Source organism: Coregonus clupeaformis, chromosome 15 (assembly GCF_020615455.1).
Source record: "Coregonus clupeaformis isolate EN_2021a chromosome 15, ASM2061545v1, whole genome shotgun sequence".
NCBI lineage: Eukaryota > Metazoa > Chordata > Actinopteri > Salmoniformes > Salmonidae > Coregonus > Coregonus clupeaformis.
The window spans coordinates 8750252-8822340 of NC_059206.1; the positions used below are offsets into that span (position 1 = coordinate 8750252).

Consider the following 72089-nt stretch of genomic DNA (forward strand, 5'->3'; position numbering starts at 1 on the left):
ATGGCATTACAATGGGCCTCAGGATCTCGTCACGGTATCTCTGTGCATTCGAATTGCCATCGATAAAATGCAATTGTGTTAATTGTCCGTAGCTTATGCCTGCCCATACCATTACCCCACTGCCACCATGGGGCACTCTGTTCACAACGTTGACATCAGCAAACCGCTCGCCCACACGATGCCATATAAGTGGTCTGTGGTTGTGAGGCCGGTTCGATGTATTGCCAAATTCTCTAAAACGACGTTGCCGGCGGTTTATGGTAGAGAAATTAACATTCAATTCTCTGGCAACAGCTCTGGTGGACATTCTTGCAGTCATCATGCCAATCGCACGCTCCCTCAAAACGTGAGACATCGATGGCATTGTGTTGTGGGACAAAACTGCACATTTTAGAATGGCCTTTTATTGTCTCCAGCACAAGGTACCTGTCAGGTGGATGGATTATCTTGGCAAAGGAAAAATGCTCACTAACAGGGATGTAAACGAATTTGTGCAAAAACAAATGAGAGAAATAAGCTTTTTGTGCATATGGAACATTTCTGGGATCTTTTATTTCAGCTCATGAAACATGGGACCAACACTTTACATGTTGTGTTTATATTTTTGTTCAGTGTATATGGTTATATCTGATATGTCCTCAGATCTAGTTGAGATTGAGTGATTTCCAAACTCAGCTTCAGCTCACAGTCTTTATCAAATCGCTGCATGAGGTCTGTCTGCTCCCCAATGGTCCTGCCCCTTGATGTTGGATGAGGTCTTTTGTGAGGCTCACATGGCGTTCAAGTCCAACGCTATGTTGTATCCTGATCCACCACCTGTATTCACTGTGCAGTATATGAGACACAATGGGGCTTTGTAGGGCTAGATCAAACTGCACTTTCAGACCCTATAGGCTGTATTTTGTTCTCTGGCTTGTCTAAAATGCAGCATTTTGAGTTTCAACTGCCTGCAGGTTCTCTCTCCATCACCCTCATGTATAGAATCTAGAAAGTTCCTTTCCAGGAGTGACTTTCAGCAGGTCACAGTGATAACTGAAACAGTTCCTTTCCAGGAGTGACTCTTTCAGCAGGTCGCAGTGATAACTGAAAAATGAATCAACTGTGTTGTCAGTGTTGCTTTTAGATCTGGCTTAAATTCCAGCTCGATTATCGACAGCTGATATATTGTGTTCTTTTTGATCATGGTGACTCAGCTGTTTCTGAAGGCCGGATGGCTACAGCCATTTTATTTCGGTGGCAGATGGGAAATCTTCTGGTGGACTATGTCTGTATGTATTGTGTCCTGCACTGAAGCCATGCCAAAGTAATGGAGTGTAGCTGTGATGATGGAGGCAACTGTTACATCTGCTAAACGTTCAGAACAGGGCCTGTAATTGTCTCCAACTGCACTTTGAGTCACATTTCTTCTGTTCACCATGTTCCTATTTCTCCACTGGACGTTGTCTTGTAGAACTCCCTGTATATAAGGTCAGTAAAGTTCAGTCCGCAACAGCAGGTAATATTATTTCCACTTTGTCCATGGGTTAATCAAAATGTCCAATTGCTGCACATCTGCATTTTGTTTTTGTCAACTGATCAGATCACCTTCACAAGCGGGGTCTGAGCGGTCTTGCCATCTACTTCTATGGAAGAATATGGGACATAACGTTCATTAAGATCGTCCTCATCGTGTCTTTTGACTGTCGTTCATCTTCATCCAGTAGCCATTTCCTTGCCATTACATCTGAGTATTTGTGAGGTAAGTGTCATTGTGAGGTAAGTGTCATTTAACATTAGACTTGTAGTTATGGTAACAGTCTCACAATAACACGTACCACAAGCTCTTTGAATTCGTTCCTGAGATATAGTTTTTTGTCTTCAGTGTTTGGCACAAATTTGCACATACACACTTCCCAGACTGTTCTGGATGCCTGTTGTGGGAGGTGATCTGCACCAACACGTTCGCGAGACGTGACCATTATGATCCAGTGGTAGTCCTTCTTTATTTTATTTTTTTATGTTCTAGTGAAATGATGTGAGGTGTTACGCTTCTGTCGAAAGTTGTCAATTGTAAGTTGATATGGATTTCTCCGTGCCCATAGGCCTATGAAAGGACCACAGAAACAAGTTAATTAATTCAAATGTTGCTTATTCCCAATATAACCCAATATCAGCCCAATCTAGCTGCATATTACAGTTAATGATTTAGGATGTTATTTCATTCATACCATTTGCTAATTGTTCAGTTCAGAGGGTCTCTCCTCGGATCCAGGGGATGGGCTGTCAGGAAGCGCTTCGATCCCTGACATCACACCATTATGATCCAGTGTTGGCGAAAACCAAACACTGCATTCCACAGTAAGAACATCATACCAAAGGTCAAGCATGGTGGTGGTGGTGGTGTGATGTTTTGGGGATGCTTTGCTGTCTCAGGACCTGGACGACTTGCCTTCATAGAAGGAACCATGAATTCTGCTCTGTATCAGAGAATTCCACAGGAGAATGTCAGACCATCCGTCTGTGAGCTGAAGCTGAAGCGCAGCTGGGTCACGCAGCAAGACAATGATCCAAAACACACAATCAAGTCTACATGAACATTTCTAAAAAGCAACAAATTGGAGGTTTTGGAATGGCCTAGTCAAAGTCCAGACCTAATCCCAATTGAGATGTTGTGGCAGGACTTGAAACGAGCAGTTCATGCTTGAAAACCCACACGTCACTGAGTTAAAGCAGTTCTGCATGGAAGAGTGGGCCAAAATTCCTCCACAGCGACATGAGAGACTGATCAACAACTACAGGAAGCATTTGGTTGGAGTCATTGCAGCTAAAGGTGGCACAACCAGTTATTGAGTGTAAGGGTGCAATTACTTTTTCACACAGGGGAATTGGGTGTTGCATAACTTTGTTTATGAAATAAATATGTCATTGTTGTGTTATTTGTTCACTTATGTTCCCTTTATCTAATATTAGGTTTTGGTTGAAGATCTGATAACATTCAGTATCACAAATATGCAAAAGTAGAGAAAATTAGAAATGGGGGCAAATACTTTTTCGTAGCACTGTCCATATTGTAGACATGTGATGCATTTGATGAAGGACAGCTAGTGTGAGTTGTCATGTATAACACCGCTCTGTGTGCATGCTATTCCAGCACTGCTGAGATGAGGTCTGGGGGATGGGCTATCAGGAAGAGCTTCAATCCCTTGGATCATAGATAGTGACATAGATAGTGACAGAGGTCATAACAGGTTTTTTAATATTAAACATCGTGGCATAGCAGTAACACGCCCGATTACAAGGCATGACGCGATTTACTCAAGGTTCACCGCCCTGTCTCCCTGTCACTCGTTTCCTACTGTCTTGGTAATTGTCAAAAATCCCAATAAAAAATATTCGTAAAATAAAATAACACGGCGTACATTCACAGCCGCATATCATACTGTGTTGTTCTAGTGTTTGTATATATAGAATGAACATAAAGCATCAACGCAGTACATATCATTGGATCATCGTTGTGTTACGTTGTGTTGTCAGGACCCAAGCTACACTCTCTGCGGTCTGCACCAGGACCCTATTCATATCACCGTTGGCATTTCTCATCCCATGACTCGCCGATCTGTTTCCATGTTGCCATTCTACTCTTCCTGGACACAGACACAGAGCCCGGATAGTCAGTCAAAAGCGTCTCTTTTTTTTGGGCCCCACCACGATGCATGATAAGCGCATTAGCAAACACTGGTGCACACATACATTTTCGAACGTGCCCTTAAAACAGTGGCACCTGCCACGGCCATTGTGCACTCTTTTGTCTGAAGGCCCCCTTTCTTGTTCCTGGAGCCACAGTCTGACAGCCCACAGTGATTTTATTTGGCCGCTCCCAAGTTTTCTGAGCTAAAGAAAAAACGGCGTTATCAAAGTGTTAATCAGACGTTATGCTGCTGTGGCAGCACTGTTGATGTTTAAACTAGGTAGCTAAGCCGCGCACACACACCAGACTGGTGATGACATTTCAAGCCATGGACGTTTGGATACCAGGTGAATGCCCAATCTCCACACAGGGGCAGACTAAAAGGCACAACCGGGCGCACGTGAGCTCCGTACGGGGCAGACCAACGAATGGGGTTGGGGGGACTGGGGGGGTGGCAAACTTGATGACGTCACAACGACTTGGGAACAGTGGGTTCAGAACAACAAAAACGGTATAAAAATAATTATAAACTGGGTGGTTCGAGCCCTGAATGCTGATTGGCTGACAGCCATGGTATATCAGACCGTATACCACGGTTTTGACAAAACATTTATTAATTACATTAATTACATTGCTAACCAGTTTATAATAGCAATAAGGCACCTCTGGGGTTTGTGGTATATGGCCAATATACCACGGCTAAGGGCTGTATCCAGGTACTCCGCGTTGCGTCGTGCGTAAGAACAGCCCTTAGCCAGGGTATATTGACCATTTACCACACCCCCCCCGGGCATTATTGCTTAATTATACCGCCGTCCAAAAGGGCACTTGGCAAGTGGAAGGGCAAAGGGGTAGGTGCTCGGGCACAGTTACACTCCTATCTGTGCATGTACCTGACGAGCAGTATGGGAGTTAATGTGGTCAAATTGTGTGAGGATTTTTTAATCACATATCAGAACGCAAATACAATTAATATAACAAGCTGTCCTCTGATATCACATCTCTGGCTTTGCCGTTATGATTTTAAAAAAGCACTATAAACTCCATAAACATGGTTTATGGGAGACGCAATTTGATGTTCAATCGTTGGATATATTGAATATCGGTCCGAAACCGCTAACTGAGATTTTTTAAAAAATATGAGAGAGGTATGGAGAGAAACAGAAAAGAAAAGCTAAACTAAATGTACTCATCCATCTGTGAGGTGGAGGCAGGGTGAAAAACGAAATGTACTCATCCATCTGTGAGGTGGAAGCAGGGTGAAAAGCTCCACCAAATAAATGTACTCATCCATCTGTGAGGTGGAGGCAGGGTGAAAAGCTCCACCAACTAAATGTACTCATCCATCTGTGAGGTGGAAGCAGGGTGAAAAACTAAATGTACTCATCCATCTGTGAGGTGGAAGCAGGGTGATAACAATGGTGGCTCTCGTAAATCTGCTGATGAGTGACAAAATAGCCAGTTTTCAGTAATCTTCTCCTCGTTTGACTGTGTTTCCCTAAGCGGGTCTAGTCACTCAAAGCCCCCTCATTTTGGATAAATGCCTGAACATGGTGACCTTTGACCTTGATTTCTTCAGCTCCTTCTCTGGCCCGGGGGGCAGTGTAGTGGAACGGCTGCATTCTCCTCGGGTTCAGGTGGATGCAAGGGCCATCGTTACGAGACTTGGGATCCCATGAATCGGCTCTTTGTTCAACAGGCCTCGGTAGAGAGGACGAGAAATGTGGTTAATAGCTCGGGAAGTGGGCCTAATCTCTGGCCGCCATTACTGCTAACCAATATTTGCAGGGATGACAGACTTACCGATGACAAAGGCACAGGTGGAGAAATCTCTCGTCCCAGACTCTGTTTTGATCTATCCCTCAGCTGGGCAGGGCATTCCAAAGGGGGCCGAGCACTGAGCCCTGAGGTATCCCTCTCTCTTTATGGTGTGCCAGATGTCAGTCAAGCCCTCTCAAGCCTTGGCCATTGCCCCTGCAATTGGGTTTATCTGGCAAGAAATTGTGATGATATCTTTGGAAAAAGCTGGAGATTTAGTCATTACAGAAGTGGGAGATTTAGTAATCATTCATCTGCTCATTTTATTATTATTATTTTACAAAAAAATGAATACAGTACAGGGTATTTTTATGTATCGCAAATCAAATGAAGAACATTCTGACCTTGAATTTGTCTTCATCTTGAAGTCTAGATCCACCTTTTGCTTTGCTTTATGTGCCAACAGGGAAGTAAAATTGTTACTGGTTTGGTATAATTTATGGATCATGTATCATATCATTGATCTAAGACTTTGCACCAGCATATTGTCATTGACTTGGCACCAGCAGATGGTCATTGGCTTGGCACCAGCAATACCAAACCTCCATTAAATTAAAAACAAAAAACAATGTTTTAAGTGAGAAGTAGGCATTGGTCTGAAATGTACATGAACACCACAATGCCTCCTCCACCCATGCTCTACCCAGGTTTTCCAGCACACAGCTTTGACCTACTATAGCATAAATGTTGGTCTATTGTACTTCAAACAATGTGTATGCTATACTATGAAACAAAGATAAATTATATAAAGAATGATAGTAAAAAGCCTTGGAGCACCTTAAATGAAATCTTGGGCAAAAAGCCAAACTCAGCTCCACCATTCATTGAATCAGATGGCTCATTCATCACAAAACCCACTGATATTGCCAATTACTTTAATGATTTTTTTAATTGGCAAGATTAGCAAATTTAGGCATGACATGCCATCAACAAACGCTGTCACTCCACATCCAAGAATAACTGATTAAATTATGAAAAAAGACAAGTGAGTGTGAAATTATTGTTGTCTATCAACAATGACAAGTCACCAGGGTCTGACAACTTGAGTGGAAAATTACTGAGGATAATAGCGGACGATATTGCCACTCCTATTTGCCATATCTTCAATCTAAGCCTACTAGAAAGTGTGTGCCCTAAGGCCTGGAAGGAAGCAAAAGTTATTCCGCTACCCAAGAATAGTAAAGCCCCCCTTACTGGCTCAAATAGACGACCAATCAGCCTGTTACCAACCCGTAGTAAACTTTTGGAAAGAATTGTGTTTGACCAGATACAATGCTATTTTACAGTAAACAGACTTTCAGCACGCTTATAGGGAAGGACATTCAACAATCACAGCACTTACACAAATGACTGATGATTGGCTGAGAGAAATTGATAATAAAAAGATTGTGGGGGCTGTTTTGTTAGACTCCAGTGCGGCTTTTGACATTATGAATCATAGTCTGCTGCTGGAAAAACGTATGTGTTATGGCTTTACATCCCCTGCTATATTGTGGATAAAGAGTTACCTGTCTAACAGAACACAGAGGGTCTTCTTTAATGGAAGCCTCTCAACATAATCCAGGTAGAATCAGGAATTCCCATGGGCAGCTGTCTAGGCCCCTTACTTTTTTCAATCTTTACGAATGACATGCCACTGGCTTTGAGTAAAGCCAGTGTGTCTATGTATGTGGATGACTCAACACTATACACGTCAGCTACTACAGCGAGTGAAATTCCTGCAACACTTAACAAAGAGCTGCAGTTAGTTTCAGAATGGGTTGTAAGGAATAAGTTAGTCCTAAATATTTCAAATATTTAAGCATTGTACTTGTGACAAATCATTCACTAAACCCTAAACCTCAACTAAATCTTGTAATAAATAATGTGGAAATTGAGCAAATTGAGGTGACTAAACTGCTTGGAGTAACCCTGGATTGTAAACTCTCATGGTCAAAACATGTTGATACAACAGTAGCTAAGATGGGGAGAAGTCTGTCCATAATAAAGCGCTGCTCTGCCTTTTTAACAACACTATCAACAAGGCAGGTCCTACAGGCCCTAGTTTTGTCGCACCTGGACTACTGTTCAGTCGAGTGGTCAGATGCCACAAAGAGGGACGTCCGAAAATTAGGAGGAGAGATTGACTTGTTTTTGTAAGAAGTGTTGACATGCTGAATGCACCGAGGTGTCTGTTTAAACTACTAACACACAGCTCAGACACCCATGCATACCCCACAAGACATGCCACCAGAGGTCTCTTCACAGTCCCCAAGTCCAGAACAGACTATGGGAGGTGCACAGTACTACATAGAGCCATGACTACATGGAACTCTATTCCACATCAGGTAACTGATGCAAGCAGTAGAATCAGATTTTAAAAAAACAGATACAAAATACTCCTTATGGAACAGCGGGGACTGTGAAGAGACACACACACACACAGGCACAGACACACGCTTACACACACACATGATAAGACGCGCACTCTACACACACGTACACATGGATGTTGTATTGTAGACATGTGGTAGTAGAGTAGTGGCCTGAGGGAACACACTAAATGTGTTGTGAAAAGTGTTATGAAATGTAACGTCATGTAATATTTTAAATTGTATATAACTGCCTTAATGTTGCTGGACCCCAGGAAGAGTAGCTGCTGCCTTGGCGGCAGCTAATGGGGATTCTTAATAAATACAAATACAAAAGTACGCAGGTCGCTTAGGATTCAAACCATCTCAAACAGCCTAATTCATATTCTTAGAGGAGGTGCTTCCACAATAATGTGATTTGAACCACATACAAGTTAAAGTATTAAATTCTTCACACACCACACTAATCCACTACCTTTTCAAGCTTTTTTAAATTATATGAAAGCAATGTTTGCTTTTATACTTGCAAGACCATCATGCTTGATTGAGCGAGCTGTTTTGTCTTGTAGTAATATGGTACCTGCCTGTATTTCCTTACAGCTTTATTTTAGCAATACATATCTTTTTTTGGTCAGTAGTTGCCCAACATAACACCAGGTGGTGGTGTGTTGGAAACACTTTCATGTATAGAGGTCTATAGAGCCTGTCTCCATTCCTGATTTCTGTAACCGTTAGCTTACCTGTGTAATATTGACATAAGCTCTGAAACACTTGTGTTTCAAACATGGTCCTGTTTTATCAATTGCTGTGCTGCTCAATGGGCAGTTCATTACCTCTGTCAAAATAATATTTAGCTTAAAGTTGTTTGTATTTGTATTTATTTTAGCAATAAAGATGGTGACGCTACAATAATACACATTTACAATAGGCCTATATCTAAAAATACATAGCGATATACACTGAGTAAACAAATCATTAAGAACATTATATTGAGTGCATCCCCTTTGCTCTCAGAACAACCTCAATTCGCCGGGGCATGGACTACAAGGTGTTGAAAGCGTTCCCACGTTGACTCCATCGCTTCCCACAGTTGTGTCAAGTTGGCTGGATGTCCTTTCGGTGGTGGACCATTCTGGATAGGCATAGGAAACTGTTGAGTGTGAAAAACCCAGCAGTGTTGCAGTTCTTTGACACACTCAAACCGGTGCGCCTGGCACCTACTACCATATCCCGTTCATAAGCCACTTACATCTTTGGTCTTGTCCATTCACCTTTAAATGGCACACATACCCAATCCATGTCTCAATTGTCTCAAGGCTTAAAAATCCTTCTTTAACCCCACCTCCTCCCCTTCATCTACACTGATTGAAGTGGATTTAATAGGTGAAATCAATAAGGGATTATAGCTTTCACCTGGATTCACCTGGTCAGTCGATGTCATATATGATATATGAGAAGGTTTGAATCCTAAGCAACCTGCATACACATTCTTTGATGTACAATACACCAACATAGCTACTGTAGTAGGTCAAAGCTGTGTGCTGGAAAACCTTGGTGGAGCATGGGTGGAGTAGGCATTGTGGCTCTCATGTGAATTTCTTTATTTTTCGGCTTCAGACCAACGCCTACTTCTCGCTTGTTTTTAATTTTAATTTTCCATGGTTTTTTAAACCAGAAGCTGATTATACAAAATTATACAACTTTTCCAAATGCAAAAGGTGTCTTTCAAAAAGGTAATTTGCGCTTCAAATTATGTAAAAAAAAAAAAATGGATGTGTTTTGTCTCACATAATTTTTTGTCGAGGGCCCGGTTTCCCAAAAGCATCTTAAGGCTAAGTTCATCGTTAGAACCTTCCTAGACGCATCGTTAAATCTCAGAGCTGTTTCCCAAAACCATCGTTACTAAAGTTGCACTTGAAAACACTCGTTATTTACTGACTGGGTCTTTAGATGCTTTTTTGCCTTTTCGTGTCACTTTATACACAGAAGATCTCAGCTAAACATAGAATCAAGATATTTATCTGTCTCTCTGTGACCACCGATAACTTCCGAACGAAGTTGCCAATGTCTTTACAACTGTGATAAACAAGCAAACCGTAAAAAGATGCTTCAAATGAAAACCAAGGTGACCTGCATTAAAAGATAAATACAATAGGCCTATACTGTATATTTCAATCATATGGAGATCAATTTCATGTTCCATCAATCGAGTTGTATTTTGCTACTTTTTATTTATTTTTTTGTATTTTTTTTAGTCATTTAGCAGACGCTCTTATCCAGAGCGACTTACAGGAGCAATTAGGGTTAAGTGCCTTGCTCAAGGGCACATCGACAGATTTTTCACCTAGTCGGCTCTGGGATTAGAACCAGCGACCTTTCGGTTACTGGCACAACGCTCTTACCCACTAAGCTACCTGCCGCCCACTTGTAGGCTACTGTCTGTAATTTGTCTTAATATATTTAATAATGTGTAGGCCTAACAACATGGGCACAATGATGTGCCAAATGTTCAATTTAGTGCATTAAGCATTAGAATAAGCCGCCTCAATATTTGCAGCCATAGGTGATCATTTCATTCTAGGAGCTGATCCGTCATCAGTATTTAATGCAGAGGTGGGTAGAGTACTGAAAATCTGTACTTAAGTAAAAGTACTGTTACTTAGATTGTAATTTACTGAAGTAAAAGTAAAAGTAGCCCTCTTAAAAAGGGGAATTTCACCCTGGGTGAATCTGGGCATTTCTAGGACAGTGAGATGTGTTTCACACATAATTGCCCAGGAGGAAGGCAGGTCAAGGCTTTGCATGCTGAATGATACACCCTATGACGGCTTCTGGTGTATTGATGGGGGGGGCGAGATAAAAATAAAAATGTAGTCCTGCTTTGTGGCATTTCGCAAAGGCTCTATGTTATACTGATCTCATTATACGTTTTTTTTGTGGGTGTAGATATCGTTGTCCTTGTTCGATAGAGCCATTGGGATGTCTTTCAGCGATGTTCCTATCAGCAGATTCATTGCTAAATATACAAGCAGACAAATGTTTTCCAGTCTCTGGAATACTACAATACTACAACTTGTGTTGGGCAGTTCTTCATGCTTTTTTTTTTTTTTAAAGGAGTCGGATACTAACAACACAATCCTTTGGGCAAAACTGAAAAGTATTGACCAGAAGCAATGGCTTCAAGTTATTCCTGTGATCAACACGAATTAGACGATGGAGAATTTCTTGATGTTCAAATAGCTACACGGTGACATTCAACCATACATGTTGTGGGAAATTATTCTCTCATATTTTAGATGTGCTGTTAGCTTAATAAGAAAGCATTAATGATTAAACATAATAGGTTTGTACTGTACTGATATAGATTGGTCAACATAACAAGCTGTGATTAATGTGAGGAACTGTTAGGGGGTAGGATGAGATAAAACGTGTGTCTCACAAAGACACAAACACTGCCTCTTTGTTAAACCACTCAAGGACATGTGTTCTGCTACAAAGATGTCTGAGGTTGCTGACTCGAGACAAGTTGTGGAGATAACAACTAATGCCTGGCAACAGTGAAGCGCCAAGGGTCTGGGACCAGCCTGAGCGCCAGCGATAGGCTGAGTAAGTCTAAACCACGCTCAGTCTCTACTCTGATAGGCCGAGCAGGGAGCGGGAACTATCTCTGTCAGAGTATTAAAATAATAATTTTTGGGTTGGGACAGTTAGTTCTCTGACTGCCCTGCGGGGTTTTTCAGTGGACCCGTATATACGAACATCATATTTACCATTCAAGTGTTTTGCATTAATTAAAATACTAGTCTATTTTAGAAGACGTTTATTGACCTCTTTTTGTTCCAATACCAGATTTGAATTTGACGCAACTTAACAATGTTTAAACCGGAATATAGCGAAGAGCATTCAAAACAACAAGTTGGATTTAGCCAACGTTAGAAACTCACAGCCGATGCCAGCACCAAGAGGGCAGATGACAAATACGGTGCCCAGCTACTGTAAGTAAGTTATTTTTCCTGCTAGCCACCTAGCTAGTGTCGTGTATGAAGATTATGACGTTGTTAATGTTTTAAGTGGAACCAGAGAGGACGTTAATTTTAGTATCAAGAGGGAATGTTTTAGTGTAACGCCACATACAACAGACAGGAAGTGTGTTGTAGACAGGGGAGACTGGTGATTGGCCAGAAGAGGGAGCACCCCTCTTTTTGCATTGTTTATAAGTAGGGGCTAAACGAAGAAGAAGTCAGAGCGGCCATTGCAATCTGAGGCGTCGCTCTCCGGATGTCATGACATCTGTCACATGCTGTAAACGTGTGATATTAATAAAAGCCTCTAATCACAGTGCAGCCTAAGCGGACTCCTTGTTGACAGCAACAGCCACCAACAACAGACACGACAAAATGGGGGCTCGTCCGGGATATTGATTTCATCGTTCTTGGTTCCTTTCCTGAACTCGCGAGGTGACTACTGCCCAAGCCGGCTTTAAAGGTGAGATTACTCACAAAATTTGGGCATTGGTTATTCCGCTGATTCATGAGAGGGCATTGAAGGTGTACAGTTAAAAGTACTTGGGTCGTTGTTGATGTGCGCTGTTGTGGTCGACTGGGAGTCTGTAATAATATATTCCATTGGTAAACGGCAGGTAATTGGAATTTTAGAGCATAAAACGGTAGGAATTAAGTATTGAAGGTGTACAATTAAAACAGATATGCGCATACATTAGAGCACTGTACCGCTTAAGACCCCGGAGTGGGCCATTTAGATATGGGCCGACAAATCCGCTTACACGATAGAATGTGCAAGTCGGTGTGTTTTTTTAAAGAAAAACTCGGGTTAATGAAATGTATCTGATTGTGATTATTGCTCGACTTTCGTCCGACGGGGGGTCTGCTTGGGTCATATGTCTCGGTGATTTGTCATTAATTCCACGGTAGCACAAAATGGTAGGGAAATATGTTAAAAAGAAAATGGGCAGTGCAGGATGCTTATTTGTGTGTGGTAGGCCGCAGTTAGCTAAAGGCTAAGGCTAATGTTAATGCTAAATGCTGGAGTGTGGGTCATGCCATATTATACATAGCGGCTAATGCTAAATGCTAAGGCTAAATGCTAATTGTGTTGCGTGCTACATGCTAACGTGTCCTTAGAGGCCCATTGCGATGGATTAAAGCCTCTTAAACTTGTTTGTGTGTGGGTGGAATTCAGAGTTCTACGCAAATGTGAGCTCTGTTACGTGTAATTGTTCAATTATAAGGTATAAAATAGTGAAGCTGTAGCGTAATGCTATCGTTCTATTGTCTGGGAATCGTATCATTGAATGCATTTGCGCATGCGTTTAATTTTGCGACACTACACTACAGAAAGGGGGAGTTTATGGCACGAGATTAGGACACGTTTTGTTTTACGGCACTAAAACTACAACATGAGGAGATTGGTTAAACTACAAAACGGGATTGTGGGTAACGTGTCATATTTCTGTGGGGCTGCGTGCTCAGGGGGAGACAGAGAAAATAGCCACAAAGAGGAGAGATTTGGACACGAATCTTCTAAATCGTTAAAGTGACTGTTGGTCGAACATGAAACTATTTGTTGAGATGTAGTGAATTTATAAATTAGATATATGAGGACGAATTATAATAAATTAAATTAAATGACGATTAAAATAAATAAAAATTAAATAAAAATGTTATTGATCTATTTAGTCCTGAGTTGATTCTTAGAGCGAATGTGAACGAAGGAATGTTGAATATGGTTGAGATAACTCAGTGATTGCATTAACTACTAAAATCTTTTCCTGTGTCTCTGTTCTTTTGTCATATGAGAGCAAAGGAGAGAGAGAGGAGGGGCTAACGTGTGCGTGACGGAAACACAGGATGTTTGATGTTATGACAATTTTACATAGGCTTGGCAAATGATTCATTAAAAATTGCATTTGGGAGGCTCTGTGCATCACTGGGGTTTGATTGGAATTGTGTTGGGAATCAAGGACTGACATTATTCTGTAAATTTAAGATAATTAGGTGATTATAGAGCAAAGGGGTTATGGGAATTGTAGTGTTGTAAGGTTAGAAGGCTTTGTTTTTGGGATTGCTTTGAAGTTGACTAACTTACATTTACTTTCCTGATGGGTTGTGGTAAGATAACCACCACTAATATTAGAACATATAAATTGGTAAGATAAGATACAGAAATTAAAATTGGTTTTAATTATTCATAATTTTTAATTGATTTTTTAATTGATTTTTTATTTTAATTAGAAATGGTTTTTGAATAGAAATTTTAATTGAATTATTTCATAGTCATATTTTTATTGATTTTTTTTTTTTTTTTGGGTTGTTTAGGTTATATTAATAATTAAAGGGGGGAAGCCATAGGCTATATAGTCTAAAATAAAATAATTCACGATAAAGGAATATAAAAGGGTTGTTACAATGGGGAGAAAGGACAGCAAGGCTATAAAAGTCATTACACCGATTGATATAGTACGAAATGGTAATCCTTTAGTTAAGAGTATTGCTAGGTTATCCGGCAAATGAAACAAAAGTTGCCCTTCATTCTCAAACAAAAACTGATAAAAGATTCCAGCGATAAGATAAACAGAGGTATAGAGAAAATGCTAAAGGAAGGAAAGGCGATAGGAAAACTAATGGCAGAAGTTAGTACACCTTTCTTACATACGGATTCAGCAAAAAGACACCCATCTTATGAGAAGGAAGTAGAGCTTAGGGATGCTTATCCTCAGCTTCCGGTGATCATCCAGCAGGGTGATTGTTGCATTAGAGATGAAGATGAACAAATAATAGATAGAGGACAAGCAGAAACGACCAGAAAGATGAATCCAAAACTCCAGAAGGAAGAAAAACCGAGATGTCTGGAAACTAAGAGAAGAATGAGGTTCGGAAAGATGAGGATGAAGATACAGAAGGAGAGAACCTGCTGAGAAAATAATCCCAAGAATTGGAGGAGAAGAAGAATACATTGAGGCCAAGCAGCTGAAGAAAAGTAAGAAGATGATGGAAGATGATATTTTGAGGACAAAACTTAGAATATAAGCTTTTGAAGAATCCTGATATGTCAACAGCAAGAAAGAACAGGATCAAGAAACTCAGAAAACTCAATCATACAACTGGTGGAGAAGAGAAGCTTTGGTTATGAAGAATCAAAGTGAACCAAATCAACAATCACTGTTACAGCTTCAACTGAACAATATCAAATGCAATTGTACCAGCCAAGGGGGGTACCAGGTGTTCCATATCCACAGCCAGTTTCTGGACAGACACAGAATTGGAGAGGAAGAGGACGAGAAGACTTAGAAGGAGGAGGAAGATTTCAGCTACACTTCCAGCAACTTTCAGAAGACTGTTATAATTATGGACAGATTGGTCACTTTACCTGTGAGTGCAATGGGCCAGGAGGAAACAACAGAGAACATTTTTAAGGAAGATACAGGGGCCAGTCAAGATCACCTGTTCTCCAGGTGAACCCTAAGGATTCTAGAGTGCCTAGAAGATACGAAGGGGGGTGTCAGCTGATAGCACCGATTAGAGAAGAAGAGAAAATATCTAACAATTGAAGTAAAACCAGAGGACTATGAGAAGTGATGGTGAATAGTGGAAAAGCGTTTATCTGTGTTCAGCCTAAAGAGGTTAAACATCTCACTATGTAAAATTAACTAATTAGGATAGGGATTTGAGGTAGTAAAACAGTTAATTACTCTTAGGGAACCAATTGAGCTATGCTATAAAAATCAAAGAGAAATCAAAATAGACATACTAATATTAGTACCTATTGTAGTGTTGGGAAGAGATGCATTGTTTAAATTGAATTGTACAATAAGATGTACACTAGACGGATGTCTGGTAGAGGATTTTAAAAAGTAGGGTTTTTGGGAATCATATTTGCTTAAAAAGATAATATCATAGGAAGGATGATAATCTATTAGACTGCCTATTAGACAATCTGTCTGGGAAATAAAGTTAACAGGGGTGACTGTTATTCTGGGTTACATTCTTACACCAAGAGATTTCAGGCTAGGCTAAAAGGTGTTTAGTCGTTTGCCAAGTCTGTGTGTAAAGAAGTCAGAAGCAGGTGGGGACTTTCCCAATCACATATTCTAAAAATTTGGTGGTAAAGGGATTTTGTGAATAAATCAGTGGAAAAGGTTTTTAAAGGTTAGGAGAAACGATTAGATTAAAATAAGTTAGGAGAACTAGATTGAAGGAACTCTAAGACAGTAAGCTAAGTTTCAAAGTTAGTAGTAAGAGAGAGAGAACAGTGGTGAAGGACACTTTAGAGTAGGGAGATCAAGGTAATTATAGGTGTATTTTTATAATCAAAAGTTTGAAAGTTAGGGTTTAGAGTAGGAAGAGAGAGTGAATGTAAGTTACATTTACGTCATTTGACACTAGTGGTGATAAATGGAAGTACAAGCAAAGAGTTCAAAGCTTTGGGGAAAATGGATGAAGTAACAACAAGGACATTAACACTTCAGTCTATTAAAACAACAGTGAGAAGCAATTTAACTCTTTCAACATTGATAGTTATTAAAGCCATAAATATATTGCATTTGATTATAAGGGAGCCAATGGCTCCAGCACCAATTTTAGAGGAAAAATACTTATTAGGGTTAGGATGGGGCCAAGCATTAAAATGTGTTCCGGTTAAGAATTTTTGGTTAAAGGGCTATGTAATTCGTAAAGTAACGCTTATGATGGAAGATTTGAAGTCTGTTGAAGTTTCCACCGTCACCAAAGGAGTTCAGGAAGAATATGTTACAGTAGTCACTCCAACAGTAAATAATACACATAGGATATCGGTAGCTTTCCTACTAGAAATAATTAAGGTTGATACATCAACTAAATCAACTACTTTAATGGTAACTTTGGAAGGGATTAATGATACGATGGCAATAGCAAATGTAGGAAGTACGACACCGACAACAACTTTTCTGAAATTAAAGGAGGCAGCAAGAGAGACTCAGGGGTTTATGATACGGATAGAGAGTGCTGTCAATATAGATTCATCTGAAAGTGAAGGATACTATCATGGAGGACAGAATGAGGTCTTTGATTTTAATGACAGACAAGGAGAGGTATCTGATCAGTACCGCTCGTTAGGGAAGAGAGAAACTATATGCATGTGGTTTGATTCTTCTGTTGTGAAAATTAGATAGATGGGCAGCTCATTCTGTAAGATCAGTGAGGAATCTTGAGGGTCCATGTCTGTTGAGAATTCCAGTCAAACATGTTAGAGACGGTCGCTCGACCTCTATCAAGTGTGTGTCAGTATTATGCTTTGTCATGACTGTTGTATCAGCAACAACAGTCAGTAACAGATAAAATAATGTCGTTGTCAAAACATTTGTTTAAGCCTAGGGTTAGGTGGTATTGGGTTAAGTGAATTAACTTGTGTGCATTTGTTAGACGGGAAGGAAACTCAGGTAACAGCAAACCCTGAACATTGGAGGTGAAAGCAGTGAGGGCTAAAAGTTGTTTGGTTCTAATAAAACATATGAGGTAAGGGGTATGTTTATGGGAATATCAGATTGTGATGTTATATGATAACTTTGGGTATGCATGACCTTAAGGGTAGTAATGAGAAATATGTTACTTTTTATGTACCAGGTAGTAGGAACAGCAGGACTTTGATGGTTAAAAGATTAGCTTTTGCCTGACAATGTGACTATGGGGAATTTTAGAGATATTTGGAGGGTTTGTGGTGATGAAATATATATTCTTACCCTATTGATGGACAGGATGTTGTTACATGTCAACGTTGAAGCTTCCATATGAGGTTTTACCATTAAAAGAGGGGTACCACCGGACACAGATAAATCTAGGGTTGGAAATAGGAGGAAAAAGACATGGTGGCATGTCATAGTCTTCAAGCCTATCATTGAAGGATAAATCTAAGGGAGAAGGGGGGACTTTTTCCATGGTATGGTGTAACATTTGGGAAGATCATATTGATAATGTTAGTTATACTTTGAGTCCAGATAGTTCAGATATTATCACTAGGGTTATATATGCATTGAAGAATATAAGGGATGCATTTGGTAGATCTGAAGGAGCGGAAGTCAGCGAAGACTTGGTTGCAAGATCAGGTAGGCTAAGTAGGGGCAGTGATGGTTCAGATTTTAGTTGCAGCTTTGATAGCACTGTGTGTGATGTTTGTAATTTGTTACTGACCTTTGAGAAAGCTATGATATTGAGATAGGTTGGAGAGTGATGCCTGGAGACAACACTCAGATGCCGGTGTTGACTGTTCCTGATCTGGATGAAGATGGACAAATGGAACTGAATGGATAAATATCATTTTTGATAATTTGATCATTTTTCAATTTTATTTTTTATTTTTCAAAATTAGGGTGATTTTAGTATGATTTTATGAATCAAAGGGGGGAAATGGTTAATGTGATTCATACATCATTTATATATCATTTCTATATTCTTAGTTGATATTGATGTTCAATTTGAAAGTGTTGTTTTGCAAAAGATACTGTTTGGTCTTTCCTTTTCTTCCAGAAGCATTTGGGGGACATGTGGAGATTGAAATACTCAAACAAGGACAATATGAAGGGACAATATGACTGGAGGATATGAAACAAGGAGGGTGTGGAAAGATTCCGATTCCATCATCAACAATCCATTGGAAGTCGAGACTACGGGGAGATGAAGTGTAGTGGACTACATTCCAGTGTCTGCAATGAAATATAGACATATTTGCATGTGTAATACATAATTGTGTCATATTCTTAGGTATTGATTTTTGTAGAATGATGTTTGATGTTATTGAATACATGTGGGGAACTTAGATGTTTTTGTTTATTTCGTGAATGCTTAGGGACAGGGAGTCTAGGCAGGGAGAGGTCCACTATAGGGTCCAATGGGTTGACCAGCCTTAGAGTGGATATTTTTTGGATAGGATTTTGTTTGCAGGGGCTTACATGTGTATTTAATTGCATCATAGTTTCAAATGCATTTACATTGTTTATGAGTTTATCTGGAGTACCGAGGTGGTTGCCTGGGGGCAGAGGGACCGTGAGAGAATTTTACTGTCTTGATTGATGGATGGATTTGGAACGAAGGTTGCCGGACAGTTTTTCGCTCTTACACTCCATAAAGATTTGTTCATATTTCATAGTAATGTATTCACACTTCATAAACAGTTATTCATATTTCATAGAAAGGTATTTACACTCTAGAGAATAATGTTTTTGGTTTAATGTTAAAGATACTCAATAAGATAAATTGTCACTTGTCATAATCCTATTCTGTTTGTTTTCGAGACTGTTTAGTCTGGAAGGGGGGAAATGTCGTGTATGAAGATTATGACGTTGTTAATGTTTTAAGTGGAACCAGAGAGGACGTTAATTTTAGTATCAAGAGGGAATGTTTTAGTGTAACGCCACATACAACAGACAGGAAGTGTGTTGTAGACAGGGGAGACTGGTGATTGGCCAGATGAGGGAGCACCCCTCTTTTTGCATTGTTTATAAGTAGGGGCTAAACGAAGAAGAAGTCAGAGCGGCCATTGCAATCTGAGGCGTCGCTCTCCGGATGTCATGACATCTGTCACTTATGCTGTAAACGTGTGATATTAATAAAAGCCTCTAATCACAGTGCAGCCTAAGCGGACTCCTTGTTGACAGCAACAGCCACCAACAACAGACACGACACTAGCTAGCTAACTTTAGTTTATCTACAGAAACCCATATTGAGTATTGCTGGCTAACATACTACTGGGTTACAGTGGGGGGAAATAAAATACTTTTTCTGTTTGCTAACTTAGCTTTGTAACTAGGTAGATAGCCTAGCTAGCTAGCTAAGTTAGCTAAACAAATACCGGTAGCCATATCTATGACAAAAAATTATTTAGTATTTCGATTGTAAAAACCTATTCTCATTTTAGTCGTAGATAGGCTACTAAACAGCAAGCTACAACGTTACAACCAGCCACCTAAAGCTAGGTTTACCAGCAAACGTTAGCACATGACTGGAGTTGGTTTGTTAGTTAGCCTGGTGCCTGCTAACTTGTTATGTGCTACGCCTCACGTTTGTAACTTGTTAGCAAACATGTATAACATCAGCAACTGTAAATAATTTTACTAGCTAGCTATGTAACATAATTGAAGAGGGTTCATTGGTTATCATGACCATGGATGCATTTCAATCTCACGTGATTATAGGCATGACGCAAGATAGGATTCCAAACAGATGTAAATAACAAGTATTTTATATCCAACAAGCTAGCTAGCTACGTTTACTAGCAAACAGTGAGGAGAAACAATAATAAAACTATTTACTGTTGTAAATCTCTAAAAACTTAAGTTGGTTTTACTATAACAATATTTGCCTAAGCATGCCTGATAGACATGGCTGTAGGTAAATACAGTCTACCTACCTACCTAGGTACATTTGTACATTCTGTTCACTGTGAAGGTTAAGGGCTATGCCATATTTCTTTCTGAACTCAGCAAAAAAAAGAAACGTCCTCTCACTGTCAACTGCGTTTATTTTCAGCAAACTTAACATGTGTAAATATTTGTATGAACATAACAAGATTCAACAACTGAGACATAAACTGAACAAGTTCCACAGACGTGACTAACAGAAATTGAATAATGTGTCCCTGAACAAAGGGGGGGTCAAAATCAAAAGTAACAGTCAGTATATGGTGTGGCCACCAGCTGCATTAAGTACTGCAGTGCATCTCAACAACACCTGCACAGGATCGGTGCAGGTGTTGAGCACTGATGGAGGGATTGTGCGTTCCTGGTCTAATTCGGGCAGTTGTTGTTGCCATCCTGTACCTGTCCCGCAGGTGTGATGTTCGGATGTACCGATCCTGTGCAGGTGTTGTTACACGTGGTCTGCCACTGCGAGGACAATCAGCTGTCCGTCCTGTCTCCCTGTAGCGCTGTCTTAGGCGTCTCACAGTACGGACATTGCAATTTATTGCCCTGGCTACATCTGCAGTCCTCATGCCTCCATGCAGCATGCCTAAGGCACATTCACGCAGATGAGCAGGGACCCTTGGCATCTTTCTTTTGGTGTTTTTCAGAGTCAGTAGAAAGGCCTCTTTAGTGTCCTACGTTTTCATAACTGTGACCTTAATTGCCTACCGTCTGTAAGCTGTTAGTGTCTTAACAACCGTTCCACAGGTGCATGTTCATTAATTATTTGTGGTTCATTGAACAAGCATGGGAAACAGTGTTTAAACCCTTTACAATGACGATCTGTGAAGTAATTTAGATTTTTACGAATTATCTTTGAAAGACAGGATCCTGAAAAAGGGACATTTCTTTTTTTGCTGAGTTTATTACACTAGATCAGCATTTCCCAAACTCGGTCCTCAGGATCCCAAGGGGTGCACTACACAGCTGATTCAAATTATCAAAGCTTGATGATTGCTACCCCTTGGTGTCCAGAGGACCGAGTTTTGGAAACCCTGGGCTAGATATTGTTGAAAATGTAATCTGTGCCTGTGCACATGTATGCATGTTCAACTAGTCTACCCTAATGTTGATGTTATGTTGGCACAGTTCAACTGTCGTACAAACTGTACAATAGAGTATAATATATAATCTTTTTTTGTTTTACAGACAATACCGTGTGGTGCCTTCCTGGAGTGGTGCCTTCCTGGAGTGGTGCCTTCCTGGAGTGGAGCCTTCCTGGAGTGGTGCCTTCCTGGAGTGGTGCCTTCCTGGAGTGGTGCCTTCCTTGAGTGGAGCCTTCCTGGAGTGGATTCTAGATACAGAAACAGAATTCCTTTGCCTGCGTGTGTCATTGTTACATCAGATAATGTGATTTAACCAAAGATTTTTGGTATCCATTACTGGGAGTTACAGGATAGGTATTGTTTGGTGTAGCACAGAGGATTTTCGACCAACCTTAGCGATGCTGTCTTCGTCCTTGATTTGGGGAAACGGGAGTCTCATAAAATGTCAGTATCCAGTTGCAAGGGGTCAGTTTGAATTTAGAAAATGGTCCATTATTAAAATAAATACTTTTTTTGCTCCAACAATGTATACCACCATTTTATCTATTTCAAGTCTTCTCTCATTGATCGAGACCTGTCTCGATGACATGCAGAACTTTGGGGTGGACAACCACCAGTCTCGATCAATGAGAAAATACTTGAAATAGGCAAGATGACTGCAAAAATCTTTAGGTAAATCACATTATCTGGTGTAACAATCTGTAGCTACAGTTCTCTGCACTTGTGTGTTGGACACACTCGGACACACTGAACTGTACTACACTGTTTATACAATTTTTTTGTATGTTACTTTTACCATATAAAATTCTTGTTGAATACCCAGTTGTCTTGAGTTAACATTAAATAGTGTACACTTCCCTGTATTTTACATTTTGACAAATAAACATTGGAAAAAGGGTATACCCAAATGCACTTCAGCCCAGCTTAAACGAAAAAGGGGGGATCAGGTGACTGAGGGACTTCATCGGGCTCTGATTCATACCCAAACGTAAACCTATTGTTTGCTTCTCCCATCAACAGATCTAAAAGATTTACCCGGCAACAGGGTGCTCCTTTTTCTTTATTCTACCGGATAGTCACCAGTTGAAGTATCCTGGTGTAAGGAATGATAGTCACCAGTTGAAGTATCCTGGTGTAAGGAATGATAGTCACCAGTTGAAGTATATTGGTGTAAGGAATGATAGTCACCAGTTGAAGTGTCCTGGTGTAAGGAATGATAGTCACCAGTTGAAGCGTCCTGGTGTAAGGAATGATAGTCACCAGTTGAAGTGTCCTGGTGTAAGGAATGATAGTCACCAGTTGAAGCATCCTGGTGTAAGGAATGATAGTCACCAGTTGAAGTATCCTGGTGTAAGGAATGATAGTCACCAGTTGAAGTATCCTGGTGTAAGGAATGATAGTCACCAGTTGAAGAATCCTGGAGTAAGGAATGATAGTCACCAGTTGAAGTGTCCTGATGTAAGGAATGATAGTCACCAGTTGAAGTGTCCTGATGTAAGGAATGATAGTCACCAGTTGAAGTGTCCTGATGTAAGGAATGATAGTCACCAGTTGAAGTGTCCTGGTGTAAGGAATGATAGTCACCAGTTGAAGTATCCTGGTGTAAGGAATGATAGTCACCAGTTGAAGTGTCCTGATGTAAGGAATGATAGTCACCAGTTGAAGTATCCTGATGTAAGGAATGATAGTCACCAGTTGAAGTATCCTGGTGTAAGGAATGATAGTCACCAGTTGAAGTATCCTGGTGTAAGGAATGATAGTCACCAGTTGAAGTATCCTGGTGTAAGGAATGATAGTCACCAGTTGAAGTATCCTGGTGTAAGGAATGATAGTCACCAGTTGAAGTATCCTGGTGTAAGGAATGATAGTCACCAGTTGAAGTATCCTGGTGTAAGGAATGATAGTCACCGGTTGAAGTATCCTGGTGTAAGGAATGATAGTCACCAGTTGAAGTATCCTGGTGTAAGGAATGATAGTCACCAGTTGAAGTATCCTGGTGTAAGGAATGATAGTCACCAGTTGAAGTATCCTGGTGTAAGGAATGATAGTCACCGGTTGAAGTATCCTGGTGTAAGGAAGGTTTTTGGGACAAAAACATTCTTTGGATATCTGAATGTCTAGCATCTGTTTGATGCTACAGTACCCTGTACAGCTTATATAAATATATTCTGTGTATCCATAAAGGCAGACACATTTCCAAAATTGACAGAAAATATTGATATTTATTTTATGGTTGTTCTACATCAGGGCTCTCCAACCCTGTTCCTGGAGAGCTACCGTCCTGTAGGTTTTCACTCCAACCCTAATCTAGCACACCTGATTCTAATAATTAGCTGGTTGATAAGCTGAACCAGGTTAGTTATAACTAGGGTTGGAGTGAAAACCTACAGGAGGGTAGCTCTCCAGGAACAGGGTTGGAGAGCCCTGTTCTACATAGTCTTATGGTGAGCCACACTGGCTGTGTTTACACAGGCAGCCCAATTCTGATATTTTTTCCACTAATTGGCCTTAATCACATCAGATATTTTCACAGCAGATCTTTCAGAACTGATCTGATTGGTCAAAAGACCATTTAGTGATAACAATATCAGAATTGGGCTGCCTGTGTAAATGCAGCCATAGTCCTTTATCATGGTTGGCTGCGGAAGCTGAGACTCTTTGTGCTCATGGCGATGGGCTTGTCCTGTCTGCGGTGAACGGCCAGCTGGATAAGACTGCCGAAAGTGGTGTAGGGCTTCTTAAACACCGACTGTTTGGTCCTCTTGCAGAAGGTTTGCTGGTACTGCACGTCTCCTGGAAATACATGGTTGTGGTGTTAGCGTTTTACACTTTTTGTGGAAGGGATGTAGGGCAACACGCCTTTGTTGGTAAAGGTGTCAAGCGAATGGGACCGGCTAGCGTATTGTTAAGGAAAAATGAGGGGATATTGGGAGCTGCTTTTGAGAGGAAAGATCAGTCAATAAAGTGAATGGGCTGGGGGGCTAAAGAAAGTGTGAAAAGTCTTAGGAGGGCAGTTATTACACAGTATGAATTGTTGTGTATGGGAGATTCAGGAGAAATGGCACCTCAATCGCTCTCATACACAACAATACATTTACTGTCTAAGCACAACCCTGCACTACCAAAAAAAACCTTCCTCATCTCAAAGTACTGTCTGTAAACTTCCCCCAGCTCATTGACTTTGACAGATCATTATTGTCAACAGTAGCCCCTTTGCAGGGGAATTTTGTAGACATGTTTTGTGTTTTGAGAATCTGCAGAGAGATGAATGAGGTGGTTGTGTCATCACTGTTGTAGTCTTGATTTTATACCTTTCAGTGTCCCTTGTTGGTTTCAGGCCCACAATCTTGTTGTGCTCCATAACCTCAAGGTGTGTCCCCTCCCTCATGCTTGTGTACCCAAAATGCCCCCGCTTTGGGGTATTTTTCAGCAGGGCAATGGAATGACTCCAGATAACCTGAGTTTTACAAAGAGAAAAGGGGTAGACTAAATTGATTACATGGTCTGGTAGGTACTCTGTGGTCCTCAGGCTACCTCCAGCCACCTGTAACCCCATAACATAAACACAAACCATACAAACATAATAATTGTTTTGCCCGCTCTGAAGAAGTCTATATATTGGTCTGTTAATACAGGACCAGTAAAGGCCCAGTGCAATACTTTTGTGAAAAAAAGTAAACTAAATGTATTTCAGTGTTTACCAGCATTTGTAATTTGAGTCTGATAATTATCTGTACAAAACAGTTAATCTGATAAATTTGTGGAAAATCAAAAAACTTGCTTGATATACACTACCAGTCAAAAGTTTGGACACACCTACTCATTCAAGGGTTTTTCTTAATTTTTTTACTATTTTCTACATTGTAGAATAATAGTGAAGACATCAAAACTATGAAATAACACATATGGAATCATGTAGTAACCAAAAAAGTGTTTAAAAAAATCAAAATATGTTTTGCCTTGATGACAGCATTGCACAGAAAGGCAGCGCGTTACTTCCCACCTCTGATCTAATGTTAAAGTAAGATTTGAACGGAGAACGTGATCCGAGAGCAGCGCTGCCTTTCTTCAGAGCCTATCAGTCTCGACGCATGCTCTAACGATGCACCTATTGAAAGTTCTCCCTACGAGTAAGAAAGTGTATGCACTCACTGTAAGTCGCTCTGGATAAGAGCGTCTGCTAAATGACTAAAATGTTTTTTCTTTTAAACAAGGTGTTTTGGGAAACGCATGTGTGTCGTTATAGAAACGATGCATCACAAAAACACTCGTTATTAGGCTTGGTGGGGGACTCAGGTGCAGAGACGGACACACGGACAACAGAGGGTGAATTAGGATGTCGTTTATTCAGCGTGAATTGGCAGAGAGAAACAGTTCAGGGTGGAATAGCTTCAGACCGGGGTAGGAGCTGAGTGGGGGGAGAGCCAGTAGTCCGGAGAGCTGGATGACGAGGATATCAGACAACAGATGAGCAGGTTGCGGCGTGGGAATGGCAGGTAGGCAGGCAGCAGGAACAGACGGGATCACAGGTAGTGTAGGAACGAACTGGCGCTGGAGAGGTGTCCAGCCCGGGTAGATAACTGCTGGTTGATTGATGACAATGAGCCGCAGCTGGAAGTAACGGAGCATGAGAGAGAATGGCCACGCCCCCTGACCTAGATCCTCTGACTGGGCTGCACAGCAGGGGGAGACAGACACAGACAACACACACACACAGGGGAAAAAGGAAAAGGGAAACAAGCGGGAACCGGACCAACAGTGCCGAACCGTAACACTCGTAAGCTTCAGTTCCATCGATATCGGGAAACCGGCCCTGGCCATTACTTCATAGACATGGCTATTAGCTCAATTGGTAGAGCATGGCGCTTGTATCGCCAGGGTAGTGGGTTCGATCCCCGGGACCACCCATACGTAAAAATGTATGCGCACATGACTGTACGTCGCTTTGGCATATTATTACTTCATAGACATGGCTATAACTTCATAGACATGGCTATTACTTCATAGACATGGCTATAACTTCATAGACATGGCTATAACTTCATAGACATGGCTATAACTTCATAGACATGGCTATAACTTCATAGACATGGCTATAACTTCATAGACATGGCTATAACTTCATAGACATGGCTATAACTTCATAGACATGGCTATTTACGTTTATGCAAAACATATGGATTCTCCCTTTAAAGAGGGGAGGGGCTTAAATATTAACAGCTGCTTTACATTAAGCACATGCCAGTTCCTGTCAGTGACTCTCAAAGTACTGGGGAGTACCCCCAAACCCCTCTCCAGTACCCCCAAACCCCTCTCCAGTACCCCCAAACCCCTCTCCAGTACCCCCAAACCCCTCTCCAGTTTTTGTTGTTGTTGATGGCTACTTCCCACTAAGGGAACCAATGCCGACGTCTTTAGGATGTTTTTTAGGGGTCCTATTTGGACCGGCCACCTTTTTTGGTGTATTTTTTTGGCCTTGATTTCAATGTCCACGGAAAGGACTCCCTAAAGACATGCCACTTCGACACAAGTTACTTTACGTAGCAGGTTAGGAGAGTATTTTCAAAACATATCTTTGGTTCAGATTTGTTTCCGATGCGAACTGGCCTTGATTTGGCCCCAAACATAGACGTCTATGTTCGGTTTAGATTTGGACCAGCCTTTAATTTCAACGTCCACAGACGTCCGGCCCAGCCTATATTTGGTAACAAATCATAGACATCTATGTTTCACAAGTTTGGACAGCACAGTACAGTACAGTAGAGCAGTGGTTCACAAACCTGGGGACCCCAGGCCGTTCCATGTAATTGGTCAATTCCAGAACTAGCACACCTGATTCAACTGGTCAACTAATCCTCAAGCTCTTGAATAACTAGTTCAGAGCTACAGTTAAAAATTGTGAAATGTCTGCGAGTCCCCAAGGAGAGGTTTTAGAACCACTGCAGTACATTACAGTACAGTAGAAAAAAAAGTAGAGAAAGTATTTTCAACATTCATTCAGAACAGAAAAAAATTACCTGATTTCAACACCGGAAAAAAATAAGTATTTTCAACATCCGGAAAATAAGTATTTTCAATGTCCGGACAATACATGTTTTAAACTTTCAGAAAATAAGTATTTTCACCTTTCATTCCGAACCTAAATGAACATAACTGGGTTTAGATTTGTGGTAACACACTGAAAGGTAACTTGACACTGTTGATCAGTCAGTGCAGATTTGGATTCAAATGGAATGAAGAACATTGCATTGACATTGGAGGGTGTACTGAATTAATGCATCATAAGGTAAGGGATGGATTTTTTAAATTTTTATATTTAAATGTTTTTTTGTTTTTGTTTTTTTTTGGGGGGGGGGGGGGTAGATCAGCTTTAATATTGCAGATAGATTGTAACTTCCATGAATGTAATTGTCTGCATCACTTCCAATCCCCCATGTTTTTTTCTCGCATATATACAGTTGAAGTCGGAAGTTTACATACACCTTAGCCAAATACATTTAAACTCAGTTTTTCACAATTCCTGACATTTAATCCTAGTAAAAATTCCCTGTCTTAGGTCAGTTAGGATCACCACTTTATTTTAAGAATGTGAAATGTCAGAATAATAGTAGAGAGAATTATTTATTTCAGCTTTTATTTATTTCATCACATTCCCAGTGGGTCAGAAGTTTACATACACTCAATTAGTATTTGGTAGCATTGCCTTTAAATTGTTTAACTTGGGTCAAACGTTTCGGGTAGCCTTCCACAAGCTTCCCACAATAAGTTGGGTGAATTTTGTCCCATTCCTCCTGACAGAGCTGGTGTAACTGAGTCAGGTTTGTAGGCCTCCTTGCTCGCACATGCTTTTTCAGTTCTGCCCACAAATGTTCTATAGGCTTGAGGTCAGGGCTTTGTGATGGCCACTCCAATACCTTGACTTTGTTGTCCTTAAGCCATTTTGCCACAACTTTGGAAGTATGCTTGGGGTCATTGTCCATTTGGAAGACCCATTTGCAACCAAGCTTTAACTTCCTGACTGATGTCTTGAGATGTTGCTTCAATATATCCACATAATTTTCCTTCCTCATGATGCCATCGATTTTGTGAAGTGCACCAGTCCCTCCTGCAGCAAAGCACCCCCACAGCATGATGCTGCCATCCCCGTGCTTCACGGTTGGGATGGTGTTCTTTGGCTTGCAAACTACCCCCTTTTTCCTCCAAACATAACGATGGTCATTATGGCGAACAGTTCTATTTTTGTTTCATCAGACCAGAGGACATTTCTCCAAAAAGTACGATCTTTGTCCCAATGTGCAGTTGCAAACTGTAGTCTGGCTTTTTTATGGCGTTTTTGGAGCAGTGGCTTCTTCCTTGCTGAGCGGCCTTTCAGGTTATGTTGATATAGGACTCGATTTACTGTGGATATAGATACTTTTGTACCTGTTTCCTCCAGCATCTTCACAAGGTCCTTTGCTGTTGTTCTGGGATTGATTTGCACTTTACACACTAAAGTACGTTCATCTCTAAGAGACAGAACGCATCTCCTTTATTACTTTACAACCCCACCACCCCTTCCCTAATTGGCATGAACTAGTGAACAACAACGCTTAGGCCTCTACTTCCAGCTATATACATACTATAGGTGGTCCTCTGTAGCTCAGCTGGTAGAGCACGGCGCTTGTAACGCCAAGGTAGTGGATTCGATCCCCGGGACCACCCATACACAAAAATGTATGCACGCATGACTGTAAGTCGCTTTGGATAAAAGCGTCTGCTAAATGGCATTTATTATATACATTTTATGGACACAGTCAATTTTACAATAATTATATTTTGCTTGTTTTTACTCCTGAACTTCCTCTACCCTCAACCTCTCCGATCATTTTCATGATGTCCATCCGGTTTGCTTCTATTTGCCATATCTCTCCAACTGTGCTTCTTCACAAAAGCTCTCAACCTATAATCTATATACTTATTATGGACACAGCATGCCCTACATTAGTTATCTTGCTGTTATTAGTTGTTGTTAGTTGTTATTAGTCCCATCCTTCAGCTCCATTCAACACCTCCCATCTATCTCTTAACACAATCCATATTGGATTTCTATTTGCCATATATTTTTCAACTGTACTGTGATGTTTCACAAAATAACCCTTCTATTCTCATTGTTTCTACAGATTGTAAATTGAAATTAAACATTTTTGCTAAAAGTATTATTATATTATTGATAGATTGACTATGACTTTTCAGATCACCCAGTGGTGCTATCTGCAGGGTTCCTTCAGCCATTCCTGGGCCTGTGACCAAAAACAAGCCACAAATGGACAGTACCAAAACAAATGATCTACTGATTCTGTCTCTTCGCAGCAAGAGCTGGGAAGATTGTATCCCCCATATAAATAACCTTCTATTGGTAGCAAGAATTTTGTATAATAATTCAAATTGAAAAATTCTAAGTTTTGAATCCGGCGTCCTTTTGCGTATCAGTTCATAAACACCATGCAATGGAATCGGTACGTAAAAAATCTCTTCCCAACTATTTTGCAATCTATATGGGACGGCTGTCAATCTTTTGGCTGTTAAATGAAACTGGTATACTTTTTTATTTATCACAATTTTCTTTAACCAATTATGTTCTTATATCGCGAGTGGCGCAGTGCTAGCCTATCCTGGTTCGAATCCAGGCTCTGTCGTAGCCGGCCGCGACCGGGAGACCCATGTGGCGGCGCACAATTGGCCCAGCGTCTTCCAGGGTAGGGGAATGGCCGGCAGGGATGTAGCTCAGTTGGTAGAGCATGGCGTTTGCAACACCAGGGTTGTGGGTTCGATTCCCACGGGGGGCCAGTATGAGAAAAAAAAATGTATGCACTCACTGTAAGTCGCTCTGGATAAGAGCGTCTGCTAAATGACTAAAATGTAAATACAGACAAGTTCCTTTCCTCTTCCATTTTTGCGGTAATGCTGCAATTATTTGGTTGTAATTTTGGGTAGAGCAGACATTTCCATATGTTTTTGTTAGCTGCATGTGCGACATAACTCCACCAGTCCTACCTATGATATAATTTACTATGATTATACCTTTTTTTATTATTATAAAAAAAATACTGGCTTTTTATCAATTAGTATATTTGAGTTTAACCACAATATTTGTTGCATTATTTGTTCTGTCGTTTCTGGAGGATTACATTGAAATTGCAACAAACTTTCTATGGCTTGTTTTAGAAATAGTGATATTTGGGAGATGATTTCCTTTTCAAATTACTGAAAGTGAGAGGTTGTAATCTGAATAAATGGAAAAGGGCCATTCTTGAACATGGGGTGAGACAATTTTACTAATTTGCTAGAGAACCAGTTCGGATTTAAGTATACCTTTTGTATGACTGAAGCTTTTAGTGATAGGTCTAATGCTTTAATATTTAATAATTTCTGTCCTCCGAATTCATATTCATGATATAAATCAGGGATGGAATTTGTTCTGGATGCTTGAACAGCGACGTGTCTGTCTCGTGTGTTGGTGTAGCTAATTAGCTAGCTAGCATGTGTACAAAACAGACGATGCGGTACTTGCATGTGCATTGGCCGGGTTCAGATTCAATATAGCTAACTGTTACTTAGAGAGACAATTTGTTTTATCAGCTACAGTTTGTGTTGTGAGAGGCTGGTCTTGGTTGAGGAAATGTAGGCTAACTAGCAGTGTTTGTGCTGAAACAGACATCTGGCTGCACACATCGCTATAGCCAGTTTGACTGTATCATAAGTTATATAGATGTGTCATAAGCTATATAGATGAGCAATGCCCATTGCATGTATAATAAGTAAGCAGCATGGCAGTTTCCCAAAGTTTGGTGTTGACTATGAACTTTACTTAGCTAACTATGCTTTATGGAAGAACTTAACTTAGCTATCTAGGATATATTGTCAACATTGAGTTGTGGTGCACAGCTTGTAGCTAGTTGGCTAGCTAACTGGCTATAATAGCAGCCAAGGACGTTCGCTAGCTTATTTATTTGTGTTCTGACTTAGTTTACACAGATGACTTCAGCCATATGAAAAACATTGTATAGCTAAATATACCTAACTAGCTAGCTTCCTTCTCATCTGACTGGTGTTAGCTAGCTAGTTACAGATGCTAGCCTGCTACTAGCTAGCTGTTGCGCAGCAACCAAATTGCTGGTCCCGGTTTTAAAACTCTTGAGATTCGGCTGAAAATATGTTAGTATTGTCAGAAATGCTACAAAAAGGTAGCACATCGTTGTTTCTTAACAGACAGAAATGAGCACATGAGATCAATAAATGACAAATGTAATAAAGCATGTTGCACCTACACATGAAGTCAATCCGAAATGTTTTAAATCCAATGGCCACTTTATGGACGCGATAGTGTTGTTTTAATCCGACATTTTGAATTTGAGCTAGGTAGGCACAGAAAATACTCTGAAAACTAAATTGCTAATGACCCTGTTAAAAAAATCCACTATGTGGTTCTTGGGAACAGCCGGACGGCTTGTGGCAGAGGCGGGGAGTGTGTTGTGTACCTCCAATCAAGTTGATTTGCTAATTTAATTGAGATTGGTGTCATTTTGCTTTAGATATGATGGTAGGGAGATTGCTATCACCCCCCAAAATAATTTCACAGATTTGGGACTGTCGGGAATAAAATGCCCTTCAATGTATCTGGCTCTATTTTGACGAGAGACATAATTCGCTGTTCCAAAATCCATTGTTTGCGACTGTTGATATTTCCAATGTTTGCATCTATCACTTTCCCCCACCACATATCACATGGTTTATCTAAACAAAGGATACTTGGCCTGACTATCAGTTTGGCACAAGTGTTGAGTTGCCAAAGCCTGGACTGCAGCGATGAAGCCACAATACGTTTTCTTTTTATTGCATTATGGGGTAAAAGGCTTTTTGATTGTGTCGGGTGGCAAGACGCCACATACCACTGGTCCTTGGGTAAAGCTTGGTGCTGGATTCTCTCAATCCACGGCAAGATAAAGAAAAGTAATCCAAGAAAATCAAGGGACTGAATAAAGTCAATAGAAACCCAGAAAAGTTATGTCAGGAAAATGTATATCATTAAGAAAATAGAATTATATCAATTATATGCAATAATCTGTATTAGGCAGGGGGATATTTATGGATTATACTGTAGTGGGTAAGATAAATTCAATATTTTAATAGTGAGTTGGGACCACAAGGTATAAACACAACTTTTAAACAGTATGAAAAAAAAATGTTTTCTTGTACCTCAGTTGCCTATCATTTCTCTGTGTAATGTTTCAGAGTGCGGTGGACCAGGGACGACCTGGATGGCGTGAGTAGTCCCTGGTCCACCGCACGCTAGGCACAGGTTCATGTCGTGCCGAAGCACTGCCGCGCCACGCTTCGCTGGCTCTCTGTATGGACGCTTCAACCTCAGCGGAACCGTGGCTGACAGATCCAAAATGGACATTCCGAACTGAACATGCAGAGGTGGCAATCACCAGCCATTGTGTTCAATCAGTTTCTTCTTTGTTTATTTGCCAAGCCCCAGTTAAACTGAATATCTCCTAAACGATTAATTTCATACTATATACTTTCACTTACCATTATTGCGACTATTTAAAAAAAATGAATTTAAACAAATATGTCAGTTTAAATGTTAAGAAGAGTCGTTGATGTGAGGATCAGTCTTAGCAGAGAAGGTGAATTGTTTCAATATACAATCCTGTTATCTTGTGTTCAGAGCCTAAGCAAATTACCCCCCCATTCTACCCCCTCTTCCTCCCATTCAGCCGATCTCCTTTCGCCCAATGAATCCAATATTGTATGCCTAATAATTAAATCAGATTTATTGCTTTTGTGCGTTTGATGGAATTATCTGCCTTGCCCTATCAGTCCTTCTCCAGATAGCAGAGGCAATATAAACGTTTGGACCCTCTCATAAAGGCCCATGTATATTTCATCAGCTCCAGCAAGAAGGCCAAACATCATATTGGGCTGTTCAAACACAGCTGGAGTTCACGTACCCCTTTACTGGACTGCCCTCACTCAATGGACAGATTTAAGTATCATATTTGCTTGAATGTCTACTCTTTTTGACACCATACTCTTTTCTATAAATAAATAAAAATTCTGCCAGATAACAGATCTGCAACACACCTGCTATCCCAGCCAGATCTCTGATAATAGACTGATAACTGACAACTGGATTGAAACTGTCCTGCATGTTTTCAAAAATGTCTAGGTTCAATGTCAGTAGTTAGATGATAAGGCTATGGGCAAAACGAAATAAACTGCTATTGGAAGTCTATTTAATCTCCCTACTAACATACAGTAATTCAATGTAGAAAGAAATGGATAAAGGCCAGTTCTCCCATAGATAGCTTTGATTTGACATCCAGGCCCAAATTCTTTTTGGTCACAGTACATTTCAGACATAGTATTTCAGTAGCAGTTAGGTGATTCCTGCTTTAAGATACAAATATCAAATATATGTCAACAATAAATCAAATTTCGTGAAAAATTCCCGAATAATGGTATATTTTTGTTATTATTGTGGCACTTGAGATGAGATATTGGGTTTTTAACTCATTCCACACTACAGGTTTTGTCGTGCATACACCTGTTGCTTTTCACCATATCAAGAGACAAATGATGAGACAAATCCAAGGTAGCTAGTTAACGTTAGATAAGAACAAGCTGCTTCACCTGTCCTGTATGATATTATTCAGGTATTAGTAAAAAAAAAATGTTGCTTCTGTGGTCTCTCACTCTACCTCACTAATACCCAAGAACAGATCTGCAGCTTCTACTCGCTCTGTGAGAACCTGGAGCCCCTGTAAAACAAATTGCAGAGTCAAAATATTTTTCTTACACATTGGTTGTGGCCCAAAATGTCACTGACTGCTTCCCAAAATGGCACCCTATTCCCTATATAGTGTACGCTATAGGCTCTGGTCAAAAGTAGTGCACTATATAGGAAATAGGGTGCCATTTGGGAAAACAGATACTAGGAGCAAGGCTCCATTCCCAGCTGGAGGAGCTCAGGCCTCCCTTCTCTGATCCCTGCACCTGCCCTGAATAGGAGGGGCCCACAGCGCAGGGCCAAAGAATGTCTGGTCAAGCGACCGGCCGGCGCAGGCCAACAAAGGCCCACTTCAGGACAGATTACAACTTCCAACAGTAGACCCTTTGATCGGGCTACTTTGAAAACATTATCGATATCAAGATCAACCCTCGAGGTCAAAAAAGCCATTTTGAAAAACACAGTTTTGTTGGCTGTGTGTGTGGGTGTGTGTGTGGGCGTGTGTGTGGGCGTGTGTGTGGGCGTGTGTGTGTGTGCTGGCAGAGGTGTCATGCCCATAGGGGGCACAGGGGCACGTGCCCCCAGATTTGTCCTGTTTAAAAATAAAAAATAAAAAAAAATAATGATTGTTCTGTAATACTCTGTAATATTACTAGCCACTTAGTAATTTTATGAAGTTGGCTTTAGCTAGCCCAGATTGGGAACATATCTCTCAACCTCATAGCTACCAAGAAGCCATTTCAGGCTATCAATCAAGTTAGAGTAACTGCCAAAATAAAGGAAACACCAACGTAGTGTCTTAATAGGGCGTTGGGCCACCACGAACCAGAACAGCTTCAATACGCCTTGGCATAGATTCTACAGGCGTCTGGAACTCTATTGGAGGGATGCGACACCATTCTTCCACAAGAAATTCCATCATTTTGTGTTTTTGTTGACGGTGGTGGAAAATGCTGTCTCAGGCGCCGCTCCAGAACCTCCTATAAGTGTTCAATTGGGTTGAGATCTGGTGACTGAGACGGCCATGGCATATGGTTTACATCGTTTTCATGCTCATCAAACCATTCAGAGACCACTCGTGCCCTGTGGATGGGGGCATTGTCATCCTAGCCATGGTAGCCAAAATAATGGCCTGCCATGCATTTTTATATATGACCCTAAGCATGATGGGATTTGAATTGCTTAATTAACTCAGGAACCACACCTGTGTGGAAGCACCTGCTTTCAATATACAGTACTTTGTATCCCTCATTTACTCCAGTGTTTCCTTTATTTTGTCAGTTACCTGTATCTTAGCTGACATGCCTGCTCGATAGGTTGGTAGACTTTAGAAAAGCAAGCAATAACTAAATGTACTGAATAAGACTCACATTCCTTTCAATCTTTTACCCAGATTTTAGCAGAGATGCAGAGAAGCATATTAAGTTTCTTTAAAAAAAAGGACCACCAGTCAGGAGGATACAGACAGCTAAAGAGGTATGTTTAGATATGCAGAAGAATATACAGTGCATTCGGAAAGTATTCAGACCTCTTGACTTTTCACATTTTGATACTTGGCTCTGTCATATCCTCACATGGCCTCTCCTATCATTGCTACGCTGACGATACACAACTAATCTTCTCCTTTCCCCCTTCTGATAACCAGGTGGCGAATCGCATCTCTGCATGTCTGGCAGACATATCAGTATGGATGACGGATCACCACCTCAAGCTGAACCCTGGCAAGACGGAGCTGCTCTTCCTCCCGGGGAAGGACTGCCCGTTCCATGATCTCGCCATCACGGTTGACAACTCCGTTGTGTCCTCCTCCCAGAGTGCGAAGAGCCTTGGCGTGACCCTGGACAACACCCTGTCGTTCTCCGCTAACATCAAGGCGGTGACCCGATCCTGCAGGTTCATGCTCTACAACATTCGGAGAGTACAACCCTGCCTTACACAGGAAGCGGCACAGGTCCTAATCCAGGCACTTGTCATCTCCCGTCTGGATTACTGCAACTCGCTGTTGGCTGGCCTCCCTGCCTGTGCCATTAAACCCCTACAACTCATCCAGAATGCCGCAGCCCGTCTGGTGTTCAACCTTCCCAAGTTCTCTCACGTCACCCCCCTCCTCCGCACACTCCACTGGCTTCCAGTTGAAGCTCGCATCCGTTACAAGACCATGGTGCTTGCCTACGGAGCAGTGAGGGGAACGGCACCTCCGTACCTTCAGCCTCTGATCAGTCCCTACACCCAAACGAGGGCATTGCGTTCATCGCTCTGGATAAGAGCGTCTGCTAAATGACGTAAATGTGCCCTTGAGCAAGGCACTTAACCCTAATTGCTCCTGTAAGTCGCTCTGGATAAGAGCGTCTGCTAAATGACTAAAATGTAAAAAAAAAAAAATGATACGTTACAGCCTTATTCTAAAATTGATTAAATTAAATGTTTTCCTCATCAATACCACAATACCCCATAATGACAAAGCAAAAACTGGTGCATTCGGAAAGTATTCAGACCTCTTGACTTTTTCACATTTTGTTACGTTACAGCCTTATTCTAAAATTGATTAAATTAAATGTTTTCCTCATCAATACCACAATACCCCATAATGACAAAGCAAAAACTGGTGCATTCGGAAAGTATTCAGACCTCTTGACTTTTTCACATTTTGATACGTTACAGCCTTATTCTAAAATTGATTACATTATTTTTTTTCCTCATCAATCTACACACAATACCCCATAATGACAAAGCAAAAACTGGTAATAAATAAATAAATAAAATATTTACATAAATATTCAGACCCTTTGCTATTAGACTCGAAATTGAGCTCAGGTGCATCCTGTTTCCATTGATCATCCTTGAGATGTTTCTACAACTTGATTGGAGTCCACCTGTGGTAAATTCAATTGATTGGACATGATTTGGAAAGGCACACACCTGTCTATATAAGGTCCCACAGTTGACAGTGCATGTCAGAGCAAAAACCAAGCGATGAGACAGGATTGTGTCGAGGCACAGATCTGGAGAAGGGTACCAAAACATTTCTGCAGCATTGAAGGTCCCCAAGAACACAGTGGCCTCCATCATTCTTAAATGGAAGAAGTTTGGAACCACCAAGACTCTTCCTAGAGCTGGCTGCCTGGCCAAACTGAGCAATCGGGGGAGAAGGGCCTTGGTCAGGGAGGTGACCAATAACCCGATGGTCACTCTGACAGATCTCCAGAGTTCCTCTGTGGAGATGAGAGAACCTTCCAGAAGGACAACCATCTCTGCAGCACTCCACCAATCAGGCCTTTATGGTAATGTGGCCAGACGGAAGCCACTCCTCAGTAAAAGGCACACGACAGCCCGCTTGGAGTTTGCCAAAAGGCACCTAAAGGACTCTCAGACCATGAGAAACAAGATTCTCTGGTCTGATGAAACCAAGATTGAACTCTTTGGCCTGAATGCCAAGCGTCATGTCTGGAGGAAACCTGGCACCATCCCTACGGTGAAGCATGGTGGTGGCAGCATCATGCTTTAGGGATGTTTTTCAGTGGCAGGGACTTAGAGACTAGTCAGGATCGAGGGAAAGATGAACGGAGCAAAGTACAGAGAGATCCTTCATGAAAACCTGCTCCAGAGCGCTCAGGACCTCAGACTGGGGTGAAGGTTCACCTTCCAACAGGACAACGACCCTAAGCACACAGCCAAGACATCGCAAGTCTCTGAATGTCCTTGAGTTGCCCAGCCAGAGCCTGGACTTGAATCCGATCTAACATCTCTGGAGAGACCTGCAAATAGCTGTGCAGGGACACTCCCCATCCAACTTGACAGAGCTTGAGAGGATTTGCAGAGAAGAATCTGAGACAATCCCCAAATACAGAGGTGCCAAGCTTGTAGCGTCATACCCAAGAAGACTCAAGGTTGTAATCGCTGCCAAAGGTGCTACAACAAAGTACTGAGTAAAGGGTCTGAATACTTATGTAAATGTAATATAAAAAAAAAAATATTCATACAAATGTCTAAAAACCTGTTTTTGCTTTGTCATTAGGGGGTATTGTGTGTAAATTGATGAAGGAAAAAAACAATTTAATCCATTTTAGAATATGGCTGTAACGTAACAAAATGTGGAAAAAGTCAAGGGGTCTGAATACTTTCCGAATACACTGTATTTTATTTTCTTCATAGAATTAAGCATAATGATTATGGCTCTAAATTACGGGAAAAAGCTGTTTCAGGTGTTTAAAAAATGCCTAATTCTCCAACCTCACCCCCCAGCCATCCTCACCTACTTTGTGCCCCCTCAGCTTTTTTTTTGGTGTGTGTGTGTGTGTGTGTGTGTTGTGTCAGGGAGTGGATAATTTCAGATAATTGTCTTGAGCTTGCTTGTGCTAGGACAAACCATGTTTTCTCTTATTTGTAATTTGTCTGTATAAACATATACTGTAGGAAATCAGACTGACAGTGTACACAATATACTAGACAGAGTTGAATGCAATGAACATAAAGTTGAACTGGCAATACTAGGCAATTCACATTATATCAACTTGTATCACATTTAACCTAAAGTTGACTGAATGGTGGCGTAAGGTGCCAAGTGTTCAAACCATATTACAATGCATGATAATAATGTTCTCCAGAGAAACATGAAGGTTCATCATTCTTTACCCTTTCACTGGTCAAAACATTTGTACACTTCAGGTTCAAAGGTTAGGCCTGTCCTGGGAAAGATCTCAAACTAACAAGCCATCGTCTGAAAGCTCTCTCAGGTTAGCCTGTAATGCCACCTAGTGTGGTTCACACGTCTTTTCATAAATAACCCAATTTTGTTTTTTTATGGAAAGATGTATGAATGTGGTTACAAGAATACAAAAATATATCCACAGGGAAAAACATGCGCAGGATATCAAAGTCATATGCTTAGTATTAGACACCCAACGTTTCCACTTGGTCTTTTTCAAGGGTGTGCTACAAAATAACTTTTTCCTTTCCTTGTCTTTTTCTGTCAAATATCAGTTCATCCTCTCACTACGTTGCACACAACGGAGTATTTCATTTGTATTTTGATAGGATGAGATTAACTCATATATGTATTATGAGACATATGATTCATTATTTGAACTTTAAGAATTTAGAAAAATAACATTGTTGTACGCCAACATTATGTATGAATCTACAGAAGTAAGACTCTGTCCGATAAACCTACAACTTTGAGAACCCTCTCCTCTCCAGCCATGATTCTAACTCATCTGGCAACCCAGACAGGGAGGGCGGGGCTGGGGGCGGGTTTGTTTACATTGCTCATCATGCGCCATGCGATTCTTGGTTACGTGATGACGTAGGCTGAAAGAAATCCAGTGGAACTCGGAAGAGAAGCGACTGTTGTATTCTAAATCAAGAGAAAGAAATGAAATCAAAGGTGAGACAACTCTATTTTTGCATGCATGTACGATACCGAGATATTGACGTATGGCCAGTCATTCTTGAAAACCTAGAAATTCATCATAATCGTAAGGATTTGATGTATTCAGTGCATGCTACTTGGTTAGCGCCATTGGCTAGCCCAGCTAGCCAGCTTCTGCAACATAATTTTTCAGCATCGTGTGAATCGCAAGGAAAATGGAAATGTGACACTTGCACGCAGTTCTGTATGCAAATAAGAATGCACATAACAGTTTGCCGAAGTTGACATCAAAAGCTATATGGCTTACCTACGTTTTTACTTAATTGAGTATTCAATTGTATTTGGTTGGTCACAGCTTTTATCATTGAGTACCATTATTGAGTGCACACTCCACTTATGTAAATGATAATGGCCATCTTTAGCAAGTTCTAGCTACTCCGTGTAGTCTCCTTTGATGAATATGATTATGAAATATGTCGCTACGTTCTTATAAGCTGGCATGGATAGTTAATCACAGATATTGCATTTTTATCATATCTCCTAGCTAAGTGAACGTGGATTTTTCTAGGCTATATTTTATTTGTCAGCGTTATCAGGCAAATCACAGAAACTGTGTTTGCAAAGTTAAAACACGAATGCAATGCAAAGTACTAGGTCAATGTCCGACAATACCCCTTTGAGGTAATATAGCTAGACGATAATACGTTCAGCAATAAGCTGCTACCCGTCACTTTTCAGGCCTGTTTACATGTATATCTGCCTTTCACGCCTACACTGTCACTCTTACACACACACACACACACACACACACACTCACGTTTACACTTACATACACACATTCACTACCACGCGCACACCCACGTGGTAGTGAATGTGGGCAGGGTGCAAATTTTAAACTAGTATTTAAATATACTTTAAAAAGTGTAGTGTTTTTGCGGACATTACTGTAGTATTTATTAAACTACTTTTTTTTGGGGGGGATAATATTATAGTATTTACTATAGTATTCTACAGTATACTACAACATTCTATAGTAGGGACTACACATGATCAAGGGATACTACAGTGTGTAGTAAAGTATTCTACAGTATACTACAGTTTACTATAGAATTCTATAGTAAGTACTCTAGTATTCGATAGTAAACTGTAGTATTTTTTCATGTGGGGACATGTACATATCTACCTCAATACTCCAGTATCCCTGCACATTGTACATGTGGTACTGGCACTGACCCTGTATATAGCTGACCCTGTATGTAGCTGGCCTTGAATATAGCTGACCCTGTATATATCTTTCTCTCTTATTTGTTGTGTTTTTAATTTTAATTTTCTTATTAGTTATACTTTTTTATATTGAATACTGCACTGTTGGGTAGAGCTTGTAAGTTAATCATTTCGCTGCACAAGTGCATGTGACAAATTAAACTTGAACCCATGGGGCGGAGCACAATTGGACTTTATGTTTTTTTTTTTACCCCATATGTAACTCTGTGTTGTTTTTGTTGCACTACTTTGCTTTGTCTTGGCCAGGTCGCAGTTGTAAATGAGAACCTGTTCTCAACTGGCTTACCTGGTTAAATAAAGGTGAAATAAATAAAAAATAAAAAAAATTGGCCCAGCGTCGTCCAGGAATGGAGGGAATGGCCGGCAGGGATGTAGCTCAGTTGGTAGAGCATGGCGTTTGCAATGCCAGGGTTGTGGGTTCGATTCCCACGGGGGGGCCAGTATGAAAAAATAAATAAAAAAATGTATGCACTCACTAAACTGTAAGTCGCTCTGGATAAGAGCGTCTGCTAAATGACTCAAAATGTCAATGTAAATGTAACAATACAGGCAATACATCTAGAACCCACGTAGTTAACAACACAATTAAAGGGATACTTCAACACAATTAAAGGGATACTTCATGCAAAATCTATATGTGGGTCAAATTACCCTGACCTTGAGTTGTGTCTTTCTATGCGACGCGGACACATGTAGAAGTACAGTGCCTTGCAAAAGTATTCAACCCCCTTGGCGTTTTTCCTATTTTGTTGCATTACAACCTGTAATTTAAATATATATTTATTTTGGATTTCATGTAATGGACATACACAAAATAGTGAAATGAAAAAAATTACTTGTTTCAAAAAATAAATACAAATAAATAACGGAAAAGTGGTGCGTGCATATGTATTCACCACCTTTGCTATGAAGCCCCTAAATAAGATCTGGTGCAACCAATTACCTTCAGAAGTCACATAATTAGTTAGATTGCACACAGGTGGACTTTATTTAAGTGTCACATGATCTGTCAAATGATCTCAGTATATATACACCTGTTCTGAAAGGCCCCAGAGTCTGCAACACCACTAAGCAAGGGGCACCACTAAGCAAGGGGCACCACCAAGCAAGCGGCACCATGAAGACCAAGGAGCTCTCCAAACAGGTCAGGGACAAAGTTGTGGAGAAGTACAGATCAGGGTTGGGTTATAAAAACATATCAGAAACTTTGGACATCCCACAGAGCACTGTCTCCCGAGTGGCGCAGTGGTCTAAGGCACTGTGCCACTAGAGATCCTAGTTCGAATCCAGGCTCTGTCGTAGCCGGCCGTGACCGGGAGACCCATGGGGCGGCGCACAATTGGCCCAGCGTCGTCCAGGGTAGGGGAGGGAATGGCCGGCAGGGATGTTGGTAGAGCATGGCGTTTGCAACGCCAGGGTTGTGGGTTCGATTCCCGTGGGGGGCCAGTATGAAAAAATAAAAAATATGTATGCACTCACTAACTGTAAGTCGCTCTGGATAAGAGCGTCTGCTAAATGACTAAAATGTAAATGTAATTATTAAAAAATGGAAAGAATATGGCACCACAACCAACCTGCCAAGAGAGGGCCGCCCACCAAAACTCACGGACCAGGCAAGGAGGGCATTAATCAGAGAGGCAACAAAGAGACCAAAGATAACCCTGAAGGAGCTGCAAAGCTCCACAGCGGAGATTGGAGTATCTGTCCATAGGACCACTTTAAGCCGTACACTCCACAGAGCTGGGCTTTGCTGAAGAGTGGCCAGAAAAAAGCTATTGCTTAAAGAAAAAAATAAGCAAACACGTTTCGCCAAAAGGCATGGAAGAAGGTACTCCGGTCAGATGAAACTAAAATTGAGCTTTTTGGCCATCAAGGAAAACGCTATGTCTGGCGCAAACCCAACACCTCTCATCACCCTGAGAACACCATCCCCACAGTGAAGCATGGTGGTGGCAGCATCATGCTGTGGGGATGTTTTTCATCGGCAGGGACCGGGAAACTGGTCAGAGTTGAAGGAATGATGGGATGGCGCTAAATACAGTGAAATTCTTGAGGGAAACCTGTTTCAGTCTTCCAGAGATTTGAGACTGGGACGGAGGTTCACCTCCCAGCAGGACAATGACCCTAAGCATACTGCTAAAGCAACACTTGAGTGGTTTAAGGGGAAACATTTAAATGTCTTGGAATGGCCTAGTCAAAGCCCAGACCTCAATCCAATTGAGAATGTGTGGAATGACTTAAAGATTGCTGTACACCAGCGGAACCCATCCAACTTGAAGGAGCTGGAGCAGTTTTGCCTTGAAGAATGGGCAAAAATCCCAGTGGCTAGATGTGCCAAGCTTATAGAGACATACCCCAAGAGACTCGCAGCTGTAATTTCTGCAATAGGTGGCTTTACAAAGTATTGCCTTTGGGGGGGTGAATAGTTATTCACTCTCAAGTTTTCAGTTTTTTAGTCTTATTTCTTGTTTGTTTCACAATAAAAAATATTTAGCATCTTCAAAGTGGTAGGCATGTTGTGTAAATTAAATGATACAACCCCCCAAAAAAATCAATTTTAATTCCAGGTTGTAAGGCAACAAAATAGGAAAAATGCCAAGGGGGGTGAATACTTTCGCAAGCCACTGTAGATGACAGCGTGTCACACAGTGCTAACAAAACAAACATTCTACACACATTCAAGAGGCATTTCTCACTAGGTACAAAACATTGATTTAATATCTTTCAGAGTTTTTGCTGGCATTTGTAGAACCGCCCCGCGAAATGAAACTTTTCAGGGAAGTCAGGAACCAATATACACAAGCAGTTAGGAAAGCAAAGGCTAGCTTTTTCAAACAGAAATTTGCATCCTGTAGCACGAACTCCAAAAAGTTTTGGGACACTGTAAAGTCCATGGAGAATAAGAGCACCTCCTCCCAACTGCCCACTGCACTGAGGCTAGGAAACACTGTCACCACCGATAAATCTACAATAATCGAGAATTTCAACAAGCATTTTGCTACGGCTGGCCATGCTTTCCACCTGGCTACCACTACCCCTGCCACCAGCTCTGCACCCTCCGCTGCAACTTGCCCATGCCCCCCCGCTTCTCCTTCACACAAATTCAGACAGCTGATGTTCTGAAAGAGCTGAAAAATCTGGACCCCTACAAATCAGCTGGGCTATACAATCTGGACCCTTTCTTTCTAAAATTAGCCGCCGAAATTGTCGCAACCCCTATTACTAGCCTCTTCAACCTCTCTTTCGTAACATCTGAGATCCCCAGAGATTGGACAGCTGCCGCGGTCATCCCCCTCTTCAAAGGGGGTGACACACTAGATCCGAACTGTTACAGACCTATATCCATCCTGCCCTGCCTTTCGAAAGTATTTGAAAGCCAAGTTAACAAACAGATCACCGACCATTTCGAATCCCACCGTACCTTCTCCGATTTGCAATCCGGTTTCCGAGCTGGTCATGGGTGCACCTCAGCCACGCTCAAGGTCCTAAACGATATTATAACCGCAATCGATAAAAGACAGTACTGCGCAGCCCTCTTCATCAACCTGGCCAAGGCTTTCGACTCTGTCAACCACCACATTCTTATTGGTAGACTAAATAGCCTTGGTTTCTCAAATGACTGCCTCGCCTGGTTCACCAACTACTTCTCAGATAGAGTTCAATGTGTCAAATTGGAGGGCCTGTTGTCTGGACCTCTGGCAGTCTCTATGGGGGTGCCACAGGGTTCAATTCTCGGGCCGACTCTATTCTCTGTGAATATCAATAATGTCGCTCTTGCTGCTGGTGACGCTCGGATCCACCTCTATGCGGACGACACCATTTTGTATACATCTGGCCCTTCATTGGACACTGTGTTAACAAACCTCCAAACGAGCTTCAACGCCATACAACACTCCTTCCGTAGCCTCCAACTGCTCTTAAACACTAGTAAAACTAAATGCATGCTCTTCAACCGAATGCTGCTTGCACCCGCCCACCCGACTAGGATCACTACTCTCGGCGGGTCTGACTTAGAGTATGTGGACAACTACAAATACCTAGGTGTCTGGTTAAACTGTAAACTCTCCTTCCAGACTCACATTAAGCATCTCCAATCAAAAGTTAGATCTAGAATCGGCTTCCTATTTCGCAACAAAGCGAAACAAACATGCCCTCGTGAAACTGACTATCCTACCGATCCTTGACTTCAGCGATGTCATTTACAAAATAGCCTCCAACACTCTGCTCAGCAAATTGGATGTAGTCTATCACAGTGCCATCCGTTTTGTCACCAAAGCCCCATATACTACCCACCATTGTGACCTGTATGCTCTTGTTGGCTGGCCCTCACTACATATTCGTCGCCAAACCCACTGGCTGCAGGTCATCTATAAATCACTGCTAGGCAAATCCCCGCCTTATCTTAGCTCACTGGTCACCATAGCAACACCCACCCGTAGTCTGCGCTCCAGCAGGTATATCTCACTGGTCATCCCCAAAGCCAACACCTCCTTTGGCCGCCATTCCTTCCAGTTCTCTGCTGCTGCCAATGACTGGAACGAACTGCAAAAATCTCTGAAGCTGGAGACTCTTATCTCCCTCACTAACTTTAAACGTCAGTTGTCAGAGCAGTTTACCGATCACTGCACCTGTACACAGCCCATCTGAAATTAGCCCACCCAACTACCTCATCCCCATATTGTTATTTATTTTGCTAATTTGCACCCCAGTATCTCTATTTGCACATCATCTTTTGCACATCTATCATTCCAGTGTTAATACAAAATTTTAACTATTTTGCACTATGGCCTATTTATTGCCTTACCTCCATAACTTACTACATTCGCACACACTGTATATATATTTTCTGTTGTATTTTTGACTTTATGTTTTGTTTATCCCATGTGTAACTCTGTGTTGTTGTTTTTATCGCACTGCTTTGCTTTATCTTGGCCAGGTCGCAGTTGTAAATGAGAACTTGTTCTCAACTGGCTTACCTGGTTAAATAAAGGTGAAATAAAAAAAATAAAAACACCTGCAACTGGACACTGACATTTCTAAGATACTTTTTTCACCGAATCGAGAACGAAGAAAGTATCGCCAGGAACAGGTTACTTAACACATATCTAGCGAAAAAAAGAACAACATTCTCACGGCTAAGAAAATGTGGACAGGTTCTTTGCGAGTATCGACACACCAAACTTAGTTTGAAGTGTTTTTGAGGAAGTTTCGGCTTGCAGTGCAGCTTTGCTAACATCGGTTCGGCTGTTTCCACACATGAAAACTGACGATGCGAGTATGCTAACTCCAGGCTGTAGCCAGAAGTAAATCATGGATTATTGTGGATTCTGTCACAATGGGCCTTCAGACATAACTCAATGTAAGGGTAATTTGACCCACATATCGATTTTACATGAACTATCCTTTTTAATGACCTATTAATGTTCTGATCTATACTGAGTGTACAAAACATTAAGAACACCTGCTCTTTCCATGACATAGACTGACCAGGTGAATCCAGGTGTAAGCTATGATCCCTTATTGATAAATCCACTTCAATCAGTGTAGATGAAGGGGACGAGAACAGGTTAAAGAAAGATTTTTAAGCCTTGAGACATGGATTGTGTATGTGTGCCATTCAGAGAGTGAATGGGCAAGACAAAATATTGAAGTGCCTTTTGAACAGGGTATGGTAATAGATGTAGTAGGGGGGGGACGTTGGGCCTAATGTTTGGTATACTCAGTGTAGATCTATAACCCACATAGTTAACATCAACACAAATAATGACCTGTTCATGTTCTACATATTCTAGATCTAGACCCCTGGCTGCCATGGAGTCCGAGGGGAATGTGCTCCGCGTGGACTTCCCAAACTTCTCCGGAACCCTGCTGCAGAAGCTCAACCAGCAGCGGCAGAGGGGCCAGCTCTGTGACATCATCGTGGTCATCCAGGGCCACCAGTACCGTGCTCACCGGGCCATCCTGGCCGCCAGTTCGCCCTACTTCTGCGACCAAGTGCTCCTTAAAAACAGCGCCCGCTGCGTTTTACCCGACGTCATGCACCCGTGCGTGTTCGAACGCCTCCTCCTGTCTTGCTACACGGGCACCCTCCACCTACCGGCCGGCGAGGTGGTAGCTTTCCTCACGGCAGCTAGCTTCCTCCAGATGTGGCACGTGGTGGACAAGTGCACTGAGCTCTTAGAGGTGGTAGGAAGCGGCACATTAGTGCAGAAGTCTTTTGGTGGGCTGAGGGACAGGCCTTCCCCTGGGGACAGCAGCTACCACAGCCCTGGGGACGGCGCAATGGGCCTGGAGGACGGCGGAGGAGGAGGAGCAGTGGAGGGCTTTGCCAAAATGGAGATGGACCAGCTCCTGGAGAACAGCTTCTCCCCACCCACTCTGGAGAACAACAGCACCCAGCCCGGCGGAAGCTGCTCGCCACCGGTCGACCACGACGGCTCAGGTAGCGAGGCCGCCAGCCAGGATGGGGATGATGAGGAGGGTGGCGAGGGGGACTACCAGTACTCCAGACCAGCCTACGTCCCGCCCAGCATCATGGGCCACAGGAAATGGGTCCACGTGAAGTCGGAAAGGCGTGCAGATTGCAGGGGCGACGGGGCCCTCTTTAGCGGGGACCCTGCAGTCACTGACCCTGAGCAGCTGAACCTTACCCACTTCCAGGCCTCGGCCAGCAGGAGCTCCCTGGACCACAGCATAGATGAGAAACCGGTGGCTCAGCAGGAGGAGAACCTGGAGGAGGACCCACTGGACTTCTATGGTACCTCCATGGAGGGCTTCTCCACCGACAAGGCCGACGGGACACCGCTTGGGCTGAAAGATGACATGCTAGGAGGGGCAACTGGGTGTGAGGAGAGTGGTGGCGGGGGGGAAGGAACCCCTGGTGGCCTCCAGGAAGAGACCTCCCACTCGGGCTTCGCCTCAGTGGTCTACAAGCTGTACCCCTGCCAGTGTGGCAAGAGCTTCACCCACAAGAGCCAGCGGGACCGGCACATGAGCATGCACCTGGGCTTGAGGCCGTACGGCTGCGCCGTGTGTGGCAAAAGTTTCAAGATGAAGCACCACCTGGTGGGCCACATGAAGATTCACACGGGCGTCAAGCCCTACGAGTGCAGCCTGTGCGCCAAGCGCTTCATGTGGCGGGACAGCTTCAACCGCCACACGTCCTCCTGCACCAGGGTCCACCAGGCCCGGTGCGCAGTCAACGAGCAGGCCGCCCAGATCTGCTGACCCCAGATCATATTTCCAACCACTGTTCACCTCGTCTCCCCCCCGCTATCCCGTATCAGTTTAACTGAACCGGCTGCCCAGATGTGCCTGTCCAGGATCAGATTAAGACACTGCTGCTGGGATGACCACCCTCCAATCAGTTTAGGTGGATATAGAATTATATATCCGAGCAGTGGCCTGAGCCACCGACGCATCACATATAACTGATCCAAGATCAGAATCCTGGAAAGCTTTGTAGTCTAGTCAGCTAGATCTGCTCGTGTGGAATCAGAACCTTAGGTCTTGCGGTGTGTGGACTGCTATACAGTGCATTCAGAAAGTATTCAGACCCCTTGACTTTTTCCAAATGTTGTTATGTTTCAGCCTTATTCTAAAATGGATGAAATTGTTTTTTTTCCTCATCAATTTACACACAAGACCCCATAATGACAAAGCAAAAACAGGTTTTTAGAATGTTTTATTTTAATTTTTTACTTAAATATCACATTTACATAAGTATTCAGACCCTTTACTCAGTACTTTGTTGAAAGACCTTTGGCAGCGATTACAGCCTCTAATCTTCTTGGGTATGATGCTACAAGCTTGGCACACCTGTATTTGGGGAGTTTCTCCCATTCCTCTCTGCAGATCCTCTCAAACTCTATCAGGTTGGCTGCGGAGCGTCACTGCACAGCTATTTGCAGGTCTCTCCAGAGATGTTCGATCGGGTTCAAGTCCGGGCTCTGGCTGGGCCACTCAAGGACATTTAGAGACTTGTCCCGAAGCCACTCCTGTGTTGTCTTGGCTGTGTGCTTAGGGTCGTTGTCCTGTTGGAAGGTGAACTTTCGCCCCAGTGTGAGGTCCTGAGCACTCTGGAGCAGGTTTTCATTAAGGATCTCTCTGTACTTTGCTCCGTTCATCTTTCCCTTGATCCTGACTAGTCTCCCAGTCCCTGCCGCTGAAAAACATCCCTAAAGCATGATGCTGCCACCACCATGCTACACCGTAGGGATGGTGCCAGGTTTCCTCCAGACGTGACGCTTGGCATTCAGGCCAAAGAGTTCAATCTTGGTTTCATCAGACCTGAGAATCTTGTTTCTTATAGTCAGAGTCCTTTAGGTGCCCTTTAGCAAACTCCAAGTGGGCTGTCATGCCTTTTACTGAGGAGTGGCTTCTATCTGGCCACTCTACCATAAAGGCCTGATTGGTGGAGTGCTGCAGAGATGGTTGTCCTTCTGGAAGGTTCTCCCATCTCCACAGAGGAACTCTGGAGTTCTGTCAGAGTGACCATCAGGTTCTTGGTCACCTCTCTGACCAAGGCCCTTCTCCCCCGATTGCACAGTTTGGCCGGGCGGCCAGCTCTAGGAAGAGTCTTGGTGGTTCCAAACTTCTTCCATTTAAGAATGATGGAGGCCACTGTGTTCTTGGGGACCTTCAATGCTGCAGAAAGTTTTTGGTACCCTTCTCCAGATCTGTGCCTCGACACAATCCTGCCTCTGAGCTCTACGGCTTGGTTTTTGCTCTGACATGCACTGTCAACTGTGGGACCTTATATAGACAGGTGTGTGCCTTTCCAAATCATGTCCAATCAATTGAATTTACCACAGGTGGACTCCAATCAAGTTGTAGAAACATACCAAGGATGATCTTTATGGGGTATTGTGTGCAGATTGATGAGGATTTTTATTTATTTAATCCATTTTAGAATAAGGCTGTAACGTAACAAAATGTGGGAAAAAGTCAAGGGGTCTGAGTAATGCACCGAATGCACTGTAGCTACTTAACAGGAGAGATGTGGAGTGCATGTAAATTGACTTTGGAGCAGGAATGGGTTTGGTCACACATCCAATGTGGGGGTCTATGTTACCTCAATGTTTTCACATAGACACAACCATAGCACACTGGCTAAAGCCATTACATTTACTGTTTTTAAATCATATATGGACCTTTCTTTTGTTAACTATGTATATGAGGAAAAAAACTGTCCCCGTCATTTATAAAGTGTCCCCTTCCTCAGGACTCTGGATGTTGGAGATCATTCATCATATCAATTAGCCAGTCTTCATTTTGAAAACTCAGTTGTTGTCCAATGACTTTTCATATCTTCTCACTTCGGAAAATAATTGTGTATAAATATCTTATTTATTCATGCGTTTCGGGAGCGGATCATGTAAATGAGACAATGTATATTTTGACATACTTGTACAGTTGTAGGAAATGATGGTAGGTTATATGATGGTAGGTTATATGATGGTAGGTTATATGATGGTAAGTAGTGTTTGTTGAGGTGTGCCAATGTACTGTAGTCAGATCAATAGAACCTGAGGCTATTGAGCTGTGTCAATGGAATAGTGCTTATGATATTAATTTGTGCATTTACACACATTTGCCATATTGAACATACTTTAGTTTAAAGGGGCAATCAGTAGTTGAAACAATAACAAAGCGTTCTCTTTGTTATTGAAACCCTGTTTCGGGTTAAAAGTTGAGGGATGGGGGCTGGAGAAATGTAACCACTCTCAAATTCATAGACAAAGCTATGGATGCAAGGACTGCCCATTCATGATAGCAAAATGATCGTTTTGAACCATGGTTTGAGGATATATATAGTGTTGGTTTACTTTGTTTCAAACATTGGAGTAAAACAAGCTTATATGTTGGGTTCTGATGGGGTACGACAGCTGAACTAAGCTCATGAGGCATTTATGAGTTATATTCTTCAAGTCCAAAAATGGCTGTAGCAACTGCAGATTGCCCCCTTTAATGAGACATAAATTTCAATTTTGGAAATAGTATTATTTGAGGCACTCAAAAAATATATACAGTGCCTTCAGAAAGTATTCCTACCTCCTGACTTATTCCACGTTTAGTTGTGAATAAAAAATTGATTAAATATATTTTTTTCTCAGCCATCTACACACAACACCCCATAATAACAAAGTGAAAACATGTTTTTAGAAGTTTTTTGCAAATATATTGCAAATTAAATACAGAAATATCTCATTTACATAAGTATTCACACCCATGAGTCAATACTTTGTAGAAGCACCTTTGGCAGCGATTAGAGCTGTGAGTCTTTCTGGGTAAGTCTCTAAGAGCTGTCCACACCTGGATTGTGCAACATTTGCCCATGATTCTTTTCAAAATTCTTCAAGCTCAGTCAAATAGGTTGTTGATCATTGCTAGACAACCATTTTCAGGTCTTGTCATAGATTTTCAAGTAGATTTAAGTCAAAACTGTAACTCGGCCACTCAGGAACATTCACTGTCTTCTTGGCAAGCAACTCCAGTGTAGATTTGGCCTTGTGTTTTAGGTTATTGTCCTGCTGAAAGATGAATTCATCTCCCAGTGTCTGTTGGAAAGCAGACTGAACCAGGTTTTCCTCTAGGATGTTGCCTGTGCCTCTAGGATAAGCTCCATTCTGTTTCTTTTTTATCCTGCATAACATGATGCAGCCACCATTATGCTTGAAAATATGGAGTGGTACTCAGTAATGTGTTGTATTGGATTTTCCCCAAACATAACACTTTGTATTCAGGACAAAAAGTGAATTGCTTTGCCACATTCTTTGCAGAATTACTTTAGTGCCTTGTTGCAAACAGGAATATTTTGTACAGCCTTCCTTCTTTTCACTATGTCAATTAGGTTAGTATCGTGGAGTAACTACAACGTTGTTGATCCATCCTCAGTTTTCTCCTATCCCAGCCATTAAACTAAGTAATTGTTTTAAAGTCACCATTGGCCTCATTGTGAAATTTCTGAGCGGTTTCCTTCTTCTACGGCAACTAAGTTAGGAAGGACGCCAGTATCTTTGTAGTGACTGGGTGTATTGATACACCATCCAAAACGTAATTAATAACTTCACCATGCTCAAATGGATATTCCATTTCTGCTTTTTAATTTTTACCCATTTACCAATAGGTACCCTTCTTTGTGAGGCATTGGAAACCTCCCTGGTCTTTGTGTTTGAAATTCACTGCTAGACTGAGGGACCTTACAGATAATTGTATGTGTGGGGTACAGAGATGAAATGGTCATTTAAAAAAAATTATCAACTTATTATGTGACTTGTTAAGCCATTTCTTACTCCTGAACTAAATTCAGGCTGTAACACAACAAAATGTGGAAAAAGTAAAGGGGTGTGAATACTTTCTGAAGGCACTGTGTATATATATATATATATATATAAATATATTTGAAGCACTCAAACCTAGTTTGAACTAGAGCATGACTTTCTGGTGACTTTTTGCCAGTAGGCTACCTGTTAGCTAGCCTACATGTTCGTACAGTCAGCCACATAAAGAGTTGTGTGAAACATAATACAAGAAGGGTAGTATACCTCATTTTTAAATGATGCCTGTCATAAGACTTTTTGCGGTTCAAGTCGGCTGTTTTGCTCGCTACGTTTTGTGATTTCAATTCAAACGGAATTTGCCTGATGTTCTATTTCCAAACAACAATTTTATATATTTAACCTGGAAACCTCAATGACAATATACTAAAACCTCAGCATATTTATCATCAAATATTTAACTATATTTTTGGGAAGTAGGGATAAATAAATGTACAAATGCACAAAAAGATGGACTGTACCGTAGTTACACAAAATCTGCTAATCAACCTATTGAATATCGTCTATATGGTTTCTTACTACTGATATAATAATGATTGCGTTTAGATAATTTATGACTGTTTGACATTGTTGATATATTGTTACTTATAACTTAATTTTTTGAGAGGGAAAAAAAAAATCACAAAAGTGAAAATTGGTACCACAACAATGAATTTGCCACAATCTGTCCACCAATTACTTTTGTGGTTTTAGGTTAAAAACCAAATTGTTAAGTTATTCATGCTTCACATCATTTTCTTTGCCTGGTAGTGTGCCAGATTTGATTGACCTCTATTTGAACTGCTTATAATAGGAATGGTTTTGTTAGAAATGTTTTTAAACGAACCTGAACCAACAAAGGTATTGCAGATGTCTGGAATAGGTCATTTCTCATTACTTTTGCAGCATTTGATGTTACTGTCACACAATGGTATTTCTGTATCGGCTGCTAACGAAACAAAATACAACCGTTTTAGAGTGACAGCTGTTTGGCTTTATCATGTGAAAGCTAACTTTGGTGCATTTAAGTCTGAACTATATGCATATGGAATTTGAAACTATGCTATTTGCTTACACTTTACTTTTATCAGAAGTTCTATAGGTTTTTGGGTCATCTGGGGAAATCGAATTATCAATTGAAAATGAATTCCTTAGAATGACAGCTTATGTATTGTTAAAGAAAATAAAAGTGGACAGTACGATTTTGCGCTAGTTGCTACTTTCGTGACTATGTACAGTCAGGTCCAAAATTATTAACACCCTTGATAGAGATTAGCCAAAAAGACTATAAAATAAATAATACAAATACTGAGATATATTATATGGTGAAAAAAATGATTTTATTACAATTGCTCAGAGAAAGAGATTTTGTTTAACAAGTAATACTTTTTTCTCAAATAGATAGATAATGGTACAAGCCTTTTGCTAAAATGTCTTATGAGTTCGAGAACACATTGGGATGGATCTCCATATAGAATCTTTCCAGATCTTGATATCCTTCGTCTACACCTCTTCAATTCAAACCACAGGTTTACAATGGGGTTCAAGTTCGGAGACTGAGATGGCCATTGCAAAATGTTGTCAATTAACAATTTCTTTGTGGATTTTGATGCTTGGGGTTATTGTCTTGCTGGAAGATCCACTTGCGGCCAAGTTTCAGCCTCCTGGCAGAGGCAACCAGGCAACTATATTACTGGTAAAATTGAAAGCAAACTATCTTCATTTTGAGGATAAAAAAACATAATGATTGGACAATAGTACAAATTGAGTTTGTTTGGGATGCGTCCTTTATATTAGTGATTTAAATTAAAACTACCTCACGTAAATTAGCATATGTATTTTACTATCTAACTAAATTTGCTCACCGTTTTCCAGAACCCTGTCCTAACCCTTGCTTTGTCACCATTTGAGATATTTCCTTCTTATAGAAGAACTTTGTGAATGTTTTGTACAAAAATAAATGTTTTCTACAATAAATGTTTTTTTCCCCGTGTAACATTTCATTGGTGATTTTGTTTGGAAAACTCAACTTCCCTAGGTTAAATTAATTATTCCAATTATATTGCCTGCGGGCTATTTCTCTTATGCTTTTGTACATTGAACTACCTACAGTATGACAGCCTACCACAGGGTGGTGTATTTTGAGACGTTAGAAAATGGCACATCTTGGATAGACTATACAGTGGGGGAAAAAAGTATTTAGTCAGCCACCAATTGTGCAAGTTCTCCCACTTAAAAAGATGAGAGAGGCCTGTAATTTTCATCATAGGTACAAGTCAACTATGACAGACAAATTGAGAAAAAAAAATCCAGAAAATCACATTGTAGGATTTTTAATGAATTTATTTGCAAATTATGGTGGAAAATAAGTATTTGGTCACCTACAAACAAGCAAGATTTCTGGCTCTCACAGACCTGTAACTTCTTCTTTAAGAGGCTCCTCTGTCCTCCACTCGTTACCTGTATTAATGGCACCTGTTTGAACTTGTTATCAGTATAAAAGACACCTGTCCACAACCTCAAACAGTCACACTCCAAACTCCACTATGGCCAAGACCAAAGAGCTGTCAAAGGACACCAGAAACAAAATTGTAGACCTGCATCAGGCTGGGAAGACTGAATCTGCAATAGGTAAGCAGCTTGGTTTGAAGAAATCAACTGTGGGAGCAATTATTAGGAAATGGAAGACATACAAGACCACTGATAATCTCCCTCGATCTGGGGCTCCACGCAAGATCTCACCCCGTGGGGTCAAAATGATCACAAGAACGGTGAGCAAAAATCCCAGAACCACACGGGGGGACCTAGTGAATGACCTGCAGAGAGCTGGGACCAAAGTAACAAAGCCTACCATCAGTAACACACTACGCCGCCAGGGGATTCAAATCCTGCAGTGCAAGACGTGTCCCCCTGCTTAAGCCAGTACATGTCCAGGCCCGTCTGAAGTTTGCTTGAGTGCATTTGGATGATCCAGAAGAGGATTGGGAGAATGTCATATGGTCAGATGAAACCAAAATATAACTATTTGGTAAAAACTCAACTCGTCGTGTTTGGAGGACAAAGAATGCTGAGTTACATCCAATGAACACCATACCTACTGTGAAGCATGGGGGTGGAAACATCATGCTTTGGGGCTGTTTTTCTGCAAAGGGACCAGGACGACTGATCCGTGTAAAGGAAAGAATGAATGGGGCCATGTATCGTGAGATTTTGAGTGAAAACCTCCTTCCATCAGCAAGGGCATTGAAGATGAAAGCGTGGCTGGGTCTTTCAGCATGACAATGATCCCAAACACACCGCCCGGGCAACGAAGGAGTGGCTTCGTAAGAAGCATTTCAAGGTCCTGGAGTGGCCTAGCCAGTCTCCAGATCTCAACCCCATAGAAAATCTTTGGAGGGAGTTGAAAGTCTGTGTTGCCCAGCGACAGCCCCAAAACATCACTGCTCTAGAGGAGATCTGCATGGAGGAATGGGCCAAAATACCAGCAACAGTGTGTGAAAACCTTGTGAAGACTTACAGAAAACGTTTGACCTGTATCATTGCCAACAAAGGGTATATAACAAAGTATTGAGAAACTTTTGTTATTAACCAAATACTTATTTTCCACCATAATTTGCAAATAAAATCATAAAAAATTCTACAATGTGATTTTCTGGAGGAAAAAAAATCTCATTTTCTCTGTCATAGTTGATGTGTACCTATGATGAAAATTACAGGCCTCTCTCATCTTTTTAAGTAGGAGAACTTGCACAATTGGTGGCTGACTAAATACTTTTTTTCCCCACTGTGTATATATATATATATATATATATATATATATATATATATATATATATATATATATATATATATATATATACACACAGTGGGGAGAACAAGTATTTGATACACTGCCGATTTTGCAGGTTTTCCTACTTACAAAGCATGTAGAGGTCTGTAATTTTTATCATAGGTACACTTCAACTGTGAGAGACGGAATCTAAAACAAAAATCCAGAAAATCACATTGTATGATTTTAAAGTAATTAATTTGCATTTTATTGCATGACATAAGTATTTGATACATCAGAAAAGCAGAACTTAATATTTGATACAGAAACCTTTGTTTGCAATTACAGAGATCATACGTTTCCTGTAGGTCTTGACCAGGTTTGCAAACACTGCAGCAGGGATTTTGGCCCACTCCTCCATACAGACCTTCTCCAGATCCTTCAGGTTTCGGGGCTGTCGCTGGGCAATACGGACTTTCAGCTCCCTCCAAAGATTTTCTATTGGGTTCAGGTCTGGAGACTGGCTAGGCCACTCCAGGACCTTGAGATGCTTCTTACGGAGCCACTCCTTAGTTGCCCTGGCTGTGTGTTTCGGGTCGTTGTCATGCTGGAAGACCCAGCCACGACCCATCTGCAATGCTCTTACTGAGGGAAGGAGGTTGTTGGCCAAGATCTCGCGATACATGGCCCCATCCATCCTCCCCTGAATACGGTGCAGTCGTCCTGTCCCCTTTGCAGAAAAGCGTCCCCAAAGAATGATGTTTCCACCTCCATGCTTCACGGTTGGGATGGTGTTCTTGGGGTTGTACTCATCCTTCTTCTTCCTCCAAACACGGCGAGTGGAGTTTAGACCAAAAAGCTCTATTTTTGTCTCATCAGACCACATGACCTTCTCCCATTCCTCCTCTGGATCATCCAGATGGTCATTGGCAAACTTCAGACGGGCCTGGACATGCGCTGGCTTGAGCAGGGGGGACCTTGCGTGCACTGCAGGATTTTAATCCATGACGGCGTAGTGTGTTACTAATGGTTTTCTTTGAGACTGTGGTCCCAGCTCTCTTCAGGTCATTGACCAGGTCCTGCCGTGTAGTTCTGGGCTGATCCCTCACCTTCCTCATGATCATTGATGCCCCACGAGGTGATATCTTGCATGGAGCCCCAGACCGAGGGTGATTGACCGTCATCTTGAACTTCTTCCATTTTCTAATAATTGCGCCAACAGTTGTTGCCTTCTCACCAAGTTGCTTGCCTATTGTCCTGTAGCCCATCCCAGCCTTTTGCAGGTCTACAATTTTATCCCTTATGTCCTTACACAGCTCTCTGGTCTTGGCCATTGTGGAGAGGTTGGAGTCTGTTTGATTGAGTGTGTGGACAGGTGTCTTTTATACAGGTAATGAGTTCAAACAGGTGCAGTTAATACAGGTAATGAGTGGAGAACAGGAAGGCTTCTTAAATAAAAACTAACAGGTCTGTGAGAGCCGGAATTCTTACTGGTTGGTAGGTGATCAAATACTTATGTCATGCAATAAAATGCAAATTAATTACTTAAAAATTATACAATGTGATTTTCTGGATTTTTGTTTTAGATTCCGTCTCTCACAGTTGTAGTGTACCTATGATAAAAATTACAGACCTCTACATGCTTTGTAAGTAGGAAAACCTGCAAAATCGACAGTGTATCAAATACTTGTTCTCCCCACTGTATATATATACACTACCGGTCAGAAGTTTTAGAACACCTACTCATTCAAGGGTTTTTCTTTATTTTTTACTATTTTCTACATTGTAGAATAATAGTGAAGACATCAAAACTATGAAAAAACACATATGGAATCATGTAGTAACCCAAAAAGTGTTAAACAAATCAAAATATAATTTATATTTGAGATTCTTCAAATAGCCACCCTTTGCATTGATGACAGCTTTGTACACTCTTGGCATTCTCTCAACCAGCTTCACCTGGAATGCTTTTCCAACAGTCTTGAAGGAGTTCCCACATATGCTGAGCACTTGTTGGCTGCTTTTCCTTCACTCTGTGGTCCGACTCATCCCAAACCATCTCAATTTGGTTGAGGTCGGGAGATTGTGGAAGCCAGGTCATCTGATGCAGCACTCCATCACTCTCCTTCTTGGTAAAATAGCCCTTACACAGCCTGGAGGTGTGTTGGGTCATTGTCCTGTTGAAAAACAAACGATAGTCCCACTAAGCCCAAACCAGATGGGATGGTGCACCAGCAAAGCACCCCAACACCATAACATCTCATCCTCCATGCTTTACGGTGGGAAATAACCATGCGGAGATAATCCGTTCACCCACACCGTGTCTCACATAGACACAGCGGTTGGAACCAAAAATTTCCAATTTTGACTCCAGACCAAAGGACAAATATCCACCAGTCTAATGTCCATTGCTCATGTTTCTTGGCCCAAGCAAGTCTCTTCTTATTATTGGTGTCCTTTAGTAGTGGTTTCTTTGCAGCAATTCGACCATGAAGGCCTGATTTACACAGTCTCCACTGAACAGTTGATGTTGAGATGTGTCTGTTATTTGAACTCTGTGAAGCATTTATTTGGGCTGCAATTTCTGAGGCTGGTAACTCTAATGAACGTATCCTCTGCTGCGGCGGTAACTCTGGGTCTTCCTTTCCTGTGGCGGTCCTCATGAGAGCCAGTTTCATCATAGCGCTTGATGGTTTTTGTGACAGCACTTGCAGAAACTTTAAAAGTTCTTGAAATGTTCTGTATTGACTGACCTTCATGTCTTAAAGTAATGATGGACTGTTGTTTCTCTTTGCTTATTTGAGCTGTTCTTGCCATAATATGGACTTGGTGTTTTACCAAATAGGGCTACCTTCTGTATACCACCCCTACCCTTGTCACAACACAACTGATTGGCTCAAACGCATTAAGAAGGAAAGAGATTCCACAAATGCACTTTTAAAAAGGCACACCTGTTAATTGAAATGCATTCCAGGTGACTACCTTATGAAGCTGGTTGAGAGAATGCAAAGCTGTCATCAAGGCAAAGGGTGGCTATATAATATAACACTTTTTGGGGTTACTACATGATTCCATATGTGTTATTTCATAGTTTTGATGTCTTCACTACTATTCTACAATGTAGAAAATAGTTTTAAAAAATAAAGAAAAACCCTTGAATGAGTAGGTGTTCTAAAACGTTTGACCGGTAGTGTATGTTCTCTGGCCATTGTTCTCACCTCCTGCTCTTTGTGCGAATGTCTCTTCATTGCAGTGCTTCCGACGCCAGGCTCTGGCTGATTGATATTGGCCTAGAGCCTCCCGATTTCCTGATACCAAGTCAACATACAAGACCTCAAAATGATCCATAGAACTTCATCTAAGGGATAAGTCAACACTGGAGTAATTTTCATACTGCTTGAGTTGATCGTGTAATATTTGAGTAAGCCTAATTTACATGACATTTAAATCTCAACGAAAGGAGCATGGGTAAATTAAGGTAGGCAATTCCAGCATTTTACCAGCAGAGGGCACAGCTAGTTCAATGCATGGTAGGCTATGGTGTGGCACGGGTTTCAAAGCAGAAAAAGGTTTGTACGCATCTATCCAACTACAGCCAACTAACGAGTGATGATGCGTTTGGTCATTAATTCCCAACTCATGCCCGACTGTCTGTGACCGACCGATTCTATATGCTGAATCGGGACCAACTACAAACAACTATGTCCAGCGGCCAACAACTGAGACTACAACCGGGCCAATTCTTTCAACAACTGTCCTTAGACATTCCTCAGGTCCAGTCCAGACAGGGGAGGCTGTCGTTAGATATATGTGTAGAAGTCTTAATCCTGATTGAATGAACTGTAGGCCTTGGTCCTTGTCCAATGCATTAGATTCGATACACTCCCCGTTCTTTGAAGTGACCCCCAGACACGTTTTTTCCACAACGTTCATGTCATCTATCAAATCACCTATGCCGAAAGTCATACCACAGCCCCAATCTCGAGACACTCTTGATCCCCGCTGTCTGATCTGACGGAACCTGATGGATGTAAGTCAAATGACAGAAATGTAGTAGACTTTCTACCGGAATGCTAATGGGGCTACAATAGTTATGCTGCTAATACACAAGAGTAGTGATAGGTTGTGGACAGAGAGGCCTGTAATAATCAGTCAAGATAATTGGTCAACGGAATGTCTAACATAGGGATGATTATCTTCTATGGTCAACATGTTAAAGATGCACAAGGTATCTGTTATAAATATAAGCAGGAGATACATCAGGATTTTAGACAATAAATATTATTGGGACCATAGAGATTAAATAAATGTCATTTGATGAGGACAGTGTCATCACTTACAAATGTCCATTAATTATTACCTCTAAATTACCAGACTTGGGTTCTAATACATGTGTATTTAACTGGGTTCTAATACATGAGTATTTAACTGGGTTCTAATACATTAATATTTAACTGGGTTCTAATACATGCGTATTTAACTGGGTTCTAATACATGCGTATTTAATTGGGTTCTATTACATGAGTATTTAACGGGGTTCTAATACATGTGTATTTAACTGGTTTCTAATACATGCGTATTTAATTGGGTTCTATTACATGAGTATTTAACTGGGTTCTAATACATGTGTATTTAATTGGGTTCTAATACATGCATATTTAATTGGGTTCTATTACATGAGTATTTAACTGGGTTCTAATACATGCGTATTTAACTGGGTTCTAATACATGCATATTTAATTGGGTTCTATTACATGAGTATTTTAACGGGGTTCTAATACATGAGTATTTTAACGGGGTTCTAATACATGAGTGTTTAACTGGGTTCTAATACATGCGTATTTTAACTGGGTTCTAATACATGCGTATTTAATTGGGTTCTATTACATGAGTATTTAACTGGGTTCTAATACATGCGTATTTAACTGGATTCTAATACATGCGTATTTAATTGGGTTCTATTACATTAGTATTTAACTGGGTTCTAATACATGTGTATTTAACTGATTTCTAATACATGCGTATTTAACTGGGTTCTATTACATGAGTATTTAACTGGGTTCTAATACATGCGTATTTAAATGGGTTCTATTACATGAGTATTTAACTGGGTTCTAATACATGAGTATTTAACTGGGTTCTAATACATGAGTATTTAACTGGGTTCTAATACATTAGTATTTAACTGGGTTCTAATACATGCGTTTTTAACTGGGTTCTATTACATGAGTATTTAACTGGGTTCTAATACATGAGTATTTAACTGGGTTCTAATACATGAGTATTTAACTGGGTTCTATTACATGCGTATTTAACTGGGTTCTAATACATTCATATTTAACTGGGTTCTATTACATGAGTATTTAACTGGGTTCTAATACATGAGTATTTAACTGGGTTCTAATACATGCGTATTTAACTGGGTTCTAATACATGCGTATTTAACTGGGTTCTATTACATGAGTATTTAACTGGGTTCTAATACATGAGTATTTAACTGGGTTCTAATACATGCGTATTTAACTGGGTTCTATTACATGAGTATTTAACTGGGTTCTAATACATGAGTATTTAACTGGGTTCTAATACATTAGTATTTAACTGGGTTCTAATACATGAGTATTCAACTGGGTTCTAGTACATGTGTATTTAACTGGGTTCTAATACATGCGTATTAATGTATTTGTTCTTTTAAATACTTATTTTCTGTGTATTTGAGTATTTTCAAATAATGTGGCCAAATCAGCTACTTCTATTTGCAGTATTTTAAATTATTTTCAAATAGCCTAAACTATTTTCAAATACTTATTTCCCAAACAATTATTTAAAATACCCCTAGGACCAAACAGACCTGGGTTCAAATACATCTCAAATACCCCCAGGACCAAACAGACCTGGGTTCAAATACATCTCAAATACCCCCAGGACCAAACAGACCAGGGTTCAAATACATGTCAAATACCCCTAGGACCAAACAGACCTGGGTTCAAATACCCCTAGGACCAAACAGACCTGGGTTCAAATACATGTCAAATACCCCTAGGACCAAAAAGACCTGGGTTCAAATACATCTCAAATACCTCTAGCACCAAAAAGACCTGGGTTCAAATACCCCTAGGACCAAACAGACCTGGGTTCAAATACATCTAAAATACCTCTAGCACCAAAAAGACCTGGGTTCAAATACCCCTAGGACCAAACAGACCTGGGTTCAAATACATCTCAAATACCCCTAGGACCAAACAGACCTGGGTTCAAATACATGTCAAATACCCCTAGGACCAACAAGACCTGGGTTCAAATACCCCCAGGACCAAACAGACCTGGGTTCAAATACATGTCAAATACCCCTAGGACCAAACAGACCTGGGTTCAAATACATGTCAAATACCCCTAGGACCAAAAAGACCTGGGTTCAAATACCCCTAGGACCAAACAGACCTGGGTTCAAATACATGTCAAATACCCCTAGGACCAAGCAGACCTGGGTTCAAATACATGTCAAATACCCCTAGGACCAAACAGACCTGGATTCAAATACATCTCATATACACCTAGGACCAAACAGACCTGGGCTCAAATACCCCTTGGACCAAACAGACCTGGGTTCACATAAATGTTTTTTAAAAACTAGGACCAAACAGACCTGGATTCAAATACATCTCAAATACCCCTAAGACAAAACAGACATTGGTTCAAATACATTTCAAATACCCCTAGGACCAAAAAAACCTGGGTTCAAATACATGTCAAATACCCCTAGGACCAAACAAACCTGGGTTCAAATACATCTCAAATACACCTAGGACCAAACAGACCTGGGTTTGATGAGGACAGTGTCATCACTTACAAATGTCCACTAATTATTACCTCTAAATTACCAGACTTGGGTTCTAATACATGTGTATTTAACTGGGTTCTATTACATTCATATTTAACTGGGTTAAAATGTCACGGTTTCGGCCGAGGCTGCCTCTCTTCCTTGCTCGGGCAGGCTTCGGCGTTCGTCGTCTCCGGAATACTAGCTGCCACCGTTGCATGTTTCTATGTTCGTTTGCTTTTGTCTGATTGTTGTTACACCTGTTATCGTTTAGTGTAATTAGTGTCCTATAAGTTCTCGTTGTGTTTGTCTAGTGTTGTGTGTGATTGTTTTCACTGTCGTGCGTATTGCTTGTGTCTATACAGTTTGCTCGGTTGAGCTGCTCTCCATTTGTATTTGGAGTATTTTGTCGCACGTGTTTTGTGCGCCCGTTTTATTTCGCCTGCGTGCGGAGTTTCTCGCCTCAGGGCATTTATTTTCGTGCTGTGTTTATTGCTAAACCACTAAAGTCTTTTGGACTTACTTTTGTGCGTCCTGCGCCTGATTCCACCACCACACCCACCTACAGCTACACTGACAGAATCACACACCACCAAGAATGGAATCAGCAGGAGCCGCAGCAGCACAGGCGACGCTGGAGGACAGGGTCCGCGAGCAGAATAACCAGATCCTGCGGATGGGGTCCGCACTGCAGGAGGTGATCACCACCATCCGAGGCTGGGAGACCCGAGGGACACCTCCACCACCATCTTCCCTGCCCGCACCATCGGCAAGTCAGCCCATTCCCGCTCCGGAACCCAGAGGAGTTCGACTCTCGCTCCCGAGGGCCTACGATGGGACCGCTGCCGGGTGTCAGGGATTCCTTCTCCAGGTGGAGCTTTACCTGGCCACCGTGCACCCGGCGCCCTTGGGACACGAGAGCGTGTCCGCCCTGATCTCCTGCCTTTCCGGTAAGGCGTTGGAATGGGCCAACGCAGAGTGGAGGAGAATAGACGCTACCACCATCACATACGACGAGTTCTCCCGCCGCTTCAGGGCGGTGTTTGACCATCCTCCGGAGGGGAAAGCGGCGGGGGAGCGTCTGTTCTGCCTCCGGCAGGGGAAGAGGAGTGCCCAGGAGTTCGCCTTAGAATTCCGTACTCTAGCGGCGGATGCAGGGTGGAATGAGCGGGCCCTCATCAATCACTACCGATGTAGTCTACGTGAGGACGTCCGGAGGGAGCTGGCCTGTAGGGACACCAGCCTCTCGTTCGACCAGTTGGTCGACATGTCCATCAGGCTGGATACCCTGCTAGCTACCCGCGGAAGTCCCGAGGGGGGTCCGTCCATTTCACCCTCCAGCGCCTCCGAGCCGTGCCCCATGGAGCTCGGGGGCGTTGGCACTAGAGAGAGGAGGGGTCGGATTACGAGGGGGTCCATCTCCTGCACCAACTGTGGTCGGGGAGGACACACCGCGGCTAGGTGCTGGGGATGGCCTCCTAGGGGAGAAGACGACAGGTCCCGCACTGGGGAGTCCTTCCAGGTGAGTAGGCGCCCCACTCACCCAGAGCTCTCTGTTGCACACTTCTGTATACCTGTCGTTTTCCACAGGTAGCACCTCATTCCCAGCATAAGGCGCTGGTAGATTCAGGCGCGGCTGGGAATTTTGTTGATAAGAAATTTTGTTTAGCCTTAGGGATTCCCCTTCTCCTTGTTGACGTCCCCTTCCCCGTTCATGCCCTAGATAGCCGTCCGTTGGGTGCGGGCTTGATCAGGAGGTCACGGCGCCACTTAGGATGTGTGCGCAGGGGGGTCATCAGGGAGATGATCCAGCTATTTCTGATCGACTCGCCTGCGTATCCGGTGGTGCTGGGCATGCCCTGGTTGAGTACCCATAACCCATCTATTTCGTGGCAGGAGAGGGCTCTGATGGAGTGGTCTGCCCAGTGTGTGGGTCGATGTTTAGGCGTTTCCGTAGGGGCTACCTCGGTGGAGAGTCCAAACCAGGTGCCCGCATTGCACGTTCCCCCTGAGTATGGGGATTTGGCTATTGTGTTCAGTAAGTCGAGGGCGACGCAGTTGCCTCCCCATAGGCAGGGAGATTGTGCGATAGACCTCCAGGCAGGAGCTGTGCTCCCACGGAGCCATGTGTATCCTCTGTCTCAGGAGGAGAAGAGAGCTATGGAGACTTACATAGACAAATCTCTGAGACAAGGATACATACGGCCCTCCACTTCCCCTGCGTCCTCGAGTTTCTTTTTGTGAAGAAAAAGGATGGTGGGTTACGCCCGTGCATTGATTACCGTGGTCTCAATCAGATCACGGTGAAGTACAGTTATCCACTCCCGCTGATTGCGACCATGACGGAGTCATTGCACGGGGCGCGTTTCTTCACTAAATTAGATCTCAGGAGCGCGTACAACTTGGTGCGCATTAGGGGGGGAGATGAATGGAAGACAGCCTTTAGTACCACCTCGGGCCATTACGAGTATCTTGTCATGCCATACGGGTTGATGAACGCTCCTTCAGTTTTCCAATCATTCGTGGATGAGATCTTCAGGGACATGCAGGGGCAGGGGGTGGTCGTGTACATAGATGACATTCTCGTGTACTCGCCAAACCCGAGTCGAGCATGTGGCCCTGGTGCGCCGAGTGTTGCGGAGGCTGTTGGAGCACGACCTGTATGTCAAGGCAGAGAAGTGTCTGTTCTTCCAGGAGTCGGTCTCCTTTTTGGGTTATCAGTTGTCTGCGTCAGGGGTGAAGATGGAGGTAGACCGGGTGTCAGCCGTGCGTAATTGGCAAACGCCAACCACTGTGAAGGAGGTGCAGCAGTTCTTGGGGTTTGCGAATTACTACCGGAGGTTTATCCGGGGTTTTGGACAGGTGGCAGCTCCCATAACGTCTCTTTTGAAGGGGGGTCGGTGCGTCTGCAGTGGTCAGCCGAGGCGGACAGGGCGTTTGGGAGGCTGAAGGACCTGTTTACCTCGGCCCCGGTGCTGGCGCATCCGGATCCCTCTTTGCCATTTCAGGTAGAGGTGGACGCGTCAGAGGCCGGTATAGGAGCCGTGCTTTCGCAACGGTCCGGGCGCGCCACCTAAACTCCGCCCCTGTGCTTTTTATTCCAAGAAGCTCAGTCCAGGCGGAGCGAAACTATGACGTAGGGGACAGGGAGCTGTTAGCCGTGGTACAGGCCCTAAAGGTGTGGAGGCACTGGCTTGAGGGGGCTCAACACCCTTTCCTCATTTTGACGGACCACCGTAACCTGGAGTACATCCGGGCAGCGAGGAGGCTGAACCCTCGCCAAGCGAGGTGGAATATGTTTTTGACCCGGTTCACATTTAAGATCACGTACATCCCTGGGTCACAGAACGGTAAGGCAGACGCACTGTCTCGGCGGTATGACACGGAGGAGAGGTCCGTGGAGCCCACTCCCATACTGCCGGAGTCTTGTCTGGTGGCACCGGTAGTGTGGGAGGTCGATGCTGAACTCGAGCGGGCGTTACGCACCGACCCTAGTCCACCTCAATGCCCGGAGGGTCGGAAGTACGTTCCGCTCGAGGTTCGGGATCGATTGATCTATTGGGCTCACACGTCACCCTCCTCTGGACACCCTGGTATCGGCCGGACAGTGCACTGTCTTAGTGCCAAGTACTGGTGGCCCACGTTGGCGAGGGATGTGAGGGTTTATGTTTCCTCCTGCTCGGTGTGCGCCCAGTGTAAGGCGCCTAGACATCTGCCTAGGGGTAAGTTACTACCCCTGCCCGTTCCACAACGACCATGGTCTCACCTCTCGGTGGATTTCCTCACTGACCTTCCTCCTTCACAGGGGAATACCACTATACTGGTCATTGTGGACCGGTTTTCTAAGGCCTGTCGTTTGCTCCCTATGCCGGGCCTTCCTACTGCCCTGCAAACCGCCGAAGCACTATTCACCCATGTGTTCCGGCACTACGGGGTACCCGAGGATATTGTGTCTGATCGAGGTCCCCAATTTACCTCCAGAGTCTGGAGAGCTTTTATGGAGCGGTTGGGGGTCTCGGTGAGCCTCACCTCGGGTTACCACCCGGAGAGTAATGGGCAGGTGGAACGTGTGAACCAGGATGTGGGTAGGTTTCTTAGAACATACTGCCAGGACCGGCCGGAGGAGTGGGCAAGGTACGTTCCCTGGGCCGAAATGGCCCAGAATTCCCCTACGCCATTCCTCCACTAACCTAACCCCTTTCCAATGTGTGTTAGGTTACCAGCCGGTTCTGGCACCTTGGCAGCAGAGCCAGATCGAGGCTCCTGCGGTGGATGAGTGGGTGCGGCGCTCGGAGGAGACATGGAACGCTGCACACGTCCACCTGCAGCGGGCCCTCCGTCGTCATAAGGCGAGCGCCGATCTCCACCGCAGTGAGAGACCGGTTTACGCACCTGGTGATCGAGTCTGGCTCTCTACCAGAAACCTGCCCCTCCGCCTGCCCTGTCGGAAACTGGGTCGGCGGTTTGTAGGGCCATTTAAAGTCCTGAGAAGGTTGAACGAGGTGTGTTACAAATTACAACTACCTGTTGAGTATAAAAGTATTAACCCCTCGTTCCATGTGTCTCTTCTCAGGCCGGTGGTAGCTGGCCCACTCCAATAAAGTGAGATCAGGGAGACTCCTCCGCCCCCATTGGACATCGAGGGGGCACCGGCGTACTCCGTGCGGTCCATCTTGGATTCGAGACGTCGGATGGGGGTCTCCAATATCTAGTGGAGTGGGAGGGGTACGGCCCGGAGGAACGGTGCTGGGTGCCGAGGAGAGACATTTTGGACCCGTCTCTCCTGACGGAATTCCATCGTGGGCACCCGACGCACCCTGCTCCGCGTCCTCCTGGTCGTCCCCCGAGGCCGGAGTCGGCGCACGTCTGGAGCCGCGCGTCAAGGGGGGGGTACTGTCACGGTTTCGGCCGAGGCTGCCTCTCTTCCTTGCTCGGGCAGGCTTCGGCATTCGTCGTCTCCGGAATACTAGCTGCCACCGTTGCATGTTTCTATGTTCGTTTGCTTTTGTCTGATTGTTGTTACACCTGTTATCGTTTAGTGTAATTAGTGTCCTATAAGTTCTCGTTGTGTTTGTCTAGTGTTGTGTGTGATTGTTTTCACTGTCGTGCGTATTGCTTGTGTCTATACAGTTTGCTCGGTTGAGCTGCTCTCCATTTGTATTTGGAGTATTTTGTCGCACGTGTTTTGTGCGCCCGTTTTATTTCGCCTGCGTGCGGAGTTTCTCGTCTCAGGGCATTTATTTTCGTGCTGTGTTTATTGCTAAACCACTAAAGTCTTTTGGACTTACTTTGTGCGTCCTGCGCCTGATTCCACCACCACACCCACCTACAGCTACACTGACATAAAATACATGTGTATTTAACTGGGTTCTATTACATTCATATTTAACTGGGTTAAAATACATGCGTATTTAACTGGGTTCTAATACATGCGTATTTAACTGATTTCTAATACATGCGTATTTAACTGGGTTCTAATACATGAGTATTTAACTGGGTTCTAATACATGTGTATTTAACTGATTTCTAATACATGCGTATTTAACTGTGTTCAAATACATTAGTATTTAACTGATTTCTAATACATGTGTATTTAACTGGGTTCTAATACATGAGTATTTAACTGGGTTCTAATACATGTGTATTTAACTGGGATCTAATACATGCGTATTTAACTGATTTCTAATACATGCGTATTTAACTGGGTTCTATTACATGAGTATTTAACTGGGTTCTAATACATGAGTATTTAACTGGGTTCTAATACATGAGTATTTAACTGGGTTCTAATACATGAGTATTCAACTGGGTTCTAGTACATGTGTATTTAACTGGGTTCTAATACATGCGTATTTAAGTATTTGTTCTTTTAAATACTTATTTTCTGTGTATTTGAGTATTTTCAAATAATGTGGCCAAATCAGCTACTTCTATTTGCAGTATTTTAAATTATTTTCAAATAGCCTAAACTATTTTCAAATACTTATTTCCCAAACAATTATTTAAAATACCCCTAGGACCAAACAGACCTGGGTTCAAATACATCTCAAATACCCCCAGGACCAAACAGACCTGGGTTCAAATACATCTCAAATACCCCCAGGACCAAACAGACCAGGGTTCAAATACATGTCAAATACCCCTAGGACCAAACAGACCTGGGTTCAAATACCCCTAGGACCAAACAGACCTGGGTTCAAATACATGTCAAATACCCCTAGGACCAAAAAGACCTGGGTTCAAATACATCTCAAATACCTCTAGCACCAAAAGACCTGGGTTCAAATACCCCTAGGACCAAACAGACCTGGGTTCAAATACATCTAAAATACCTCTAGCACCAAAAAGACCTGGGTTCAAATACCCCTAGGACCAAACAGACCTGGGTTCAAATACATCTCAAATACCCCTAGGACCAAACAGACCTGGGTTCAAATACATGTCAAATACCCCTAGGACCAACAAGACCTGGGTTCAAATACCCCCAGGACCAAACAGACCTGGGTTCAAATACATGTCAAATACCCCTAGGACCAAACAGACCTGGGTTCAAATACATGTCAAATACCCCTAGGACCAAAAAGACCTGGGTTCAAATACCCCTAGGACCAAACAGACCTGGGTTCAAATACATGTCAAATACCCCTAGGACCAAGCAGACCTGGGTTCAAATACATGTCAAATACCCCTAGGACCAAACAGACCTGGATTCAAATACATCTCATATACACCTAGGACCAAACAGACCTGGGCTCAAATACCCCTTGGACCAAACAGACCTGGGTTCACATAAATGTTTTTTAAAAACTAGGACCAAACAGACCTGGATTCAAATACATCTCAAATACCCCTAAGACAAAACAGACATTGGTTCAAATACATTTCAAATACCCCTAGGACCAAAAAAACCTGGGTTCAAATACATGTCAAATACCCCTAGGACCAAACAAACCTGGGTTCAAATACATCTCAAATACACCTAGGACCAAACAGACCTGGGTTTGATGAGGACAGTGTCATCACTTACAAATGTCCACTAATTATTACCTCTAAATTACCAGACTTGGGTTCTAATACATGTGTATTTAACTGGGTTCTATTACATTCATATTTAACTGGGTTAAAATGTCACGGTTTCGGCCGAGGCTGCCTCTCTTCCTTGCTCGGGCAGGCTTCGGCGTTCAGTCGTCTCGGAATACTAGCTGCCACCGTTGCATGTTTCTATGTTCGTTTGCTTTTGTCTGATTGTTGTTACACCTGTTATCGTTTAGTGTAATTAGTGTCCTATAAGTTCTCGTTGTGTTTGTCTAGTGTTGTGTGTGATTGTTTTCACTGTCGTGCGTATTGCTTGTGTCTATACAGTTTGCTCGGTTGAGCTGCTCTCCATTTGTATTTGGAGTATTTTGTCGCACGTGTTTTGTGCGCCCGTTTTATTTCGCCTGCGTGCGGAGTTTCTCGCCTCAGGGCATTTATTTTCGTGCTGTGTTTATTGCTAAACCACTAAAGTCTTTTGGACTTACTTTGTGCGTCCTGCGCCTGATTCCACCACCACACCCACCTACAGCTACACTGACAGAATCACACACCACCAAGAATGGAATCAGCAGGAGCCGCAGCAGCACAGGCGACGCTGGAGGACAGGGTCCGCGAGCAGAATAACCAGATCCTGCGGATGGGGTCCGCACTGCAGGAGGTGATCACCACCATCCGAGGCTGGGAGACCCGAGGGACACCTCCACCACCATCTTCCCTGCCCGCACCATCGGCAAGTCAGCCCATTCCCGCTCCGGAACCCAGAGGAGTTCGACTCTCGCTCCCGAGGGCCTACGATGGGACCGCTGCCGGGTGTCAGGGATTCCTTCTCCAGGTGGAGCTTTACCTGGCCACCGTGCACCCGGCGCCCTCGGGACACGAGAGCGTGTCCGCCCTGATCTCCTGCCTTTCCGGTAAGGCGTTGGAATGGGCCAACGCAGAGTGGAGGAGAATAGACGCTACCACCATCACATACGACGAGGTTCTCCCGCCGCTTCAGGGCGGTGTTTGACCATCCTCCGGAGGGAAAGCGGCGGGGGAGCGTCTGTTCTGCCTCCGGCAGGGGAAGAGGAGTGCCCAGGAGTTCGCCTTAGAATTCCGTACTCTAGCGGCGGATGCAGGGTGGAATGAGCGGGCCCTCATCAATCACTACCGATGTAGTCACGTGAGGGACGTCCGGAGGGAGCTGGCCTGTAGGGACACCAGCCTCTCGTTCGACCAGTTGGTCGACATGTCCATCAGGCTGGATACCCTGCTAGCTACCCGCGGAAGTCCCGAGGGGGGGTCCGTCCATTTCACCCTCCAGCGCCTCCGAGCCGTGCCCCATGGAGCTCGGGGCGCTGGCGCTAGAGAGAGGAGGGGTCGGATTACGAGGGGTCCATCTCCTGCACCAACTGTGGTCGGGGAGGACACACCGCGGCTAGGGTGCTGGGGATGGCCTCCTAGGGGAGAAGACGACAGGTCCCGCACTGGGGAGTCCTTCCAGGTGAGTAGGCGCCCCACTCACCCAGAGCTCTCTGTTGCACACTTCTGTATACCTGTGCGTTTTCCACAGGTAGCACCTCATTCCCAGCATAAGGCGCTGGTAGATTCAGGCGCGGCTGGGAATTTTGTTGATAAGAAATTTTGTTTAGCCTTAGGGATTCCCCTTCTCCTTGTTGACGTCCCCTTCCCCGTTCATGCCCTAGATAGCCGTCCGTTGGGTGCGGGCTTGATCAGGAGGTCACGGCGCCACTTAGGATGTGTGCGCAGGGGGTCATCAGGAGATGATCCAGCTATTTCTGATCGACTCGCCTGCGTATCCGGTGGTGCTGGGCATGCCCTGGTTGAGTACCCATAACCCATCTATTTCGTGGCAGGAGAGGGCTCTGATGGAGTGGTCTGCCCAGTGTGTGGGTCGATGTTTAGGCGTTTCCGTAGGGGCTACCTCGGTGGAGAGTCCAAACCAGGTGCCCGCATTGCACGTTCCCCCTGAGTATGGGGATTTGGCTATTGTGTTCAGTAAGTCGAGGGCGACGCAGTTGCCTCCCCATAGGCAGGGGAGATTGTGCGATAGACCTCCAGGCAGGAGCTGTGCTCCCACGGAGCCATGTGTATCCTCTGTCTCAGGAGGAGAAGAGAGCTATGGAGACTTACATAGACAAATCTCTGAGACAAGGATACATACGGCCCTCCACTTCCCCTGCGTCCTCGAGTTTCTTTTTGTGAAGAAAAAGGATGGTGGGTTACGCCCGTGCATTGATTACCGTGGTCTCAATCAGATCACGGTGAAGTACAGTTATCCACTCCCGCTGATTGCGACCATGACGGAGTCATTGCACGGGGCGCGTTTCTTCACTAAATTAGATCTCAGGAGCGCGTACAACTTGGTGCGCATTAGGGGGGGAGATGAA

At 42.7% G+C, this 72089-nt stretch overlaps 1 protein-coding gene and 1 long non-coding RNA gene across 2 annotated transcripts; one reads left to right on the plus strand and one right to left on the minus strand.

The window, feature by feature from the left end:
• Positions 1-23897: 23897 nt before the first annotated feature.
• Positions 23898-31754, minus strand: LOC121583175. Its single transcript, XR_006003446.1, has 3 exons — positions 31638-31754; positions 24642-24787; positions 23898-24123 (listed from the first exon to the last, which is right to left on the minus strand). It is a non-coding gene; the product is annotated as an uncharacterized LOC121583175 (long non-coding RNA).
• A 7658-nt stretch (positions 31755-39412) lies between these two features.
• LOC121583174 (zinc finger and BTB domain-containing protein 43-like) lies at positions 39413-48346 on the plus strand. Its single transcript, XM_041899374.1, has 2 exons — positions 39413-39488; positions 46550-48346. Exon 2 carries the CDS (start codon positions 46569-46571, stop codon positions 47982-47984), a length of 1416 nt encoding a protein of 471 aa, XP_041755308.1. The 5' UTR covers positions 39413-39488; positions 46550-46568; the 3' UTR covers positions 47985-48346.
• The last annotated feature ends 23743 nt before the right edge of the window (positions 48347-72089 follow it).

Bases quoted from the DNA above. Each gene is read 5' to 3' on its own strand.
- LOC121583174 (XM_041899374.1), top strand. From the start codon at position 46,569: ATGGAGTCCGAGGGGAATGTGCTCCGCGTGGACTTCCCAAACTTCTCC.